Genomic DNA, 61,496 nt, shown 5'->3' with positions numbered 1-61,496 from the left:
GATCATGTCTGTTTTATTGGGGGATAAATGTTGCCATTGACATTGTGGGGGGTGGGGGGGGGGGGGGGGGGTAGCGTGGTCGGCCCAGCTCTAATTGGCTGCATTAGCATCATCATTGCTTTACGCACGCCCGTCTCCTGCCGTTCGATTGGCTGCGTCGGCATTCCTGCACAATTTACAAGCTACCTCAGGGATGTTTTTCTTTCTTTCTTTCCCCCCCTTTGCTACCTCAGTTCTTTCTTTTTTCTGCCAGTGCCTAACAAGCGTCAGAGTGTGTGTTTCATGTCTTGAGACTGCTTGAGACAGTGTGCCAATACAAATGGGCTGAGAGCAGTGGAAGAATTGATTGATTGATTGAGAGAGAGAGAAAAGACATATTTATACAACATTTATAATATTTGAAGGAGAGAGAAAAGCCATCGATTTCATATCCATTTCATAGTAAATTATGATCAGATTAATCTGAAAAAAACATAATTCTATATGTATCAAGAGCAAAACAAAAGTGCACGTATTGTCGGTAAAGACAGCATTGGTTGGTTGTCGGCATTTACCAACTAAACGTGAAACGGGTTAGGCTTATTTTGAATTCACAGATTTATAAATCTGATACAAAGTTGTTCCACTCTTACACGCTTAGCGGCCTTTCTTCCTAAACTTAAATCACGTTTCTGTCTCCACTTGCAAACTTGAGTTATACTTGAGTTTCAAAATATGTTAAGTTAATAAGATAATATCCAACAGCGTTGAAGCGATTTCATTTGTGAAAGCATGACTACTGTACTGTGGAAATTCTTTATACGTTTCCGTATGAAGAACTAGACTGTCTGGGTAAAAGTCAGCAAGCTTATCTGAACATTAACACAATATAATAGTAAACAAATCCCTGTGTACTTTTTATATAATTATAGTTCTTTAAATAAAATACTTTTTTCAGATCTCACGACCAATTCAGCAAACGGTGGGAGATGGAGGCTCCTCAATCCTCGATGTGCGATGATGGCAGCTTTATGAATGGACTGTCTGTTTTTTCACGACGAGATGTGTCTAAACATCAGCGTCACTCAGGCCATTTTAGAGACACACTGTGCCTTTGCTGCCGTGTGGTACGAGCCAGGAAGGACAAATTACTTCAGAGCAGTAGGCTGACATTTTAGCGCCTCCAACCCATTGTGCACTAATACCTCCTCCTGGCAATAACATGCACATGCGCACACACACACACACACACACACTGCTACACAGACAGGAAGGGAAGTTTTTTAAAGCAGTACAACATGTGAGCAGTCATGGAAATATACAGATATACTCGCATTCATGCACGTGCACACACACTCAAAGTACACTACCTCCACTAACCCCACACCTACTCTCTCACACAAGATCAAAAAAGGACAAGAGGCTTTGTGCATGATCTTTTTTTGCAGCCCGGCCATCTTTAATCCCTGCACAGGGATTTAGGCAGTGAGGGGGGGGGGGGGGGGGGCATCTCCTTAGGCACTCTAAACCCCAGGAGCAGCGGCCTAATTGGGGCTGCATAGGGGGTCTGACACGACATCCGCAGACTAAAGCCCTAAAAGGAGGGACTGCTCTTTTCAGTTCTATTCTAACGTGTTAGCTTTTGTTTGGATTCATTTCCAACATTTGCTTCAATCAGACGGCAACCTCCGGTTCTGACGAGTGAAGCCAATGCTGAAGTGTCTTAAAACTTGCATTCTCTCTACTGACCATCAGGGGGCGACTCCTCTGATTGCATCAAAAAATGACTACTTCTCTCTTGATTTATTACCTCAGTAAACATTGTAAACATGAGTTTATGTCTCAATCTCTAGTTTCAAGTCTTCTTCAATACAGCATGATGTTCATTTAGTACATTATTGTCCATTTAGAGTCAAACAGACCATAAAGCAGAGTATGCTTTAGGGCGGGCTTACTGTGATTGACAGGTCTCTACCTCTACCAGAGGCGCGTATGGCATCTCTGCGTCACTCCTCTGTATTCCGAATATGGTAACTTCTGTTAACTGGTTTCAAAAAGCCAAGATGGCGATGGCCAAATAGCCGAACTCGAGCAAAACGGCAGTCCACAAACCGATGTGTGACGTCACGATGACTACGTCCTCTTCTTATATACAGTCTACGGTTTCGATATAAAAAGATTCAACAACTAGACTTCTGCTTTCATTTCATTTGAATCAAATCACAAACATGCAAGTGACAAGATGAAGATCACTGCAGGTTTCAAAGTCAAACCAACGATCACTGTCGTGTTCCAATGGGACCAGATTTGTGTGATGCCTTTAAGATGTCGTTTGTTGCTCGTCACTGTCTGGCAGAGAGGCTGAGATTTGCCACAATAAAATGCGGCTGCACAAAGCGAAAGCTTATTGTGTTTGGAGTCTGCGTCTCATTTGGCTGCACTTCACGGGGACTTGCAGAATCAAAAGAGGTTTGTTTTTTAAGTATCTAAACAGTGCAGAAACACATTAATGCATGACCCAACAATGTCTGGTTTTGGCATTTTCGCTGGATATAATTAACTTAAAACCTTTTATTTTAATGACATCCACATGAAGGGATGAACAACAGACAGCAACTCAAAATGGAAAGTTGTTAAACTGAAAAAAAGATGTATAAACTAAAAGGACCACATGAGGAAATATGATACTGTTGAAGTCAGTTGTTAATTTATAAGAAAATATAAACAATTCAGAAGAGTTTGTGAGCAAGTTTGTCTTTCTCCTCAATAACTTTTTGTTCTCTCAAGCCTGATTTCACAACCTGCTGCACGTGCATGTGCGTGTGCGTGTGTGTGTGTGTGTGCGTGTGTGTGAGACAGATGGTACTCAGTGTGGTGAGCGTCAGCATCCACCCATTAAAGGATTAGATAGTAGGCCTATTATACTTCTCAAAGCCTCACTAAACTATCTTGGCCGCTCCAGTACGTCCCCTCTCGTGCCCCTCATTGTTTCATGATGCATCTCAAATTAAGTCAGTGCAAGATTATAAGAAGAACACAATGTCTTCATCTGCCCATTTACAATCCCTGTACAAAGTATTGACGCTTTCAGCTCCACTCTCTTATGAAATACATGTCTGTACGACTAATACATGCAATGCCACTTTATGAAGAACATTTGATCAAATTAATGAAAATTGACAAACCTGCCATGTCATCAATGTTCATAAAGAACTTACTGTATCAGCAAAAGCTTTTTTCCCCATAATGTTGTCGGACACAATGTGACTGTGGGTGGAGAAAATAAACAATGTTAGTGGACGCAAATTGCCGATGCGCAGTTGCCCTGAACGATTACGCTGCCGCCTGTTAAGCCATCTTCCCCATTAGTCACTTTTTGTTGCCCAACATTTGCAGGACAGTCGCTACAGGTGATGACATTCAGCTACTCACCCATCCGCTCCACACCCTGTCTGTCTCGCTTCATCAATAGGACACTACGTCCTGCATTGTCCCTGGATGTAGATCACGAGGTTCAGAATCATACGATATAATTCCTCTCAATAAATGGTAGAAAGAGAGGATGTGCGTGGACGTGGCAGCTGGGAAAAAAAGTCAGGTAGAGGGGAGGGAGTGTGAGGGTGCAGTCAGAGAGATTATACGGGGGAGGAAGGATGGGAGAGTCTGTAATTGGTGGCCTGGTGAGGATTAACCTGTCTGCCTCCAGCCTCTCTCTTGTACCTTAAACAATATACTATATTCAATTCAATTCAATTTATTTTTGTATAGCCCAAAATCACAAATTACAAATTTGCCTCAGAGGGCTTTACAATGTGTACACATTTGACATCCTCTTGTCCCGGGACCCTCACATCGGAACAGGAAAAACTCCCCAAAATACCCTTTAACGGGGAGGAAAGAGGAAGAAACCTGAGGGAGAGCAATAGAGTAACAAATACCTGTGTTACTGTGGCAACCACCCTCTCCCCCTTTAACCCCCGCCCCCCCCATCCATCCACCCCGTGGCCCCATCAAAGCAAAACTAAAAAACTAAAACAATGAACCAGTGTTTCTTTGCTTCTCTATCTCTCTGTGTCTTGCCAGTCTCCCTCTCACTCTCTCACCTGTGATGTAAATGACGAATGAACATGAGACTCAGCTCCCCAGCGAGGGAAGGTAAGCGGAACAGCGGCTATACGCTACATTAGCATCTGAGCTTCCTGACTCCTTCGCCACAAACACTATAATTAATAGACGGGTAAGGGTATCCCCTTCCTTTTATCTCTGGATTTAAATTTGATTGACGCTTCGAGACGTCATACCACACACATACACACACACACACACACACACACACACACCTAACCTCAGATGTAGCCGCAAGGCAAGCAGAAACTAGTTTGTGTGCGAAACCACAGCCAGTCAGACACACAGAAACGCAGACAAACACTCCCGTGAAAAGACGAGTGAGCATTTGCGAAGGTTCCCACCATTTCGCTGTGTGACAACAGACAACAGGACAGGAAATAACACCCAGACTACACAAACCTTCATCCTGTACTCTGTCTGAACAAACACTTGATTGAGAATAGAAAGATTAATGGATGAATGGTTTGATCAATGGCAACAATGTTTGACAACAGTGCTGCCAGGTTTGAGAAGACAGGCTCATTAAACACCAAATGCATAAATATTGTAATTAAATAGCTCCGTATTTATGGGGATTGCGGCTTCCTACGTACATTTCTTAAATAGCATATATATGCAGAGAGACTGTGGGAAAAAATGACTGTGGGAAAAGCAAACATGGAGATTTGTGCTCATTTTAAAGCTGGTCATCACTGAAATAAACACACATTTAGACAAAACATTTACCAAAAAGAACAAGATAATAAAATGATACAAATGTGGCAAAAACAACACCAACAAAAACTGAACAATGCATCGATCAGTTTAAAGAAGTGTATGTGAAGTAATAAAACTATAAATCATAATTACAGATGTGTACAACTTTCTCTAGAAATGACGATCGAATATAGGCAGGTAGATTATTCAAATTAGCAGCAGCTTTAAACATAAAGGCTTTATATATATATATATTGACTTGGAGACTGCAGAAAACAAAAGGGCTGTGTAGAGTGTCTCAACTGATAATTACAGGACAAGGGTACCATGAGCTGTTTAAATTGAGAGGGTTATTAAAATGTACACATTTAAAAACACAGTGAATGCACGCATGATTAAATAGCCGTTGTGATCTTTACTAAAATGAAGGTTTTCAGCAAAAACATTAAGATGTCTGAAAGTTGATGGATGATGAACCTGCACACTATTTTGCCTCCAAAATTGGGAGTCGTTTTTGTTTTTCACACTTTGTTGGTGAGAACTGAGCCAAAGCAATTGTAAGATACCATTGGTAAAATGTCTTGCCTTGAAGTGATTTGAAAAGGTCATCTGTAATCTTCCAGTGCAAGAACTGCGTTCAACCAGTTTTTTTAACGCTCCGCCTTCATGGCATACCAACCTTTACATGACTGCAGTGAATGCATTAGCTTTTCTGTAGTGCTAATGGGAGCCGCTAAAGCTACACGGTGGCGATTGACAGCAACCCACCCATGAACTTCATGACTGATGTTAGATCAACTAAAGAGGCTGCTGATGATCCATGAACGCCGGGCTTACCGGGATGAGCCACAGTCATAACTGATAGTGAGTCTCTTTCCTGTTTGTCAAGTTTAACTCACCTGTGCTATGAAGAAGTGTTGAGGAGGCAGCAAATATCAAATGAGACTCCTTCAATAATGAGTAAGAAATCAATGTATGCATGAACAGGACGGGATTCTCTTTTTGCTGATTTATCAAAATGTGTTGTCAAATTAATTGAACTAAACTGGGTTGTTGTTTTTTTAAAGATAGGGTACTGTTCTCTCTCTAACACCCAAATTATTGCATTCTAGTCGTAAGTAGTTTTAATCTGTTTTATATAAACTTGAATTTATGAGTTTACAATGAGTGATTCTGAGTACAGAATAAATAGAAACAATGAAAATCAATAATAATGACAGAAAATTGCAGTCTGTTCTATACACAATTTGTACCTATACTTACGAAAAGCACTCCAATCCATATATATATATCCCACAAAATCAAGTCATATTTAATCCACGTAATCGCGAACAAGGAATTATAAAGAGCTGCAAAATTCCCATTTGGGCTGGTTGACTGAGGCGATGGAGATGGGTAAAAGAAAACACTGGCCTTTCACCCAGGAGGCCGCTGTCCCGTGTGGAACCAGAAGGCAAGGCTGATTCATTTGTCACGTAAATAGCGACTTAAGTAACAGTAACACCCTGTCTGTAGTTATTGTAACCGAAACCACGATCTTTTCCTAAACCAAGTTCTTTGCTGTGAAGACTAATCTTCTAGAGGGTGTAGTTTCTTACTTTCATTCTTTGTTTCAGTCTCATTCAATCACTTTTATTGTACTGCTAGGAATGCTACATGAACAAACATGTAAATAAAGTTCTACAGCAAAGAATAAAACCAAATAAAAAAAACATGTCTGCAGCTGAGCGTCAATGAAGCTGTCATACATTGTTCCAGCCTGAGCTGTGACAAACAGCAGAGCCACATACCCCATCACAGACCCGAGGATTATACTTTTTAAACAACATCTGTCTTTCCTTCTCCTCCTTTTCTCTCTCCTCCCTCTTCAGGAGGACGGGATAAACAAGTCGATAAGCATTCAGATCATAAAACATTATCTTAATCCCTTTCCTGTCTCCTGCGTATGTCGACAGAGATTACTAATTAGCAAGTTTGTGTTTTATTTTGCTTGGCTGCTTATGGCTTGGTTTTCCTGTGTACAACCACCAACTGTAGCTTGTGTTTTAAAGTCCTCATGCATAAGTGGTTGCCTGGAGGGAGTTGTATTGTTGTCTGTGGTGATGCAGTCACTCAACTAACCTAAGAGCCAAAAAGACCAACCAACCAGCCAACCAACCACTCTGCCAAATAGTTAACCAGACAACATGCAAAGTGGCCTACTGGTCAGCAGAACAGACGTAAACATGGCTGAAGTTGATGCCTGAATTTTGGGCTTTTCCTCATGGTCATCATCGGCAGTTACTGGAGCCAGAAAATTCTCATTTGGGGCCACAGATTTAACAACTTAACTGCATTACAAACAACGTCTTATAGGGCGTCAGTCAGTACAAGCTCTTGCTATGCAGTCAAAAATGATTAAGCATAAATACCTAAATTTCAAATTCCGAGTGGAGAACCTAACATTCTTGAGTAACACACTCTGCAACTGGTTATCAGACTTCCTCACAAACAGACCCCAGGCAGCTCGGATTGGCACCCACACCTCTTCCACTTGGGAAGCACCCCAGGGCTGTATACTCTGCCCCCTCCGGTTCACGCTGTACACACACGACTGCTACCCCCGACAAGAAGGGAACTCTGCTGTTACATTTGTAGATGACTCTACCGACATCAGACGGAGTACAAAAAACGATGAGACTTCATACACAGAGGAAATAAACAGTCTTTCAGAGTGGTGATGATGACACACACCCCTGTCCTGGGCCGTGCACATCCCATGTCAGTTTGTAATGTGACCAGTCAGGTGTGTGTGTGTGTGTGTGTGTTTGCCATATGGTTCCATTTTGATATATTGTGGATCCTTCTTTGAGAACAGTTGTACATTCAAGTTGTTAATCTGCATCACGTTTCAGTTTGGGTCAATTCCCTCTTGTATGTGATCGTTAAATTCACAAAAAAAATGTATGCAGGACAGTTTTACACCAAATGTTACCAAATCAGACCTTTCAAGGTCAGTGATTAGTGATCTACTAGTCCGAGCTGTGCAGCACCGCATGGATTATCTGCACTGCCACACCTGCATAAAACAATGTCCAAACCGCAGTACAATAAAAGGACACACAATCTCATGAAAAACCTGCAGCATCTCCCTTTAGATGACGTCTCACCGATCTTCTCTGTGGATCCATGCACTGTTAGATCACAATCAATCCATCACAGTTGTCTAATGAGAGCGTGTTCTGCTCAAGGAGTTTCAGTAAAGCCAGGCGTGACTTACCAGGCTCAGACAGAGAAAACAAACACCTCCTGTGTGATCCCTCACGCCTGGTTAACATCTCCGACAACACGCCGTGTTTCACACAATCACCAAGATAGTTATGTCTCACTGCAGATGTGGAATCCGGTGAAGCACCAGATATCGAGTTTTGATTATAGCGCTGATGATGCGTCACCTGCTCTGTCAACGAGTCAGGTGAGGTTTCGTGAGCTCGGTTGCTGTTTTGATGAAACGGTTAATTGCGTCTCGTGTCTCTTTGGTGTCATGTTTTAGGGGAGCAGTGAGCCGTGTGAGGTCTAACCGTGAAAAGGGAGAATAAATGAGTCTTTTTGCGTATGCCGCCAAACCTCTGTCAGTGATTGTGTCCCTGTGACGCCACATCTAATGTAAACATACAGCACAGCCCAAACTCACAACATATCTATGTTAGCACAGCAAGGCCTGTGGCATACACAGAAATGGATGCATCATGTGACATTTCAAACTGCAAAAGAAATATGAGTTATAATGGTGTGATGTAAAAACTCTTGGGTTATGTACTAGTTTCAGTCTTGTTTTAAACTTAACTCAGTTGTATTTGTATACATTGTGTCCCACCGTATATTTGTGTGTGGCTACCAACAATTAGAAAGAGTCAAATTTCAACAATAAACACATAAAGACCGTACGACAATTGAGATGCTTCCCACCACGAAAACAAATCTCTATTTTTTTCTTGTGTGTGTACTTTTAAAACATCTGGTCATGTGCGTACTGCAGATGAGAACTGGTGTGGTCTCTATAGATTGCTCGCTGAACTCTAGCTGGATCACAGACATTTTGGAAAGAGAATGAAAAACTTTATAATTAAAATGCTCTCTTTAAAATAGATATATGCAGATATACATAGAACTATGTAACTAAAAAAACGTATCCTTTTACAACGGTTTGTATGATATCTTACGAGAAAATCACTCATCTTTTATGTGATTCCCTACGAAAGTTCAGGAACATGTGTCAATTTCAGAACAGCCGGACATAAAGAACCAATAAAATCTCTTCCGCAATCCTGATGACAGATGACAACATCCATTACAATGACAAAACGTTTTCACCTCCAATTTTTCCAGGTTTTGCCTCCAATATTTGCGAATGGCATGGGAAAGATCCTTCTTACAATTAATGAACTTGCAACAGTTAATTTGCTTGGGATGCAAACTTTTTACCCATGCACCATTCTGACCTGAACACTGTTACTCCCCACCTTTCTGCATAAGCATGCACACCACTGGCAATGAATGTTTGCACACCACATAAATTGTGAGGTGCAGAATTTTCCAATATGGATGGAAATCCTCAGGATGCTGCGCTGAAACCAGTCTTGTATCAGTAGAAAGTAAAACTACTATAGCTACTACAATTAATAATACATTTAATTAAGCTTAAAGTAGTTCCACCCCTGCAGAAAGAGCAGTATTATTACACTACCTGCAGGATTTATGAGACAAGAAAGAACTGAAAACTGCATGAAAAAGAACATTGAAACAAACTAAATCGATGTATTGTTCCAGAGGTGGCAGAATGCCACAACGGTGGATCCGTCTCTCATATCCGTGTAGATGACGTGTTGATTCATTCATCAACACGTGCTTGGCCAGTTGGCCAGTGCTTCTGTGGTGACAGATATGTCCTGTTGATTTGAAAAAACAAACCAATCTCAAACCGCTGATTGGCTGGTTTATAGCTGCTCAGTTGGAGTTTGAGAGGAATAAAATCCTTTGTGTTTGTTTTATGTTGTCTAACCCCTGTATTAGTACTGTTATTACAACTACTAATGGAATCAAGGCTGTATAAATTATCCTCAATGAGCAAAACAGTGTTGTGAAAATAGAAACGTCATGCTGAGAGTCATTGTGGGTACAAGTGCTGATTAGACATCAATGTAAATAATAAAACACGACATCCTTAATACTCTGCCCTGGTTCCTCCTGGAGGCCCTGCCCTGTTTGATGTTCTGGATGAGAGGTAGTGTTTGTTCATTCTGCCACCGCAAGCAGAGACCCACCAAGTCAGCAATGCTGCAGGTTGGGTCGTGTCTGTCCGACTGTGGGCGGGAAGCATCACTGATGAAATATACCTGCAGAGAAGAAGAATAACCGGAGAGGACAGACACTTATTCTCGGTTTAATGTTTTCTGAATGTCTTTATGGGACCAATTAAGGCGCTAACAACCCTATTTCTAACATACTATTGCTGGCCATGATTCTGTTTTTACTGCTTATACATTACATTCATTTTTGCACTTTGTCCAAATATATTTCAGAGGACACTTTGACATGTGAACAAGCGAGGGCATGGATTTAACCACAAACCATCATCAGCCTCTGCCATTATGTCTCATTACTGCTAATTCTGGTGCTACACTAACAATAATAATTATACATTGTTGTTAGTGTAGCACCAGGGTAGGTCTTTATTCCCTGTTACAATCATTACAAAGCAAAAGCAGCATGTGTAGACATCCAGTGTACCTTCAGCAGCTAGCGTAGCATAGAAGAGCAAACGCGAGTTAATGGTGTGCTAACAAACTCTGCTCATGTTAGCTCCACGGTTTTTTTACGTAGAAACGTAAATGTTTTAGAAAAGTATATCTCCTTCCAACCTCTCAGAGTAAAGTATCACTATTACGCAACGTTTAACCATGACGAGCTCCAAATCTCTCAAACCAGCCTACAAATAAAGAAAATCGGCAACGATTGCACGAACGTCTACGGAGCAGAGTTGAATAGTTGTTGGACCCTGGTCAAAGCTGGCTGATGCTACACTTTGATTGGCTTGTCCGATTTCGAGGGTGGGAAGTTATTAATCCCTTAACCTGAATTAACTCTTATCACAATTGGCATTAAATAATATTCAGAATCCCAAACAAGGTGTGTGCTGTAACACTGACCAATCAGCTCAAAGTCAAGTTCAGAAGGTAATCGTTTAATGTTCTGTAATTGATCAGAAAAAACATTTCATTCGAATTCTGATACGAGAGAGTAAATATCTTGCACTCATCACATTGAAGGCATTCATTTTAAAATCTTCATGTTATATTTTCCAGCCATAGTTAAAGCTACGTATTTCTACCTGCACTAATCAGTACAGTTTGTAGAATCATACTTTCAAACACGCACTTAAAGCATGACAAATAACTTCACCTGCAGTATCCTTATTTGCCCCCTTGCCCTTTACAACGCAGCTAATCCGCAGACACACCAGAGACCCCTCTATGCATTCTCCATGAGTGAATGTCTGCAAATCGGAGCGCAGGCAGCCTAACTGCCCCCAATGAGACTGGCCTAAACAAGGGGGCCCGAGCCGGTCAATTACCCCCAGGAGTCGTTACACAAAAGCATATCGGACGCTGCTAACATACACATGCACGCATCCATTCCTGTGTGTTGGCAGAGGAACAGTGGCATCATGGATATGTATGACACATGCGTACACACAATCACACACACCCAGACAGCTGTGATTTCCCCCAGGTAGCCGCTCTAAGCTTGCAGAGGGGGGGATTTGTCGGAGGCCTTGTTTAACACAGATGTCAAAATGAGAGCGCGGCGGCACGGAGTTGATCTTTGACAGAGATGTTCGTCTCACGACGCTTTGATTGACAAGAAGCCCCCCGAGTTTAACCCTCCATGTCTGACAGGACATCTCCTGAATGATCAAGTGGTAGCACAACTCAATTTAAGCAGCTGTTCGTGTTCAAGAGGTTTTATGGGGTCAAAGGGGGTTTTGCATTTGAATTTGCCCCCAATTTTTGGTATCCCTCCAGCTTGGCAGGCTGGGAATACTTAGCCACGCAAGCAGCGTTTGCTGTTGGTTGAACTGCAATGAAAATTTACGATTTTCATTTAGTTTTTGATCTCACAATTTACTAGTACTTTGGGTTATGTCCAAATACCTTCCAAACTAAAGATTTCCATCATACTTTGTGTTTAGTGCTAATTACCAAATATAAGCATGCTAAGCTAAGATGGTAAACCTGGTAAACATTGCCCTCTAAATATTAGCATATTAGTCAAAATGAGCATGTTAGCATCCACCTCCCTTCACACAAAATGATGATGATGATACTGGCAGTAGACTATGTGGACAATCTCAGTCTTTATACTACGTCTGACCGTTTACTAATGATGGTAGTATGCGACGCCGAGGGTCACTGACCAACCGTCGCTATTTGACTAGTTGGGAGTGAGTCTGGGATGTGCTGTTTTGAATATCTCTGCCACTTTCCACTTGTCTAATTTAAAATCACACAATTAGGAGGCCAAACTGATCAGTAATTATTCATATCTGACAACAAAAAATCCAACCCAAAGGCTGACTGACACATATGAGATTTAAGCACATGTTGTAATCGCTATTATATGTCTGAATGTACGCCAACAAAATGTTTGGTGCTTTCTTTTCCTATTCAGTTACTCTCAAAACAGTAAACCAAACCACAGGTTCCCACATACAGAACAAGAAATGTGACTCTGCTTCCTGAAGTCAAATTAGGCAAAAAGCAGCTGTAAAATATTTGTGTTTGTGACTTTGTTAAACATAGACAGTGCCCGAGGGAAACTTTTTGACCTGTTACCTACCAGGCCCCGAAGCGCTGCTACGAGGAACTCCACCATAATGAACTCCTCCGACTGTCTGCAGCGTGGGGGCGCATGAGGAATGTCGAAAAGGGAAAGAAAACTCAAAGACGTAATCTCCCCTCCTGAACCTGTCTGCAGCTTTTTGGTTGCACTTGCAAGCAGACGGTGCGTGGAAGGAAAAAAAAAAACTCAGGCCCTCGGGAGAGGGAAGACAACCCAGACAATGATTGGCAGCATCTTAACAAAGCACCTGTCTGACAAAGAGAGATAGACAACCCACACAAACATGCAAACAAACACCAGAAGCTGTTCTATGCCTCCGCAAATGAGGCAGAAAGAGAAAAACTCACTGCTGCCCATCCAAATTGGCACGAGAGGAGAAAAGGCGAGAAAGCGGCATGACAGCGTAACGAAATGAGTGTGGGAAATTATGCAGAGGCAAACAGTGAGCATTGCTGGAGGAGGAGAAGATGCGGTGACATCATACTTAAAGCCCAGAGATGGGGCTTGTTAGCAGGAAGCTCCATTAGATTCCCTCTTCTCCGTCCTCCTTTGTCCTCCTCACCTCTCCCACCAGGACTAAATTGGCCTCCAGGACTCCACCTGACTCCCCTCCCAGCCTGCAGCGCTCATGTATATGCATCTCAAATCCCCTCTGGACACGGGCAGATAGGCAGGCCAGGCGTAGCGCTGGGTTTCACCTAACAAAAGCAATTTGGTACGATGCAACGTTTGGGTCAAGTACCCTGCGTGTTCCCCCTCAATTGTTTTAATCAGGCCAAGGTAGCAGGAAGGAGAGGGCTCGGAGGCACCTAAAGGCACCTTTCCTCCTGGCCATTATCCTTCGGTGGGTGAATTGGGGATGTGGTTGTTAAGAGACAGACGTGACAGCCCGTCTTGTAGAGGAGTCAATTAAAGGAGACTGGAACTTTTTTAAGGGTGAGGGATGCATATAGACATATATGGTTTTCAGGGAAATTAAAAGGACAAGTTTGACACCAGAGACATGGAAGTGAATGTCGAGACGGAAAGACACTTGTTAAATGGAGACCTTGGCATTTGTTACTGTTGTTCTCTGGACCAGACAAATGATCACACTGTGGAGTAAAGTTTTCACATTTGTCTTTTGGTTCCTTTAAAGGACTATTACCTAAGTTTTCACTCGTTTGACACTTTTTTTGGCAGATTGGCATGACTACGACTTTAACTGTGTGGTATTGTGCGTTTCTGCAAGCAGAAACATCGACATTCAAAGTATCCTGTGGTTTGCAGAAACGCATGCCAATATGTTTTCTGCCATTTGGGTTGAATTGAAGGCATTACCAAAGATTGTTGAATGTCTTAATTCTTTACTAAATTATTAAGTGAAAATCTAAATACAAGCAGGTAATCACTCTTAAATCTGTTCTTTGGAATAATACAATAATGCCAACAAGTTAACAGACACAAACAATTCTTCCAAGCCATGAAATATCAAAAGACTTATTGTGCACCACCTCTAGACAACATTTGGTAAAGCAAAACCCCCACCAACACCTAAAGGTCAATTTAGGAAGCGTCAGCATGACTGCTTCAAGTTGGTCTGCCAGGTTTGATTTATCTGTTGAACGTGGTTAGCAGTCAAACTGGAAGGTCCAGATGTCAGATGCATTTCAAAATGTTAGAGTGAGGTTGACGTGTATTCTCATCCAGTGACATTTGTTTGGCTCGCGTCCCGATGTTTCAGGTCGAGACAGAATAACAGCTGGGGAGACAAAAGAGAGGAACGAAATGCATATATACAGTATATTCTACTGATGAAAAAAATAAATAAAACAACCTTCCATGTCCTGAAGCAGCCAAGTCCCAGTTTCGTGTGAATGAAAATCCACTGGTGTAGATTGTACTTGGTGTAAGCTGTCAAAGGTTAATGTGTTTACTGTCTCTTTAGCCTCAGGCTGCTTTAATTGAAATACCATTGACTGACGACAACCTATGTGTGTAGACTGCAGAACCTTATTTTATAACGTGGCATTCACCTGACCTCTTTTTTTCTGTCACGCTTCTGCAACTAAATTATTAAATGGGGGCTGCAACAGCTCAGTCCGCGGGGACTTTGCTCGGGAACCGGAGGGTCGCTGGTTTAAGTCAAACGAAGCACCGAGTGTGAAATGGTGGTAGGAGAGGGGCCAGCAAAGCCGTGGTAGCGACCTATCAATCACTGTGTAGCCCCGCCCTAAAGCATCCCCTGCTTTATGGTCTGTTTGACTCTAAATGGACCATAATTTACGAAATGAACATCATGCTCTATTGAAGAAGACTTGAAACTAGCGATTGAGACCATAAACTCATGTTTACTGAGGTAATAAATCAAGAGACAAGTAGAGTCATTTTCTCATAGACTTCTATGGGGCGGCCGTGGTTAATTGGGTAGAGAGGGTCGTCCCGCAACCGCAAGGATCCTTGGCTGCTACGAGTCCTGTGCCGAAGTGTCCCTGAGCAAGACACTGAACCCAGTACAAACTGCCAGTCACTGGACACACTGCAAACACACAGTATGAAGAACATGAGAAGTCCTGAGCTGACTTTTTCAACATACTTGGCGCTAGTTCTTAACACGCTCTGGTTGTTTAGGTCCGACAGTTCGTAACGACAGACGCATGACTCATAAAGAAGTGTGGGAGGCAGACGTGGACAATGCACGTCCAGCAGAGCTGAACGCATCTCAAAGAACTGCCCTGAAACACTATGTAACTACGTGGGAGGTTTTGTTTGACAGCTAATGGCCTGTGCCAACGCTGCACCCACACCTTATTGTAGGCCTACTGATTCATCATTTATCCATCAGCAGTTTAGGACATCCAATTCATTTTACATATTTGAATGGCACCGTTTGCCTTTGATGATCCTCTGACTTTCCCCACTAGTGCCACTATGAAGCTAACATTTGCGGTTTTCAGTAAGATGTCTCAACAACTATCGCATGGATTGCTATGAAATTTGTGTAACTGCTAATTTGCAAACATGTCAACATCCATTTCGGTTTATTTTGTTTGGCTAAAGGTACGTAGGCGTAGGAAAAGATTGCGGTTTGGGTTAACATAAGTATGTCTTTCATGTAAAATAAGTGGGTTGCTTGCTTCAACATACTCAGACATTGTATGATGTCTTTTGGAAAGTTACTCCTCATTTGACGAGAGTTTTTCTATGGAAGCCAACAACATGTGCCACTGTATACAGTCTTTACAGAAAACAACTTAGTTTTAGGCATATATTTGTCATATCTATAACAAATATATTGTATTAAATACAATCTATCTACAAAACCACAACAGAATACAGATGTAGCAAATGGGTGATTCTTAAAATACCCTTCTGTGTCCGTAGGTCGGTGAAACACAAACGCTGACAACTGCACATTCGACTCAACGACTTGCTGCACAGCTGTGTAAGAGGAGCATGGTGTTGTGTAAAAAGAAAGGGGATGATATTTGAGAGGGGCTATTACAAGAATCTGTCCGTCTGATGAAGTGCAGATGGCGTCTCAGTGAATAGCTGACAGGCTACTGTCCGTGTCACGGTCAGAACACAGGAGCAGGTTAAACCTGCAGACAACCTGCAGGGCAGACCATAGCATGTGTGTCTGTATCGATTAAAAGTCACCAATGAGCTCTCTCAACGTATCGGTGGAAAGGAGAAAAGCAAAATATTGGAGCATCTACAATTCAATGACAACCAGGCAAACTCCATCTGTTGATGAAGACTGTGCGACGTGTTCGAAAGCAGAAGAGCTGCTGTCCAAACTCAAACAAAACACTCCAGCATCCAAAACATGACGGCTGACAGTGACAAAAACTTTTTAACAACACATTTAGAAAGTCTTACTTTGAGAACAAAGAATAGTTTGATGGTCCGTTCTGCTGCTAACGGCATGACAACGTGAAGACAAGTCGATACTGGAACAATGATCAAATATATAACTAATATCTCAAATAAGCATCTACAGATCGATACTGAAATTAATAACGATGCCTGCATGTTTTTGAAAATGGTCTGGAGTATACGTGATGTGTAGTTAATAGATTGTAAATTAAATACATTTTGTTTGAATGAAATGGAAACTTAAATACTCCTGAAAGTCTCTTCTGCTCCCAGCATTGAATAAAACCGCCTTCCTCTGTCCAACTGGAATCGAATGTCCCTCCCCCACATTACGCTACTACTACTACCGGTACTCCCTTATTACTTGACCTATTTCACTTCTGTAATTTGCAGGTGGAGCATGGCACACCTCCAGACACCATCGAACTAAAGCTCAGCCTTCTTCACACTCCTAGGATACTTTTATTTCCCGGTATACGATTGCAATCCCCTCAGGTGACAGCAAACTGACAAAATATAATTTACAGTTCTCCTTACTGGTTGTGTATTGATGAGTCATCCGGGCCATTGTGTTGTTTCCGTTGCTTTATGTGTGCACATGCACGTTTGTGCAAACACTAACTCCTATATGCAGAGTTGTGTTTATCTGCACCGGTATTGACGATCCTGTGTGATCTCAACTTGTCGTCCAACCCCTTTAACGTCACGGCAACATTTCTACTCACGTGTGCACGTTTGTGCACAATGCCTCCTTTCCATGTGTGTAGTGTGCGTGTTACTGTGAAGACGGTGACTGACAGGTCACCCTGCAGGGCTCTCACGCCGACAGAGGAAACGCAGACGGCGAGGGAGACAGCTGGAGGGAAAACCTGCACGGTAATAATTACACCGTCCTACAGCTCCACCACTTAACGTTGACAAGACGTAGATTGAAATCATTCCTGTCGCTCTACAGGAAGCATTTTCTCAGAGGGAATGATGGTGAAAACCAAATTATTACAGGAGACTGACCTATCGTTTGAAAAGAACGCTGATACTGGCCATGATAGTGTGTTAACGTTGAGTTAACCATTCGCTTTCTTGCCTACACTGTAAAACATACTTTCATCATGGACTTATATAATTATTCGTCATTTTATTAATTAAAAGTAAACTAATGCTGCGTTCACAGCAAATGGGGCGCGAATTATTCGCGTGAGTAGATTACATACAAAGTCTATGCACAGACGCGATGAGACTGGCGCGGCGCGATGGACGCGAATTTGCGGCATGATGGACGCAGATTCGAGTCCATCGCCCCAAACGCGCGAGTTGAAATTTTTCAACTTCGGCGAAATATTCACGTGACGCTGTGGCACGATAGCCTATCAGCGTTGAGTTGCTCCCCCTGTCATCACTGACTTCCTGCCGTTGTTGAATCAGGAAATAAATCCTGTAGCCGTCTGTGTTCACCCAGAGCTCTGATACCTCATATCAACAGAGACCGGACCAAACTATGTGTATACATGTGTGTGTGTAAACCATATGGTACAAACAATGATTAGACGCTGCCGTATTTACATCTGGATGACGTTATTCTGACTGTTGGTGGAGCTGCTACAATGTTAGCATAGCCTAACACCAGTGGCGGGCCGTCAGGGCCTGCAAGGCCTTCTCTGCTGGCCTAAACAGAATCACAAAGCTATATATATATAAAAATTCAAAAAATAGAAAATAAAAAATAAAATCTATCTTATAATTTAAACATTTTTCTTAAATAGACTACATGTATTATAATTTATAAAAATATTTTTCCCATCATCTTATTTTCTCATTGCACAGCTACTGTGTTCCTCAGTTGCTCTGCTTCCAGTGCAGCTTGTTTTAAGTAGAGCTTTTATCCAATCAGATCTCACCTCTGTGTCTCCAGGTAAGAACAGAGGCAGAGGCCTGCAGAGTCTCACCTGCAGCCAGTGCAGATTAAAGTACATGGGGACGATATTGTTGATTGTCATTGTGTTCAACCAATCAGATCTTTAGTTTGACATGTTGGGCGTATTCTTTGACGTGTCAGCGCCTGCTAGCCGGCCTATAATGACGTCAGCATTACATGCCGCTCAGTGTTCATCTGTAGCTTTCCCGCAAGGTGCAGAGTGTTCTGTGATTGGTCAGTGGGCGAGCACGTGACTATCGTGAAACTAAACTTAACAGCCAGCAGAGGCTGATGGGTAGTGAATCACATCCCATGATGCAGCTCAGCCAATCAAATATGAGCATTCTGACCGAGTGAGTTGCACCATGATAGAGAGTGCTGAGAGGAGGAAAGACACTGCAGAGCAGTACGTTCAACATTGAAGTTGTGAAAGTAAAATCCTATGATAATCTCTTTGGTTTGTGGCTTGTCATTAAGGAATGACAGTGGATCCCACAGCCAGACCAGCTGAGAACATTATATTTTCCTGAATTTAGGCTTTTGCATTCTCTAAATGCTCGAGCGTTAATCAAACGACTCGTACCGAACGGTTTAATACGAAGACTACATAGTTACAGCCTTAAAAATGAGCGGTGGTGCCACAATGTGGTTATAAGGTGGTATTTCAGCTGCAGGACCAGCAGTGAAGGCCCAGGTATAAAATGCACGGCCTGCCACTGCCTAGCACCGATCCGTCCAAGCAAGTACAAATCGGCATCATCACGTAGTTATTTCGGAGTCCCTTTTTGTCGGTTTATTGCCGTTAAATCACAGTCAAATCAGTTTATTTTGTGTTCATACAGTGACCTGTGGCTTGCTAGACACAGCTCTATAAAATCCACGTGCACCTCACCAAAGGGATATAGATTCATCAAACATTCACCAGCGTGCTTCATTTACACCCTCTTTCCGACTGTAAACACAATGAGGGTGTAAAATATCCCTATACATTTTTCAGAGTGGGTATCATGCTGCCTGTGGGGCAGATTTATTCTTTTTCAAACGGGGTGGGGCAAGTTTTGTTCTGACTCGTCAAGAGCGAGATGACAAGATAGTCGCTGATTGAGGCAAAACCACAAGCTACAACAGTTAGAGATCGTAAATCTTCACAGTTTATGAGGAGCCAGTGAAGTGATTCAAACCTCTGTGACTTCAAAACAGAAGAGAATAAAACATACAATCGGAACACATCAGATTGGTTCTCTGAGAATCTTTGTTTTCCTACTTGGAGCCAGAAATAGTGGCGGCTTATTGAAGATAATTCACCCTGATTTTACGCCATGGTATTTGATCCAGGCTTCTGTACACATGAGGAGAATTAAAAAAGCTTTGGTGGCATCAAACAGACAATTGTCTGGTATTGTGTGGTATCAATATCCCAAGATTGATTCGGAAAGCCCATTTTAATCTCCCCGACTCACCTCTGGGCCTCAGCCCAGATTTAGAAAATATATTCAGACCAATATTTCCGATTACTGAGTACATGCTCCGTCCAAATCTTCTCTGGGCTTGAAAAACCTTTTTTTGTTGTTGTCTCCTTCCCTTCACGCTGGAAGTGGATTTACCAGGTGAAATCAATAGGAAATAAGGGCTTTCACCTGGATTCGGGGGTCTTTTGATTTCATGAGAACAGCGTGTTGTTTTAGTGCTCTCCGTGCGGATACAAACACACGAGCATTGTGTGTAGAGGAGGAGAGCTTTTTGGCCGGCGCAGAGTGTGTGAACAGTGCACTTTGTTTTGACTGTCTCCGTGAGAGAATTGCTGCTCTGCCAGTGAGGCAGTTCGTGTGTGTTGATGGAGGCAGGTTAAGAGCGTCAGTGTTGCGTCGCGCCGATGCCCTGCCTTAACTGTTATTACTGCAGCTTTTCAAATGCTCCTCTGACACTTTGACACTCCAATTGTGCCGGGACGAGAGAAAAAGAGACGTGTGACCTCTCCTCGTCACTGTGACAAACAGGCGAAACATTTGACCCGGGGCTGTGATGTCACCACGTGGGAAGCCTCCATTGTTTTTCGTGGAACTCGGATTTACCTGCCATTCGAAGGCACTGAGCTAGTACTTAATAGTATGGGAAGTTATTGCTGACGTGAGTTTTGTTTGTATCAGCAGTGCTAGTCGTCTGCAGTCCAACATCACAAGTCAACAGGATTACTTTAACTTAGACGGCTCGCGGAAAATATAACTGAATTTCATTAATGTCTGTAAAAACAAAGCCACCTTAAGTCCAACTTGTGAGGCCCAGCTGGGACAATCCTAACGAGTAACACCACATCAATGCTGATCTTTAATGAATCCACCTGAACGTGTGTGACCACGCCAGCTGTAATGCTCATGATACACCTGAGCAGAGAAAACACTATTTTAATGTAACTATGTTATGCTCCAGTTATTAGTTTTATTTGTGGGTGGGTAGAATAAAAGTCTGTTGTCAAAAAACAAAAGTAAATATTCTCTCGATGCTATTTTAAGGCCTTCACACAGTGGAGGCGTTTTTTTTGTGCAGTTAATTTGCACGTCAATATATTTGTTCGTACTGTTTTCATCATGAGTAGCTACCAGTGGCGGCTGGTGGAACATGTTCGAGGTCGGGCCATCCTATCAATTTCAGCAAACATCCCAGTATGATTTAATGCAAAAAAAAATGTAAGTATCAAACACGCATTACTACTTTGCAGTTAAATATTTAACATTTATTCCAACACGAAAACAATCAGTAAATAACACTTATATAATATAATATAACATGTTCATTTATTGAGATGCCCCTATGGACCTTGTTATAGGAGGTAAAGATCAGGAGAAGTAAACATGAAGTGTAATTATGAATACTGATGTTAAATTAAGCTATGATGAGTTTTCACTGTTCATTTAACATCTCTATTACATGTTGATGCCTCCATGACCAAGTTAAGCACATGAGACTGAGGCTGATCTGATATCAGCTCTTTGGCTTCAGAATCTCCTCAAAGTTCTCCTCTCAAACGGGTCTTGGAGGAGGAGTGCTCGCCTGTAGAGAGTTCTCCTGACGAGAACGCGCAGCGATGGGGGCCTGATCGTTCTGGCCCACAGCTGAATCTATTTGAGGGCGCTGATTGGCTAAATTGTATGTCACTCATTTATATCTTGAATCAGCAATTGGCTAAACTGCTTCATAGACCCGTCTCTTTTGGGCCAAAACGATCAGGCCCCCCAAGCTGCGCGTTCTCAGAGTGTCGTGCACACAGGCGGAGAGGACGAGCAGGAAAAGCATATATTTTGCGCAGATATCATATTTTACACACATTACTGGGTACATTCCATTGTTCAAAAACACAAATATTGACAATTTGTATAATTTATGATTATTATAATTTTTTTTCTTTTTTTTGTGTGGCTCATGGTGGGGCCATGCCCCATGGCCCTCTATTGACCAGCCGCCACTGGTAGCTACACAGATCCCGCATATTATGCAGCAAAAAAAGCAGCGTGATTTTTTTCCCCCGGATCAAAATAGATTTTTCTGTGCTTTCGTACCCCGGAAGGAAGGCATCAACCATTCACGTTGTGCAGAACGGACATATTCAAAACATACACTATAGCGTACATGTCCGAAACGAGACTGCACACTTTATTACTCCTTTCAAACTTGACAAAGGCAGCGGCATACGAGATCCACTCCTTCCGTTCTTACCTTTCACAACAAAAGCCCTACACTGATAACAGAGGGATCTCAAAATCACGCAGAACATTTTGCTAAAAGGAAACTAAATAAAATATCTTGCAGTAGCTCACGCTTTACAACAGTTTACCTCAGACAGACTGCTAGACGCCGCTCTTGATCAATAGGATCCTGGTAATTGGTCCTCTGCCTGCAAGAATCTATTCAAACCTTTTCTTCAAAGTGTTGCAGCTTTCGCAATCCCACATTGCTGCCAGTATACAACATCTTTGATGACAAATATTAAGCATTACACATTTTGGTGTTTTTGATTGGTCACACCCCCGATATGTTTAAAGTGCAACAATGTGTCATTTGACTTCCGTACAGCACACACTGGACACGTCAAACAGACCGAAGTATTCCAAATAGTCGCGATGTATAAATATATATATACACTGTATATAAATATACATGAAGAAGGCCGGTTGATTTGTCTGCGGTCACTTCAGCCATGACTAAATGATGATGATGGGCAGGTATTACAGAGTAACGCTGGCATCATTACTGCACATTTTAATGCAGATTTATGACATTGCGTGCTGAAAAACAATCCGAATGATTTGGGCTAAAAACACTAATTATTCTGTAAACTGTTCACATGTAGACAAAGAACACTAATCACACCGTTGTTTCATCCAGCGATTGATCTGATAATCCTTCATAATTACAAACTGAAAAGCAGCTCAGTGTTGCTGCAGATGCATTTGGGGAGCCGGTGTTAATATATCATCTCAGGCACTTCTAAGGGTGGGCCATATTTACTATACTGCCATAATACCCTATCATCAATTCCCTTTGTACTGGCGGATTGTGGAGGCTCACGGGATTACAGTTCCAGCTAGGCACATTTACAGGTGTAAACTCGTGCTTTGGTCTGCACTTTAGCCTGCGTAAAGGCTGCTAAAACAGTGAAGCTTCTGTTTCTAACAACACACAGCCAGGACCTCAAGCTGAGCAGGGAAGAAGAGCCAAAAATCTCCCCAGGGACGGATTCGACACAGATGTGAACTCTCTCTTCCGTAACACGCCGCGCCTCCGTCCTGTGTAGCAAATTGGCGGCACGGTTTCTTGAAACAAATTTTTAAAAAAAAGAAAAAAAAGGTGCAGCATCTCCAGGTTTTGGAAAAAAATCTCTGCATGTCTGTTCGGAAACAGAGGTGGAATCTGAAGCGGCGGAGACACCGGATTACGTCTGCGCCGCCCCCCGATCCAGCCAATCCCCACTTTAAACCCCCCACACCGCCTCCTCTCCTGTATCTGCTTCCACCCCACTCACACAGGCTGACCAAGGTGGCTCCTAACGGACTAATGAGGGCCACTTAGGTGTCAGCATTAGGCTTAGATGGCAGAGGGACAGAGTGAGGACTTACAGTAAGTCCACTGTAAGTCCTTGCTCTTTTGCTGTCTCACTCCGTCTTTTTCTATTCCGCTTATTTCTTCCAATTGTTCTTCACCATCTTTACTCTGGCTTGATTTATTTATTTGTTTTTTTGTGAAAATTCTTCCTTGAATTCTTTGTTTCTCTTTTTCTCTTCTCCTCTCTCCAGTCAGGGCTCACCAAGGGCTCATGTGGGGGGTCTGTGTGCAATCAGTGGCCCCGTCTGAATAATTCAGATGGGACTTTACCTTAAAATGCTGTCAAAACAACGGTATCGCTGCCACACAACTGTATCCCCTCCTGGATTTACTCCACAATCATTCTGTCACAACATGTCTGAATTTGCTAAATAGGACGCAGAAGAAGAAAGTGTATCTTGTGGAATGAACGAACAAAAACAATAGTTTTTGTCCGTTCGTCTATTGACATGTATCCAAAAAAATCAGACGTAACTTTTGATGTGTATTCGGAATTATGGTAAAAAAAAACGACAAGTAAAAGTCTTACATTCAATTCAATTAAGCTAACTCTGTAAACCACAGATCTTACTTCAGGTGTCAAACTAAAGAAACCATGGACTTCGAAATGATGGAACTGGAAGTGCAAAAAGGCTGACTCATGTCCTGGTTTATAATTACACATTCCTGCAGCACGCTGTTGAATCATTGTGGCGTCGTTAACTCATTGCATTCAATAATATATTGATGCATTGACATGTAAGCACTACTTCATTCATTAAAAAGGTGCTTTATACATGAAGGGGTGCATTCATGGGGACGGCTGAGCCAACTGCTCGCAGCTAACAGTGCTAAGAGCGCAAACTACGGAAAGAATGCTGACAGAGCTGCAATGGACGACGTTATCAGCGATAAGTAAAAGTATAGAAAGTAACAAGCCCCACATTTACCAGCTGCAACATTAAATTGATGTCAATGATGTTTTTTGCATAATGAGTACTTTTACTCTTAGCATATTGTGATGCCAATCATTTTGTGCTTTTACCGAAGTAAATTTGAATCCAGGACTTTTACTTGTAATAGTATTTCTATACTGTGGTATTGTTAACTTTCCTTAAGATGTGAGCACTTCTTTCACCACTAATGAAAAGTAGGTAGTACTCCTAAAAAATTGTAGAAGAGTAAAAAGTTTACTAATTGCCTCAATGTAGCGAGGAATAAGTATAAAGTAACAAAACAAAAATACTAAAGTAGTTCTAGTTTGCTCGTGGTGTAAAGTTAATTTCACTCAAGTGCTAAGTTACATAAAAACATATTCTCTTTACTGAGCAAAACATCAAAAATGCAGCTTCAATGCCAGATTTAACTGGAATCTCATATGCTAATATTGTGATTACTCATGATTTCTGTTCTAATGTCTTTTGTAGAACAATCTTTTTAGATCATGATTTCTCTCTCATCACATGCAATTTTCTCTTTTAAGAAAAAAGCAAGAACAAGTCGCACGCTCTCAAACGAACTGCAGAATGCAACATCAAAGGAAAGTGAGAAGTCACAGGGAAAGGCAGAGTGAATGATAGACGTATGTAATTGCGTTTAATTATACACTGTTTTCTGACAGACAAATCAAGAAGTCAAAGTTGTTCTACGACGTCAACTGTCAAACTGTTAAAAAACTTAAACTTTCCCCCTCGTCTTTTTCTTTCTTGTTTAAACTAAATCGCTCGACAGAAATCCTGCAGAATGGATACAAATGTTCTCTTCAGTCCAAACAGCTGGCCTCTAGACTGACAGATTTCCCTCTCTGGTGACTGGATTTCATGACAAAGTCATTTTCAAATTCACTTCAGGTCTGCAGACATTCCATGTGACACTTGTCATCTCGGGTTGCTGATCATTGAACTTGAAACTATATGTAGGACAGATGGAACACAAGGTGCAGAGAAGAAGTATTCAGATACATTCCTTTACCCCAGTTAATCAGTACTATTACTGCAAAGCAAAATACTCCATTGGTCTTGAAAGTCTTTCTCTCAATAATGTATCTTGACTAAAACTACTACGAGCAAAATGCACTCAACCACCTGGAAACCTGTTTTTAAATGCTAACAATTTATCTATAAACCGTAAACCTGAGATAGCGACCCATTCTTACTCCCAACTCGTACCCTTGGTACCTCTCAGCGTCGAACTATGAAGCTCCACAGCGGGAACCCCTCTAGCATCAGTTTTGTAAGTGTAGGACTAGCCCTTAGTGGCTGTAGTAAATATGACGGGAGTAAAGGAGGAAGTCAGGCAACTATGAAGAGAGCAAAAGTCGGCTTAGGGAGGAAGTCGGGGTGGATGCATGGGTCAAAAAGCACAGGGCTTTCACCCAGGAGGCTGCTGTTCCAACACATTCTCACATATTGTGTAAAATAGCTTAGTCAGTGGGCTTAAACTGCAAACTATGACACTCTACGTATCCGTCTAGCACAGGAACAGCGTCTCATTATACGCTGGTTTCATGCATGGTGTCTTTTCAGAATAAACTTCGGTCTTCACGGTAAATTAGGTTTAGGCAGCAAAACCACTTTGTTAGGTTTAGGAAGAGATCGTGGTTAACTTCGTTCAGTGTCGTTTGTCACATGACTCACGTGAATTGTTAGTCACGTGGCAAACGACACTAACGACTTTATAGTTACTAACGGATGAAGTGACAAAATGTAAATTTTTGTTCATTTATAATCACACTAACATACACTCATTTTTTCCCCTTCTCTAATCATTTGACAGAATCCGCAGACAACAATGCTCAAACAGCCACAGATTTCACGTGCACCCTTTTCCACCTCTAGGATTTTTCCGATTCTGTCGAGCCTTTGTGGGGCGCAAAGAAAAGCTTTGATGTCACCATATATCTTCCTGATCTCTCTGGCTCCACTCTGGCCTCCGCTACCTTCAGGTTTTACTTAGAGCACCACCAAACGTCTAATTTAGGGCCAGGCTTTTGGAAATTGGACTTAATATACTGCTTGTCCCTTTCTCCCCGAGTACCTTAACAGCCCCTCTGAGCTGGAGAACGTAATTCATCAGTTAAAGGTGTTTGGCCGAAACCGGCACTGAAAAATGTGTGTTGAAACAACATTTGATGTGACGACCCTCCAGAAAATAATCAGGATGCATTTGACAAATGTAAAGATGTAAATATGTTTCCAGCACTAATGAGATCTTTTTTAATACGATAGTTGGTTAAAGCACAGTTCTACTGAATATCTGGGGTTCGATTAAGACGATTGCTCTAATGTATGAAGAGTTGACTCACATTTCAAAACATATATATCACATTATTTGCATGGGGGGGAAAAATGTAGTGACATGTATGTTGGTCGTTATTAGTTATTAGACGCCCAAAGTAACTGACGCAAGTTTAGGAAAACTCATGATCGGGCTTAAAATAAGTGTGTAAACTCAGTAATTATAAACAATGTAGCATAAGTGCAGAAAACACGTCACAAACAAAAGAAATAACTCAACATTTTGGGACATGCACACTGGTCTCCTGGTTGAAAGTCCTGTTTGTTTTGTTTTTTTGGTAGTTGGTGTTTTTAGTTTCCGGTCTTTATGCCACGTCATCACACTCCCAGAGCATTTTCTCTGAACGTCTAATAATGATGTTGAAGAGCGAGACAGTCCACACAAGAGGTGGATGAGTCAAACGAGCACAGGACTTTCATCCACGAGACCGCTATTCGTGTCCCGTGCAAAACTAAAAGTAAACATTGACATTTTGTCACGAGTCGTTATTCAGGTAACTCATTGGTGTCGTTAAGCACGTGACTCGGAGTGAGTGGTGAACGTCAACCTAGCCCTAGACCAGGGATTCCCAAAGTGGGGTGCGCGCACCCCTGGGGGTGCGCGAGCTGCCTCTAGGGGGTGCGCGAGAGGAAAAGTGTAATGGCGGTGCAGTCCTGTCTCCTAAAAATTACGTTCCCCCAAAACTAAAATGCATTCTCAATTACGTTTTACCACGAACGTATTTTCTCCCTGATTACGTTTGTGTTTGACGTACAAATACGTTTCTCATCAGCATATCTTTGCTGTACTCTAGTCTTTATTATTTTTCTGTGATCTGCCTCGCCTCTACCCCGCCACCCACGAGTTGTTGACCCGCGGCCTGTTCCGAGGGCTGAAGACCTGACGATCGGGTGCCTCACGGCGGGGGCGGCTGGAGACCTCGCGTCCCAGCGCCAACGAGTGAGCGCCCGCCACTCGGAACCATAAAACCAAGTCCCGGATTTCACCCGGGGGACATTCTGGAGGTATTGTGACCGGGTGATGTGCCTCGTTGCTGGGGAGGTATGAGCCGAGAGTGGCGGGGTGTTATGGAGGTATATATTACAACTCGGTGTTGTTCCCGTGCGTGGATGAGCGCATTTCTGCCGGAGACAGGCGGCGTGTTGTGGTCGTATTCTGACCGCGTAATAGGGAGAAGGAGAGGGAAAAATGTTAAAGAGATGGTGGAATGTATGATTGGAGAGAGAGAAGCGAAAAGGTTGGACGTGATCCCGCGTCCAACAACACTGTCGCGCGCATCGATGCTTTGTCCGAAGACATCCTGGCTACATTAGTCGGTCGCGTGAAGAAGAGTGAGTTTTACTCTCTGCAAGTAGACGAGCCTACAGATGTGGCCAATCTGGCCAATCGTCCGTTACCTTCGTAACGTTACGTCCGTTACCTTTTCGAAGGCACGGTGCAGGAAGAGTTTTTGTGTTTTTTATCTTGTAAACAAACGCCACGCGCGAGCAAACTGTTCTCTCATTAGTCCAATTTTTATGCGGCTCTGTTGCTTTTTTTTTTTTAAGGTGTGTGTGTGTGGGGGGGGGGGGGGGTTGGGGGTGCGTGAACCCGGTCGGGATGTAGAAGGGGGTGCGTGGCCTAAAAAGTTTGGGAACCGCTGCCCTAGACCTAACAAAGCGCTTTCATTGCATAAACCTAACTTCCTGTGACGACTGAAGTTTATTTTGAAAAGACACTATGCATGTAACAAGTGGAAACAGACACGCCATCCCCGACGCATTCAAAACTGATGCTAGAGGGGATACCTAGGGCGTAGACCACCGACGATATTTAATGAGTTAGGAGTGAGAATGCTTTGGTGAGCTGTACGTGTTGCATATTTATTTTATATATAGATATCAGGTAATCTCATTGAGAGACTCTGCACAGGTCAATATTGCATTAAACCATGATTTGTGGCTTATACCGTTTGCTTCGTGCCCATCTATTCTGCTCCACACCACAGCCTGTTATACAAAAGGCGATCTCTTAGGCTAATGATACACGCAAATGCTTTGCATCAAATCACCTTAACAAAACGTGTGCACTCAGCCAACGGTCATTCATCCTCTCCCTGCATTTGAATAAAAAAGCACACCTTGACGCTGAAAGAACAGTGAAAAAAAGAAAGAAAAGAGAAGCCCTGAAACGTAAGCTCGTCTCTCCTTGATATCCCCGCCAATTTATTCTGCCCGTCTGTCAGCACCGCCATCCATCTGTAACATGAAGACAATGATGAAGCTGTCTCTCGTTTGGCAGCTGTGGCCTCTTGTCAGGCGCAAACCAACTCCTTTGCATGCGATGCGAAAGTCCCGGCCTAGTCTTCATATTAAGCAGGTAGAGCTGGTTGGAGACAATCAGTGATGGAGGTGTAAAGCTATTGCGGCGGCTGAATCGCGGTGAGCATGAATTATTCCAACTGCTTCCGAGCAGCTTTGATATCCTGCATACAACTATGCAATCAGACCAGTCCCGAGCAGAGGACCTGAAAAATGCCCCGAAACCACTGGCGATGCCAAAGACGAGGCGCTAACACGACAACAAACAAAAAGAACACGCCATGGAGATGACGCATCGTAAAAGCTAACAAAAGAGGAGCAATTAATTACACCTGCAGATGAATACGCCCAGAGGAAGACAGAAAGTGCACACCTACTGCAGCAATGTTTCTGAGAACAATCACCACATTCGCATGCGCTTAAGTCAATTAGGCCACGAATAGAAAATTCCGGTTACGTCTGCCAGCAGAGAGCGTGAACTTCTGCTAACCTGTAATAATTCAGAGAGGGTTTGCCATCTCCGCACCACCCTGCTTCAACATTTATACAGCGTTCTATTGTTCTGTGCTGATATTTGATTCATACACACGTTACTCACATCAGAAAAAAAGCCACAATTGTGCGCTGCTGACCGTCAAAGCAGCTGAGCGCACAGGCTTTGCTCAAGGGCGCCTTCATGATGTTTACAGAAAGGAAGAGAGAGAGATTTACACTTTCTCTTCTCCTGCCACGATTTTCCCAGGTTGAGGTCCAATCACAAGCCCGCTTCTCAAACCTTACAGTCATCCCATTGGCCCGTTTAAACAGCGCAAACATGCCGACATGACACCTCGTCTCATCTAGCCCTGCTGAGGCGTCCCTCAGATATTTGTGGATGTACAACTTGCCCATTGACACGGCAAAAAGACGAAGCGGTGATGGACGCTTCCTCGTGTTATTGGTGAGACGCTTTTCACCAACCGGAGGGCGTCAGAGGGGATGGCTGGTCCATGGACTGAGGGTGCCTCATTTTGGTCCAAGTAGTAGTTGGTTTTTAGGCTTCAGACACCAGAACTGTTTATTTGGGTATGTTGTACAAGGAATTTGACACTGAGGGTGGTGCATAACATCAATCAACACAGTGCAAAAAATAGGAACATATTAAAATGTGCAATAAAATATAAAATAAAGCGCACAAGCAAACAGATAACAGTACTATAAACAAGTAAGATGTGAGTGTGATGTAGTAGTAGTACAACAATACAGTTCACATGGACGCTTCCATGAGGAATTACCTTGCAGTTCAAACCTTTGGTTTGTTACAGTTTTTTGGAGCTTGCAAATTTCAATGGGCACACAACTTTTCCCTTTTCAAAAGGATGCACGATCTGCAATGCTGATTGTGTAAACTGTACTAAAGTCACATCACAGCCCACAGCTGTTCCTGGGGGGTGGTCGCGTGCACAAAGCCATATCCATAAAAAAAGGGTTTCCCAGCTTGTTGTGGAAGAGCTTGACTGGCCTGCACAGAGCGCCGACCTCAAGAAACGCAGAGGCTGTTATAGTTATAATCACGCACAGATTGTGAATGAGATGTGGGAGTCAAACTCATAGCGGTGTAACATTCAGGTGTCCGCAGACTTTTGACCGTGTAGTGCAGATAGACAAGACCTCTGACAGGGTCACAGATGAAAAGGCAGACAACAGAGACGGAAAGAGACAGAAGAGGCTGATTTATTGATAACAGTGTGGAGACGTGATGGATCTGGGCATCGAGGGAGCATTCCTCCCTGAACAGACGTGATGGAGCGACGGAGAGAGAGAAACAGAGATGTGGCGAAGAGAAGAACAAGAAAGGAAACAGGAGCGACGGTCGGACAAAAAAAAAAATACAGCAAATGTTTCAAAGTGAGGGAAATAGATCAGCAAAACAAGTTGATGATAGATGAGATAACGGCCAAACAAAAGAGAGAAATAGTTACAAAAAAGGAGAAGACAAAAGACGACCAAGGAGAGAGTGAGAGGGTGGAAAAAGAGTTCGCAAAAAGAAAGAAGAGCCAGAGGGAGAATCACACGGCAGACAGAAGTGAGACGAAATAGGACTGACACAGATAGACGAGGGAGGAGGAGATAAAGAAAGAGGGAGCGGGGAGGAGAAAACAGCTCTTCTAAGCCAGCCGGGAGGAGAGTGCCAGCTGTGTTTATCTGACCTTTCACCTCAAGGCCACTCCAATCTCTACAAGACCTCAGTGCGACTAGCAGGCACGCACACACACACACACACACACGTACTTCCCCACAGTACAGCTGCAAACAGTGGATTACTGAAGCACTACTTTACCTGATTAAAACTGAGAAAAGGTGGCCAGGCAGGAAACACACCTGGAGGAAAACTAAACTATCCTCCAATCCCCCTTTTTCATTAACTTCTCTTTAACTTTGGGACATGAGTACAGTTAACCCCGCTTTCCGAGCACACGGTTGCTTCTGTCATTGTTTTACTCTCAAGTATTTCTGCTTGTTGGGCCAGAAGAGAAGAGCTGCTCCTCAGTCCTGCAGCCCTGGCCTCTGGCAAATCAGCTCCTCTCACAGGCCAGACACACACAAGCACACACTTACCCGCACACACAATGTGTAGGCCGGATCAAAGCCTGGCAGCCTCCACACACCCCCGCTGCACACCGAAATGTGTCTCTCGGCCTCGTTTTTAGCCATTTCTCCTCATCTCTCGCGCTGTCCCTCATTTCTTGCCCCGTCATCCTTTATCTCATCTGTCCCCAGAATCTGTTATTGCAGTTCTCTCTCTCCCCCGCCCCCCCCCCCTTTTCTCCCTCTTTCAGCCCTCTCTTCTCTGTCCCCTGGTGAAATATGTCCAGCTGGACTGAGCGTCTTCCTCCTCAACACTCAGCTCACCAAAGAGAGAAAGAAGAAGCAGCTGGTTTTACACAACAAGAGGAAGAGATAGATGGATGGGTGGATGAGGAGGTAGACGGGGAAAAGAGATATGGGATAAGGTGACGGAAGAAGAGTGGGAGATGGAGAGAGACAATGGACAGAGAGGAGAGCGAGACATAACGGATGAGATTTGCCGATGTGGGATAGTTCAAGAAGTTCTCACGCCAACTCGTCCTCACTTTGAACGCAATATGAACTAAAACACTTGCTTAGGCTGAGACACAAAAGTTTACTGAGTTAAGTTGATTGGGCTTAAATTAAGTACGTAAACTAAGTAAAATGTAAACAACGAAACATAAGTGTGCATGTCACAAACATCACTGACATGATGACACTTTGGGACACGAACACTGGTCTCCTGGCCGAAAGTCCTGTGTTTTTTGGTGTTGTTTTTTCGTTCTTTATAATACGTCATCACGCTCCCGGAGCATTTTATCTGTGCGTCTGGTAATGACGTGGACGGGTTTCCAATGTAGTTACTTAAAAGCCCGGTGCGTCTCACACAGACGCCGAAGATTTGTTTATAGTCGTGTGTGGCCTCCACGGATCACAGCTTTGAGCACGCACAGATACTCAAGAGGGCGTATAAAGAAAATGCACTCAACAAACAGGAAGACAAAGAGTGTAACAGGCAAAAACAGCATAAACCAACCCCCACTATGCTCAGGAGTACTTGTAATTCATTGTAAACTCTGATATTCATGCTGTATACTTCATACCGTTTCACAAGCCCTAAGCATTTTAAAACAAACTGCTGTTTTTGTAAAATCCTCACATGTTAATAGTACATTCATCAGTTAACTATTTGTGACAGTCATGTTTGAAAAGCTCAGAGTTCGCACAGTGAGTGCATCGTTTCAAAAACTCAGACCAATAGCTGGTGGACCACCGCGACGCGCAAGCCCCGCGCTGGTTCACGACAGCACGGATGAACCAAGCTTAAAGGATGCCTGTTGCACCTGAGCAGTATATAGCAGGAATTTCTAGGCTTTTCTGGCTAAAATACTTTTTTTCTTCAGTGTACTGTGGGTTTTACATGAGTGATATAATGTATTAATCAGATACTTTTCATGCATATTAAACATCTAGTTGTCCTGGGGACGGGAAATGGTCCAAAAGCTGGTCGGATTAAAAACAGAGCTTCCAAAAGACCCAGACAGAAACAGAAATAGAGTTCCTGATGTGCAGGAATCAAACACACACACACACACACACACACACACGAGAAGCAAAAGATGAGGATAGGCGGTTCAAATACCCAGACATGAATTAGGCAACAATGCCAACGCTAAGTCCTCTTGTTGAAGCAGCCAAACAAGCCGTTTGTTGAGTTCAAACAAAACAAAAAAACACATTGTTCGCATTGCCAACAACGATGACAGCGGTCACAGCTAAAGAGCAAGTAGCGCCACCTCTCACCGACATCAATTTCAAGAAGAGACTCGGCAGCATCACCCACGCAGTCGTGAATGAAAGAAAAGGCCGAGATCTCCGGGATTACCACAATCAACTCACCCTCACTCACCACAGACGAGAGCACTGACTAAACATTTGGCGTCTACAGCCATCTTTCACATCGGTTCATCACATCGATACTTAGCATATTAATTTGGCATTTGAGGATTAGTTTGGTAAGTTACAGTGGTGACTGTTGATGCTATGATAGATAAAGCGCTTTGGGTTTTTAGCACACCCGTTCTGGGAATGAGTCAGAGCATTATACTTCTCAGAACGAGACAAACAGAGATTACTGGGCTTACCTTACTGCCACACAGGTAGACACTCTGTCAAACACACACACAAGGACACACACACACACAAGGACACACACACACTCCGGCAGACAGAAGCTCAAGCTTTAGGATAACACACAATTAAACACAAGCGGCAAAGCCAAGAAAACCAGCACTGGTGCAATCAATTTGAGAGAAAAAGATCTGATGCCCCTTTGATCACAATGTAAGGTGTTTGAGTTGAATTCATTGCATTTGGCAACGATGTGGCTTTCATGAGCGTCTGCAGCTTGAGACAGAGGTGTATGTTTCAAAATGAGCATTTCTAAGCGGTAAGATTCAATTGTTTCAAGGAAGTTGTTACATATAGACGGAACAACGCGCCATGAGCCATAGATGGGATACATGTTGTGACTTTTTTTCCTCCCTTTTGAACCAAATGCACTTCAAAGTGATGTAAAAAGTAGTAAAATGTTCCCCCGTCGCAAAGTCAATTGTTTTTTTGAACTGGTCTTTGGTTAGATGCCCGTATTAAGCTGTGTTTAAAACAAGCTTAAGAGATTTTAAAGTTTTGTTCTACGACATTAAATGCGTCAGTAAAAACCCCTCTTGTGAATTTTGAAGCTTTAAAAAAGGCTTCAAAAATCACAAAAGTGGCGACTGATTATCTTGAACATAACGCTACGTATCATAAGCTCGTTTTTGCCACGAAGTTTGTTTTCTGAAATCATCCAAATTAAAATGAAAAGATCCCATTGTATTTTTGACGAGGGAACCAGTGCCATGCTAACCTCCAGTCTACAAAAAAAATAGTTCATCCCTGCATCACTCTAGATTTAGTCTTTGCCTTTGAATGTGGATCTGTTATCCAGCCGGGGACGACCACCTGTTATCACATGACTCCATATAGAAATGTGGGTAAAAGCTTCTAAACAGCAAATATGCTGGAATTTATGTTTGTCAAAGTTGAATTTACCTTTGGACCATTATGCCCATTATGTTTGCATGACACTGTACATGTCGGCCACAGTAAGTCAGTGGGAGGACTCCATAATAAACGCTCTTGTTTGAGTGTCAGCTCTCAACTTACAACACACACACCCTCACATATGTAGACCCAGAAACACACACACACACCCTTATACATATACACACAACCACGCACACACCACTCACCCTAAACCTAATTCCACAGCAGTCTACTGCATACATTGTCTGCTGCTCCCGAAAACGAATTAGTCACACATGTTTGCATTTGTACACAAACCCGCCCAGCAACAAACACAACAGGCGCTCAGGGTCACACACACACACACACACGAAAGCACGCACACATGTGCATGAAAACACTCGCGTGACACGAATGTGCAAAACTACACACACAGAAACGTGAGGATGTTTTTTTTTTTTTTTTTTAAACACGTAAAGGCACACCTCTGTGACAGTAACACGCACACACACTACACTGGTGGTCCTAAAGCTCCGTGTCTTTTGTCTCTCGTGGGAAGGCCGAGACAAAAGCAACAACCTGACAGGTAAACAAGCCGTCATGTTTGGGCAGACCTACCTGAGAAAGACTCTCACCCTTTCCTCAGCCTCACCCGACACACCCTCCTCCCACCTCTCTCCCACCGTCAGCGGCTCCAGTCTGCGGCTTTTCTTCGCTGACGTTCCTACCTGCATCTCTCTCTTCCCCCCCAATCTTTGCCCTCGTTTAACTTCTCTCCCTGAAGAGAAACGCTTAGATGTCGAACCAGAGCCGGGGGGCAAGTTAGAGGCCTGTCATGTGATATAAGATGACATACCTGTGTGGCAGCCATATTGGATGTCCGGAGCTCCAGAGCAACAACTAATTAACATACAAGCCGTGAATATAATTCCACATTGTGCCATTTCTGGCTTAAAACTGGTTACTTGCATTACGTTAGCTAAATTCTGCAGCTAAATTTGCAACAAAATTTGTATTCAAATGCTGTTTCAGAGGTTTTCTACCCAAAAACAACATATTTCAATTTTTTCTTTTTCTTTTGCCAGCAGCTTCAGTCCAAAAAAATATTATTCTTATTACAATGTGTTTAAAAATTCTTTGAGAAATGCTGAACGTTTGTCAGTTTTGGCATGAAAAACTGAAACGTATCATTACCAAATATTGGTCCAACCCAAATTATCAGAGCATTAGGCCAATGACATTTGGTTTGATGCGCGTATAATTCGGCCTCACACGTAGCTTTCTTAAGTGAACAGAGATGAACACACACACACACAGATGCACACACACACACTGAAGCAGCAAATCCCTGCCAACATCAGCATTTCCAAACAATTCCAAACAGTTGGGAAATAAGTCTCGTAAGACAAGAGTCTAACAAAAGCCACCCACACCTGCTTTATCACTGGAGTGTATTTCTAGTGTTCCCCTCCAACTAAACACTGGGAACCAGTTTGTTCATTCTGCACAGCAGATGTCAGATGGTGGAAGATCACGACCACATGGGACAGAGAAGGAAGGGAGAGAGACGAGCAAAAAACAGACAACGAAAAATGACCGAGGAGGGCAAAAAACAAAGAAGTTTGGATAGAGAGACTGGTGGTAAGATTAGTGATGATGTGGAGAGTTGACGGGTTACTTTAACTCAGTATAATATCGTTTACCCAGTTATGTGAATGAATACAGCTTAAATGCCTTTTTATTTTTGGAAAGGTACAGGCAATTCTATTTAAAGCTAGGCCGTACAAAGAAATAGAACATTCTCCCTCTCACAGATTAAAAGGTTAATTCACAAGAAATAAAACGCACAGGAGTTTTGATGTGGACGTTATGTTCTGAGGACAAATAACGAATCTCCCCAATGAAAAATTGTATTTATGTGTAATTCTTTAATATTTCCAAATAAGTGCATAGTTAACTGCGAATCAATGCATAATAAAGTTAAAATGACATAATAGGTAAGGTAGTTAAACTCAATGGATGAATGTGAATGTTAATAAACAGAAACTCAAGCATGTTATTAGTCTTGTCTGTAAACAAGTTTCCTATTAGTGCTAATACATGTCATATAATCTAACAATAAACGTGTTTATGATGCTGTTATTAACACTTACAGTCTTATTGACATAATGTTATGAGCATCTTACAAGACTTACAAGGGCCTTATTACCTATTAACTAACGCTTATTACAAGGAGCTAAATATAAAGCGCCTCCCTTTTCTGTGAGCATAATGGATTTTGGACAGTGACCGTGCTTTATGGTGATCACCAGCGAGAGGTCATAGGTCACTCTTTTTATTGAGAACTACATCATCAGATAAGACTGACGGAGGAGGAGCAGAAAAGACAGAAGAGTTGAACGCCGTGTTACACGAGAAGCCATGTGAAGCTGTTTGCGTGCGCCGCTGTGGGAAAACACTCTTTCCTGACTGAAGATAACCAGAGTCCCCGTTCTTCCTCCTCCTCCTCCTCCTCCATCATAACTCCTCTTTAACCTGGACTACTCGGTCAGGCTACTGTGTGTATGTGTTGGTATTAGTGTGTGTGTGTGTGTGTGTGTGTGTGTGTGTGTATACCTGTGTTAATATATACCTGTGTCTGCATGTTTGGCTCTCTACACAGCATGGGAAAGAATGAAGAGAAAAAAGAGAAAATAGAGAGGAGGAGGAGGAGGAAAGAAGTTGCTCCCTCTAGAGCTAAAATTTATAGATGCTTCTCGTGAACAATATTTGGGCTTAAGAGCAAATGTGTGTTTCTTGAAAAATATCATCTCGATGACAAAAATGCCATATTTCTGATATGTTGTGCGGATTCAAACCTGATTTTCAAATTCAAAACAGCATTTAGTGTTCGAAGAAATGTTGATCATCGATTTTCTGTGTTGGTTTCAGTCATTTTATGACTTTTTTATTTTTTTTAAACACTGGAAAAGATAAGCATCTGGCATAAATTTATAAAACCATACAGATCAAACCTTTTTTTGTAAATCACAGTTAACAGGATCGTCCTAAATCTTCATGGACAGTTTAATCCTCTTACTCTCTGCATAAGGACGCAGAGAGAAAACACTTAAGAGAGAAGAAGTTCAGTATTTCAGAGATTTTGATTGATGAACTTGAAAGAAAAGGTTTTTTTATTTCTCCACAAGTGTGTTGCTGCTTCAGAGAGAAGTCTTCAGGAGAAGCTCCAGGCCTCTTTATTGGCCTCGCTATTGACACCGTGTTGGTGCGTTTTTTAAACTTTTTTATCAGAAACCATTACGTGAGAAGGAGCTAAAGTGCTTCTTGCTAAAGACTCTCACGTACAGCTTCAGAGCAGCACATACCGTTTTATCTGACAATCAAGATAAAGCTGCCAGGGTGAGTTCACCACTCCAGCTTTTCCTACTCTCCATTCCCATACCTGGATCATGAGGAATTCCCAGTGAAGGGCAGTAAATTGTCCGGCGGGGCGACGTTGTCCTCTCCCTCCTGAATACCTTCGACTCTGAGAAGAAGAGACAAGAGAGGAGGCATGTTGAGTTTCACCTACGTGTCCTTTCTGAAAAACACATACATCACTTCATCTTTTCTTCTTTGTAAAGGAGGATGTGAGCCTGAGGCGGAGCAGCGCATGTGTGTGCGTGCGTGTAAATATGTGCTTGAATGCATTCAGTCCATGACTTTCTCAGGTCCAACATCTTCCCAGATCAAGTCAACAGGGAGCACGTTGCTTTGTGGGAAATAAAACATGTGGTTGACCTTTTGTTGATGGACAAACACGGCTGTACAAATATGCAGAGGTGGCTCATTCAACCTCGGTGGTTTCTCTTGTTCATTATGTGACGCTTACTGGCCGCGGAGAAGTTCAAACCTCGCCAGGAACAGGTCACCTCGACTGGCTAACGTCCAGAATGGTGTTTTGATGCATCACCTTCTAGGAAAGAAATATAATCCGCAGGTGTGTTTATAAAGCGATGCTGTGGTCAATTCTCTGAAAGCTGAGGCGTAAGTCAATGAGCCGTATGCATTCATCATTGGATCTGAGGCATTTTAGAGAATACGTTCATTTACCACGAAGGCACTGCGCCAAGAAATAGTCCAGCACATAAACCCCGCCACGTTTTCACACTTCTATTTTTATACTCGTCAAATAAAAAAGATATAGTGAGTTAATTAGTGACCTTTACATATGCTGGTAGGCTAGATTTTAGTTGTACCTTTAGGCAGAGCTCCAGTCCAGCTATAAGCTCCTGATTAAAAAGAGTCGCTGGACAAAACACATCAGGTAATATGACATGACATTTGTGCGTGCAACACAGCTTAGCTAGCTAGCTAGCAATCCAAGATAACGACCATTACGGTGCCGGGGGACGTAATGCGCGAGACGAGAGATGTAGTGCACCGAGCGATCCCACACAAGCTTTAAGGTTACTACGACAAACTGTAACTTTCTTGCAAAACTATCTTTTAAATTGACAAACATTCTATGTGGAACTCATACCACAATTAAAACGGTAAAAAAATGATTTGTTCTTCGCTCTATTTTTTTCTGAAATAAGTTCTCATGGGCGACACCGGGAGGGGAGGGACTTCGCCTCTCTATTCATGCAATGCAAACACCTTAAACAAATGTGATTGGGCTACTACATGTGAAGACTTTTTTGAAAAGGTGGATCACAGTGACTCATCGTACCTGCAGAGCCACCATCGGCACGTGTGGATCAGAAGTAGAGATCAGCATACTGCCTGCAGTCAGTGTAAAGTCAAAGCTGCAGTGATACATACATGTGTGATAGCATATGTGCTTTGAGGACATGCAGCTGTACGAGTGTGTGAGTATGTGTGTGAGTTCGCGCACACGTACACATGGGGGGGTGTTTACAACTGTTTACACTCTGCGGGTTCAAGCCTTTGCTCGGCCTGGTTCCACATAGCAGGCAGGTACACACACTGACAGGCAGGGAGGCCGTGGCAGCTTCTTAATCATTTCTCCCTCCTTTTTGTTTCTCTTTTGACAGTCCTTCGCTCTTGTGTGACGGCCCACACCGCCGCCCTGGCCTGCTTACCTTTTCAGGGCTCCTGAAGCGAGACTACTAATGCACTTGCCGCTCTCCTTGCAGCCCCGCCGCCTCGCCCTGAGCTCCAAACTCCCGTGACGGCGCAGGACGCTCACTTTGTCTCCCGTGTTTGTCTAAAAATTGTTTCAATATGTATTTTTGGGAACGGTAATGTTTGCATAATAAATCTTTGTGTCAGGAGAATACAAAGAGAGCTATAGGTCGAAACCTGGGTGGGTCGGATTGGTCTCTCTCCTTCACTCCCTTCACTCGTTTACTCTCTACTCTACTTTCCATTCTCTCTCTGCCAGGTTGTTTTTCCAGCCTGCTGTCAGTAGGTTTATACAGACATGTATCAGGCCCCAGTGCAGAGGCTGGAGCCGCCTTCCCCCCCGAGTAACCTTTGGCAGTTCTCATGCCATACGTACCTTCACATGCCCAGCGAGAGCACGGTGCTGAGATTCTGCAGAGTTACACAACATGCAACAAACATTTTTGTTGCCATTAATAGTTTTAACATGCCCCAACGTCTGTGAATCTAACAGTGGTGGCGACGCGCCCAAAAATCCAATTATCAAGCTATGTGCTGAGTCAGCGTCAAGCTCTTGGTCCTTAAGCAAAAAAACAACTCAAGTACAATTTTATTACATTTAAAACTGAGTGGCCAAAAGGATTTTTACAGGCACTCTGGGCAGCCCTGGTGAAGTCAGCAGACAAAGAGTGGAGGGGAAGTAATGTACCTCAAATGATGGAAAATTGGCTCCTTTGTCTTAGCCCAACAATAAGTTAGCGGAGCAGCAACCGTTGACACAGGCTGTAGATTTTATCTAGAGAACAAGTACACCATCTATCACTGGCTGCAACAGTCAAAAAGTCACTGTGACCTCCAGCACCAATATCAACATAACTCAATTTTGCTGAAATAACCTTAAACAGCTTCCTTCTCATCTCCAAATGTCCATTTGATGCTACATACTTGAAAATCCATTTTAATGAATAAAACACGTCCTTTCGTGACAACAGCTTGTTTTTAATTGCCTTCCAAAAATGATCATGTGCTTATTTTGGCAAGATGACAATTGTCTACAAAAACTGTCACAAATTACACCATTATATAATATTATTTATCTGATCTTCCACCTCTGTGGTTAAGGTTTAGTTGGGTTTTTAACAATTTAAGCTACTAAGCAAAAGTTTAACATTTTTGGAATCGTGCTGGTCTGCTCATCTGTCCTGTTAAATAACTCTACAGTCAGCAATTGATTAGCGTAGCACCAAACTGGAAATTGCTGCAAACAGCTAGCCTGGCTCTGTCCAAAAGTAGCAAATTCCACCTAATGTCCCTTCGCTAAGACCCGCCCCTCAAACGCAGACTAGCTAATCATAGTGTAGCATCGGCCAACCATGACCAGGGTCCGGCAACTGTCCAGTTCTGCTCCATGGACTCTCATTCAGTCATTCCAGATGTTCTGGTGATGTTCTGGAGATGAAACTCATTACCCGGAGAAGTTGGAAGGAGATAAACGTTTCTATGTAAAAATCTGTGGAGCTAACCTTAGCAGAGTACGTTAGCACATCATTAACACTTAGCACTTAAATGTAAAAACATGCTGCTTTTGCTTTTTTGATTGTAACAGAGAATAAAGACAGTGTTTCTTAACTGTTCTTAATTTCATTGTCTTCTGATGTTCAGGTGATTTGGTGGTTCACTTTTGCACTGATCTGTAGCTTTAGCTTCTGTCTTTATCTTTTTAACATGTTTTCACTCCTGAATCAGTGTGACATCCTGGATATATTCTTCAAACACATATTGTAGACCTTTCTGTCTTCTCTTCTCTGACAATAATGGCGTAACTTGCTGCCAAAAGCGAAGAAGCGTGTTACCCAAAATGTCAAACTATTGCATTAAGGTTTGGGAAAGTAGGTTAGGGTTAGACGAAACCAACATAAACCAAGTGATATCAATGTCACACTACTCCCGCCTTTGCTCTTCACAGACAACATTATCTCTGCTGCAACAAGTCGTCCTTGAAAGGAAAACATAAAATAATTAATCATTTAAATGTTTCACCAAGCGACCGATGCCGTCCGTCTCAGAATTGGTTCCGTTTTTTTAACCCATAAAATTGTTTCTCTGTTTATTTTCTTGGATGTAGAGCTTTGTTGGATGGGTGTACATCTGTCAAAAGACAATCAATATTTGGGTAAGGCAAAGAAGTCAATTTTACTGTTTGTACTGCTTAAAGATCACTTAAATCAACCAAATGTGAAGAACCACGGAGCCGAGTTGAGCTCCTTTGTTACAAACAGACTCTTATAATCACAGCAGCCACATGACCTTGTGTTTTTCATTGTCCCTCGCAGGTGACAGAAGCAGACAGAGGGGAAGGGGGGGCGGACAGTTTTCCTTGATAAGCCAGAGGCTGGATTGAAAACGGGGGGGAGAGTATCATGATCTTAGTGGGACGGCACAGGGCAACGCTATCCCAAACACAGCAGAGTGCTATAAGCCTCCGCTATAAATCTCCGAGCTCGCCGAGCCACAGCCGAGCTTGTTCAGTGCCGTGTGCCGCTCCAGAGGCCAGAATCCAGATGTTGGAGGGAGACAGTAAATAAAACAATCTATCAAAACTGAAGAACCAAAAAGACAAGCAGTTTGTGTGTGTGTGTGTGTGTGTGCGTGTGTGTGCGTGTGTGTGTGTGTGTGTGTGTGTGTGTGTGTGTGTGTGTGTGTGTGTGTGTGTGTGTGTGTGTGTGTGTGTGTGTGTGTGTGTGTCTGTTTTAAGCAATTATCAATGAGGTTTTTCGACAATACAAACTCCCTCAGTGAGTGGCATCAGTACTTTAATCCCATTTGGGACAACAGATATTATAGCAGCATGCAGCTCAAGCTGTCTCTGAATACAAAACAGGCCTGTTCCTCTGGATTAGTCTTTATCATGTATAGATGCAGGTGGATTGAAGGGATAAACAGATATGTAAACCTCATTGTGGAATAAATATCCGCAGCTTAAAATCTTATTGTGCGGAGCATAAGTGATGGTTTATTGTTTAAGACCTCTGCCTCTGGACATGAACGCCTCTGAACTCCTGCTGGGACTGAATCCTGAAGGACCTAGTATCATGTGTCCCTGTTGCTGTTGCGCCTTTCTCATCTTTCAGTTGGCCTGATAAACGGAAGATGACAAAAAAGGGAGCGGACTCCTCAGATTTCATTTTAATGTGAAAGATCTTGAATTTCCAGGCTGTGCCACAGAGGAGGCAGAGTATTACTGTGGTAATAATTTGTATACAAAAAAACATGCACGTACATTCCATCTCAGTTGAAAATTGAACAGCAGCTTGATTTAATCTGCCCAAATTAACTTCTGGCGTCACATTTGATCAGTTGATCAATTCGCAAGAAGTTTAAAATTGAGTACTCGTCTCAACAATGTTGGATCCTTCGCTGTTCGCTTTGGTCTAAACCGAGTCTCGACGGTGTGCCGTTAAAGATGTCACATTACGGGACACATTTCCTTTCTGCAGAAAACAAAACCCACCCTCTGAGTATCACATCCAATAGTAATATTCTTGATGTCTGGGGCTTCATTTTATTTTATTTATTTGCCCCAAATTCACCATGATATTTTTGGTATCTTTGGGAATCTTGGCGACCCCACAAGAACTTCAAATAAAGTCTAAAACTCCCTTTTGATATTTGCCACCAGTTGGTCTGCCTTGTTAAAGAATTTGACAAAATAAATAAATAAAACTAATGTGAATCCATCATAAAACAGTTTTTTAATGGATGTCTTCAGGCGACTCAACTGTGCTGTGTTTTCTCACCAGCAGACTATGAGTGAGGTGATGCTCCAAAATCAGCAGCCTTGTAGATCTGATCATCATTCAGGATGAATCAAAATCAGACAAGAGGAAACATTTGATGAAAATATGTTATAAATGAGGTGATCTTGTATTTGGGCCAAAAGAAGTGACGTAAAGATGTTTTGTGTGGTGCGGGAAATGCCCCATTTTGGTGGTCGGCCTTTTAGGAAACATCAGCCGAAGGTTCATGCTCAGATGAAAAACTGGAAGCTGGACGTCCGCTTCTCATCAGCACTAAGCCAAAGAGGCCCGACGAGTTTTGGATTAAGTGGAAAAAAGGGATGATGCCTCCTCTTGAAATGATGATCCATGCACCAGACCTGTTTACGTTGGTAATCTCCGAGCCCTGTGCAATCAAAACATCACTAATTTCACTGCCGATTGGAAACTGTGACATCTGCGTTTTCAACACACTTCAAGGGGGACTGCTTCAAAGAAGAAGAAAAAAAGAGGCAACTGGGATGCATCCATTCCAAATAATAGCCCCAGTGATGAGAGGGTGACTTCATCCTCGTCCGCTCACATGTTTTGAAATGGACAGATATATAAAGTAGTGGGAATTGCATGCAGTAAATATATCAGGGCTGGCTGGTCGAGTGTTGGTCTTGAACCTCCCCTCAATGAGACCAAGACTTGCTGCAAGTCTGTTTCGTTCATATGGAAGTTAGCCATTTACAACAGTCGCAATGGTAACGGTACACGTAAAAATGGCCGCCGCTCTGACAATCGTGCTGCGATGATTTCAAGGGGATTCAATTCAATTCGTTCTACTATACCACTTCTGTAGTTCTTCTATGGCTCCCCATCCAGGACCATCGCAACAAAGCAGAGCTGACTTTAGTTTGTAAGGCCCGTTTCCGCTGAGCGAGGTGCAGAGAAGTGCTTTGAACCGTGTGTCGTCCACACTCTGCAGAATCAATCAGGGGGGTTTGTGAGCTCAACGCTGGGTTGCTCGACAGGATGGAAATCCTTTTTTGTAACGTTGCAGCCGTTTTTCTACAAGCAACGACTAAAACTAGCAGTGGAGTAGCAACTCTACGAAATATTAACAACTCAATGCTTCATCCACACACTCTTCTCACAGCACATAAGCAAGCTAGCCAACTAGCATATGGAAAGGCAGCTTGTTAATTCCGCCATGATTTAATGCTGCACTGGTTGCAGAAAATGAGCCGAACAGCGGGCTGGTGACCGGCGGCAGTGCTGGGTCAAACAGTTCCTCCTTCTAACTCCCCGCCGCTCCGGACAAGGACAAGCTAACGAACTAGCTAACTAGCTAGCCATACGTCTCCACTTCACGGCCCCTCTGACGTGTGTCGTCACAACTCTGTTCAACTCCTATTCCATTTCTACGAGAAGAACATATGAAGAGACCAGATTAAAACGGCCGATTCGGAGCCTGATTCAGAAAAACACACGACTCTGTAATGCTCACATGTATCCTAAGCACACACACACACTTCACAACCCGCTTCAAACTTTTCTCCTGATAGGGCGTGAGCTTGTTTTCCACCCTTTCCCGTGTGCATCAGCCCCTCTGTTATTTAGGAATAACTATTTACGCTGCGGGGGTGACCATCAGACAGGCCCCGGCCACAGACACACACCTCCTCCCCCTTCACACACACTCCAAACTGGCTAAATAATCCCTCCACCTATTTGCACAGGAGAGATGAGGCCACGGCCTCACCTCCAGGGCACTACTTAACTCCTCGAGTCACTCGTTGAGTAATCACAGCATTCTCATACCTGCCTGCCTACTGCCTAATTATAGAGAGAGAGTGTGTGTCGGACTCATTATTTAGCAATGCAGGCCTCACAGGTCGACAATTACGCAGGCTGATTTAGCATATTATACTATCTTGTGGATAGAGTTGCATGCTAAGGAGCTGGGGTCAATATTGCAGCCTTTAATTAATGGGAGTCACAAGAACACACTTGTTGCTCCACCTGAATGTTTGAGCTGCAGACTGAGTTGCAGCAATGAACACATTTTGGTCAAATTAATCTGTTAACCTGGTGCTATGAGCCGTTTTGTGATAGAATAAGAAAATGAATATCCATTTTATTTATTTTTTTGGCAGAAAAATCAAGCAAAAGCTGCTCCTGGCTAAAAGTGCATCTCACCTGTGTGCAGCCACATGTCCGTTTCAATAAAGGAGTAAAAACAACACCCAAAAAACAGCTGACGTGAGGATAGATGAGAGATGTTTGGGTGTCTCCGAGAGGCACCATGGGAAGGAGGTCCGTCCGCGTCCTGGAGGGAGGCCCGCAGCTCGCCTTTAATCCCTCCGGGATCCTTCTCTCAGAGCCGGGCTTTGCCTCGTGTGCAGCTCTTGGCCGAGTTAAAAAGGAAAGTGTAAGGGTGGGACGAATTTCACACTTTCTCCCATGTATCAGGCCAAAAGAAGGAGGTTGTAAACCAAGTATGTGGAGCTGGAAATATTTGCTGTGGTGGTTAACTGGTGGGACTGGCCGCGCGTGGGCTGCACATCTCAGGCTGCGGACGTTTACAATTCTGAGAGCTAAAAACACATTTGATGCTTTTCAGAAAAGCCTTTATGTTCAATTTAAATATATATTAATTATATTCATACAGCATTGTTTGTTTCATCTTTCACGGCTGTATTAATTATATGTTTACAGTCTAAACCTATACTTTGCTCTCGGCTACTTGTAGCCTATGTTAGGCCCTATAATTACCTTTTGGGGCATTTTATTCATTATTACAATCGTACTGTACAGCTAAATAAGTGTCCAGAATAATCTGTGTAATTGCTTCAGTTTAAGGATTTATATAAGTGTTTGTTTTCGTCGCGTTTTGCGTCTCTGCGCCGCTGCAGCTCAATCACGCACAAAGGCCTGAAGGTTCCTCCAAGCATCTTCTGTTGTTTGTTTTCTGAAAATATCAATTCCTCTTTTTATTATTCATTCCAGGCAAAAGCTGTAATTCAGCCATATTCCCATGCAGCATTTAAGCCACAGAAGAAAAAATAAAGTATTGGCACTTAAATTGTTTTGATTCATGTCAAACCAACAGCAGAACAAAATATTGCTTTAAACCTGCAATATTGGGACATGAACACTTGTTGGAATAATCATCCGTTAACAAAGGCGAATGGCTTTAGGCTGTGATGTTCAGGCGGAATATTGTTTGCCGAATCAATTCATTGTCGAGAAGACAAACATAGTTAGTGCCCGAACACAAACAATCTGCAAAGGCTGTCGGCTGCAGGTCAAAATAATTAGTCTATTTATATAAAAATGAACTGCTGCCAACTGTATGAGGAATATATCGTGTGTGACAAGCAAAGTAACAAAATGCAACATTCTGGTTAAATGAATAAAGATATTGAATCTAGAGCAGTACAAAACAATGAATCAAACGTGTGTGCTTCATTATTCTACAGGAGTGAGACATTAGACCAGAATACGTGAGAACAGACTATTATTAAAGTGTGTCCAAGTACAACACGACATGTGCAGGTTTACAGTAAAGCTGTTTTAAAAGTGGACTGGACTATATCATCATTATTATTAGACAAAATAAATTGAATTGATTGCAGACAAATAAGCTCATAACACCGAAACTGTTTTTCCTCATAGTCGCTGTCACGGCTCACACATTTAATAATAGAGAGAGGGAAATAGGAGCAGCATATTTTTTTAAACAATACAATAAAAACGGCATCATTGCTGTTGTTGTACCATCATTTTATTTTTATTTTGTATTAGTAGAATTATTAGTATAATCATTAGTATTAGTATTATCGTAATTACCATTATCACTAACATCACCATCATCATATTTAATGTTAAATTATCATGCCTTAACTTTTCTCTGCTCGTTGCTAACATATTGAGGGTTGAGAAATAAGGATGAGGGTGAAAATACATTTTAAGATGAAGAAACTGAGAATAACGATACACTTTGGTAAACCAATGAGGACGAAGATGAAGCGGGCGTCAGCTGAGGATGATTAAGTTGTGGAATTTGTTGCAAAAAATAAAAACTGATGAAGATTTAAAAAAAAAAGAAAAAGCAATGGTATGAGGAGATGATTGAGGGTGCATGGGATAAAGAGGATGACAACGGGGGAGGTAGTGGCGGGTGGAGGGGTGGGGGAGGGGGCTGTCGGTTGCGGTATCGTGACGTCACCGCGAGGCGTGCTGCAGACCGCTGGTGAAGAAAACCAAACCAGCACCGCAGAGACTCAACTAAAGCGCTGAATATCGCGGACGCAGCGTTTACGCGCAGCCGACGCATAAAGTGGATTTATCGAACACCTGCATGGGGGAAACTCTGAGGCTTTATTCATTTTTTGCTGTCGTCTGCCTCCGTTGGGCACCAACTGGTGAGTACAACAAACACCTCGTCTGTCCGGTTGTTGAATTTCAGCTCAGGGAATCGGTCAGACGGTTGGCTGGCTTCTCCATTTTGACCGTTTTACGCTTTGGATGTTACAAATATGAGTCATACACGAGTCCGCGTTCAGCGTGATGGAAAAAATGAAAAGTTTACAAGTGCTGACCTCATTAAGCAGTGCTTAGTTGTCGGCTTGTTGGGGTCAAAGAGGCTGTAGTGACCGTAGAGAGGCCGGAGGCTTAGCTACTGGGTGCATCTTTACGCACAGGAACGATTGACAGAGATAAAAAGCAGCAGCAAATATCATTGGAAGCTAAAATTGAGTCTGTGCTATTCAGAGTGCCTGAGCATCATTGTTAGCCAGCTATAGCATGTAGACGTATTCATCATTGCCCTATAATATCTGACTGACGCCTTAAATGAACCAAATAAATATAAAGTGCAGGCGGGGGCGCGCCAGTGAAGCGTGTGAACACGGAGGGACAGAAGGGAGCTGAGCGAAGATTTACCGAGGACATAGAGCATGTGGATTCCTGTAGATAAGAGGGGCTGTGTGTGTGTGTGTGGGGGGGGGGGTGTTATAATGGCAAGGTAAACTTTGGGATGCTGGGTAAGGGACGAAACGAAGCATAAGAAACATAAAGATGTGTGTGGAAACGTTTCATAATGAAACAGAGTGAGTTTAAATGTGAAGGCCTTGGTGTAAGCGTTGGAGTGAAGTAAAGTACTTTTCTTTAGTTATTTGTGTTTTTGCTGTATTGCCTTGGAATTGTCCATATATTATAATTATAATTATATTTTCTGAAAAAAACAAGTGAGGATTCAGCAAAAATATGAGGCAGGATTCTTTTAATTATTTAAGTGCAGTGGCTAAAATGTGATGATATTGTTTTATAATGTGTTATATATAACGTTATTGGGTTGAAGAGGGGACAATAAATGTATTTGTATATATTTATAACTGTATTTATTATCTTCGTAAGTCTGATATGCAGGATATTCTTTTTTTCAGGTAACTGGAATGGAACTGAATCTGTCGAAGGATGTGATTTCTTGCGGGGACGCAGGTATGACTTCTTCTCTTCACGACTATAAAATAAATCATATGCCTCATTGGAGTTACAAAACAAAGCTATCCTGTACAGCAGAAGGATGATGTAGTCCAGTGAGGATATACTGTACCTCTCGGTTTTTGCGCAAGGTCAGAACTTGTTGGCCAATCTCGCAGCACACAAGCTGTTCGTGTTCACAGGCAGCTGCTTTCAGGCGCAATATGTTTGATATGCGAGGGATTAATGCACACAGCGCATTTGACGACATGACGACAGATCACATAATGAGATGCAAATGTGAGCGTGCGAAAATCAAATGAGAGCAACCGCATTTACAACAACGGTTGAGTTTTATTTTCACCATCTTCTTCTTCTTCATTATTTTGTGCGTCTGGTTTATGATAATGATTTCCTGGTGAGTCGTTTTACCTAAAAACAAAAAACAATAAGAATAGACCGCAAGCAAAAAAGAAGCAGCAGAAGATTACAAGTTCTATTTTTTTACCATTACGACTAATTATAAAAATGTGTATTGTATTTAAAAGGAGGTTTCCAGTCAAGCTGGATTTAATCACAGCCCAGAGAAAGACCGCCAAATGGAGACGTGAGAACTTTAGAAAATATCTGCGGTTTTTCCAAGATATTTAAATGACAGACACGCACGTGAGACTGGTCGTATATACAATCCTTTTCATTTTTACATGTTCTTTCAGGAAATCGTCATTTTAATAATCGAAGCAGCTTCAACATAAGGTCACGACTCAAACATAATTATTGTAAAGACAAAGAAAGACGTTTGGAACGTTTGTACTGAGGCAGGAACATCAGACTAAATGGACCTTAGAGGTACAGTGGAATGTTGTTGCTAATGCACATATGTGCGTTTTAATTGAGTTTTGGAGTCTAATGACCATCAAAAGAACAGACATTTATACTGTTTGTGAGCGACAAATGTGTATTTTTTTGAGGAATAATTCCATCTCAACTCAACTCAACCTTTTTCCCCCATACACCAATATGCACAAACGAATCCGACATTTTACAGCATTTTTGTATCTTTTCCTTATGAAAATGGTCATTTGAGGTTATTGTTTTATTTACACCCGCGTCCCTTCTTGTCAGGTTGTTTGTTGGTTGTCAAACAGGCCTTGGACCAAGCAGGGAAACCATCACCAAGGAAATAATCAGCTCTGTTCTTCTCCAGTTACCCAGCGTGTCGAGTTACATATATCCACTGCTGTCCTGCCTTTGAATCTGCTCGCCAGCTTTAGTTTTCTATCGGCCATGCTTTGTTTTTTGGCCCCCGTGGCTCTATAGGTTTACTTTGTTTGGTTGCCTTAAGAGAGGAAAAAATAGACCATTATTATGTGTTTGGTGTGTGATTAACCGCAGTCGCGGAGTTTATTTTCACTTCTTGGAGGCAAAATATGAGTGTTTGCATTTCCACTGGCCTTTAACCTGTCCTGCCGGATGGAAGGCTTTTTAACTCATCCATCACACGCAAGTGCCCTCCAGAGCAGAGGAGGAGCGGGACGCGGGCAGGGCTGCAGGCCGAGGAGGCTGGATATTTAGATTACCTCCATCTATAAGCCTGTAATATCTGCTGAGGACAGAGGGGAATCTCCATGTGCTGTAAATCCTTTAATATCTCTATGGGGACTTTAAGGGTCAGCGGGTTCATTCGGACTTTTGTTCTAGAATATTAGAAAAAAGACTTTTTGAACAGTATATATTCTGATTCCCCTGCAACAAGCCAATGCGATGTTACAATGTGTTATTCAGTTGCTTTCCTAAACTTATTACAGAAAGACCTCAGTTTGTTGTAATGATAATAATCACAGTATTGACCCAAGTGCACGCAATGCACCCACTAATCCGTACTAACACGTACCAATTTAGATTTTCAGTATATTCCTTCTCCACAACCTGCATCGTAAATACCACCTGCTGCGATGGGATGACCAGATCCTCGAGGTCACATTTCACGAAAATGCATCTTGCGCACAGAGTCCCGATATGCGCTCGTGCTTGGCTCACCCACTGCAGCTGAATTCAGTTTGTTTTGCCATTTTGCGCACCTTTCTGCAGTTCAGAACAGAAGCGTACGGGTAGGGGATGTTGGTTTTCTGACCAATGGCACTTGGGGCGAACTTCTTACAAGCATTTTACTGCACACAACAGGCCATAGTGACGCACGCTGGAGATAATGAGGATCTGCTATTTAAATCAAAACCACTAACTCGATTGGCTGATTCAGTTTCTGGATATTCAGACTTCCTAACTATGAATTACCATGGAAGGCCTGTAATGTGTAGAAATATAATACAGGCCCTTGTGTGAGCCCCAAATCTCTCAAGAACACGCTGAGGTCGAACACATGTAAAAAGCCAAGTGATTGTTGAGAGCTTGCACAATTGTCTTCTAAGAAAAGGCCATCGGGGGAGTTTTCCGGTCGGACGGGGATCTCGCGTCAGACGTCGCTGTCATACAATGGCCGAACATGCTCGAGACTGGCGCCGGTGAGAGTCCGAGTCCCAGACGGCAAGGCGTGAGCCGGTGCGCATTTACTCGATGCAAGTCAGCAGGTCAGCCGGTCTCACGTTGCAGGAGAAACTTACAGCTTTCAGTCTGTGGTTTACAAAGTGTGTAAATTGACGTAATTTGTGTTTTGCACTTTGCACGTTAAATGATGCAGAGACAACCAAATGTGTTGCTGGTTGGTCATTTAGTCTCCTCAATAGATTATTTTTTGCCGTTGCGTGTGGAAGGTTTGGATTGTTTCATTATTCAGAAGGCAACTTCATTCCAGAAAAAACACATTGGTTGTGCAAACAAGTTTCTGACTTCATTGGCAAATGTTTCCCTTTATTTTAGTGAAATAAATCGATTCCATCCTGAAATGTTGCCGTTGGTCTACGCATGCGCAATCACACTAAAATAGCTTAATTATAAACACAATACGTAGATATTTGGGAATGTTATGTAAGAAACAAAGTAAATGACTGAAAATATAAACTACCCATGATGCACCAGTTCTATGAAACTTGAGTGATTACAACAAGGCCTCACCTGGAGCCAACCTGACTTTAAACTAATTGATATTGAAATGTTTGGCCTCCGTGTTTTGTGAGCATAACAAAGAGAGAAGTTTGTTGCAACTGCAACTGCTGACGTTTTACACACACACACACACACACACACACACACACACGCACACACTCCAGAAAGTCGGCACACGGACGGAGCTCTATTCTCCACTGAGTGAAGGTTACATCTCACTTTGACCGCGTTGTGAGTCAGTGCCCGCTCTGTGCATGCGCGTGAGGGATCATAGAGTATAATTTGACCAGAAAACACATACATTCCAACATCTGAGTTTTCAAATTCAACTCTTTCACAATTTTAACCAAAATAGTCCTCTATACGTGATTTGGCTTGGATTCCGAGTTTGCGTGAATACTTTGAGTCTCCGCGGTGGTAAACCAGCTATAACGCGTAAAGCAGCCTGTTCAATGATGACGCTGTGGGTCACCATCAGCCACATGCAGGTCTGTAATCAGATCGTAGCGGACCATCAACCATAAAGGGCTTTCGTTCGGAGATGTTCTGGATCCAGAAGTAGTCAAAGTTTAAACACTTTTAATAAATGTTATGAATTATGTTGTTATAAGTGCCGCGCGCACAGATCCGCTGCTGTTAAAAGATTATTATTCAGCAACTTATTTGTGGATAAATCACTGATGTTTCTCTCTGCTCTGCCGGGCTTCCATTAGTCCCGATTGTTTATTTGTCAAAGTGAACCGCTGATAGAGCGACACTTGTCAGTTTACAGTGCGAGTCATTACTCTCACACACACACACACACACACACACACACACACACACAATAATCTTCATATTGTGCGCTTTTCATAGTGCGAAAACAGTAACTGGGCAGGCCCGCGTTGGAAGGCAAATGTTTACTCAGCTCGGTACATATCCGAGATATACAGTACATTGTGTGACTGCGTGTGTGTGTAGAAGCGCAACCAGCTATGTTGCGCTGGACACAATTCTAACATGCCTGCAAGAATAAAAGGCCCATTCTACTCCTAAAGAGCAAAGCGTTGCATTGCGCGCTCCCGACGAATATAGAATAAATGAACGCTGTAAAAAATGTCTTTTAGCAAGTGAACAAACTTGTTTTGCTCCAATATGACGCTTTTTACGTTCCACTCCACCTTAGACTGAGAGATTTGCATGTGATAAAAAAAAAAACGTCTTGTAAATTAATGGCATAATTTTTCCACTTGTTTCCTCTTGACGTCAGACTTGTTTGGATGGATGTGGCTTTTCTTTTTTTCTTGCAGCGGGCTGGCGTAGTGGGTGGGACTCGCTCATTTTAGGGAGGTTATACGCAGCAGATGGGCTGGGTCTTGCGTGTGGGTTGGAGAGCCGAGCTTCCTCTCAATCGCAGCGGGCAGAAGCTATTTTTCCCTTGCAGCGGAGAGGAGAGCGCACTGGGCCGTCACTGCTGTAGAGGAGGCTTTTTTTTCTTTTCTTCGAAGTCCTTTTCTTCGTGGAAGAACTACATTTTGGTGGAAATCCTTCCCCGTGTGATTCCTCCTCTCATGTCGCAGTGCGGTGTCTAGCAGCGGGTGGATTTTTTAAGCTGTTGAGGAAAGCTTTGTGCACCCCCAGGATTCACCCTCCTCCCCCGTCTCCCCTCTTGTACGCATCCTTCTCTTCAAGGTGGGATGAATTTGGACAGAAACGCAGAGGCAGCGAGAGCACCGCCGGCCCGCGATGCGGCCCCCGCGTTTCATTTACCGAGAACTTCAAACAGCAGTCGGGAAACTTTAGAGAACTCAAGCAGCGAGTCCTCGGACACAGAGTTGGCAGGTACACAGTCAAGAGTGCTTTTAGCAACTCTATTCCTTCTTCTGAGTGCAATAACAGTTTATTTTACGTCTCCATACGCACGTTTACGGTGGGCTGTCAGAGACATCTCGACACTTTGATGCTGCGGAAAAGCAGACACTCTTTTAGTTAACTTGTGTCTTGGTGTTTGTTTATTCGCACTACGATGACGATTTATTTCCGCGTGTTACGGCGCAACAAGCACTTTGATAAAGTGCTTCAAAATCCATTTGCATTAAATCTTAATTTGGTATATTTCTGCTCCAAAGTTGAATGCGCATAAATACAACAGAACGGGGAGAATAGTCCAGGTTTTTTGCGTGTTTTTTGTTTATTGCGCTGGCTGAAGCAAACGTCTTGGCAGGATATCGGAGTCTGTCAGGGAAAAATGTGCAGAACAGCCTGGCCTGCTGTCAGTAAATGCATTAAAACCAACTATAAATAGTGGGCCCATCCACCAATCTAAACTAAAAGCCAGAAAGTCTGCAGGCTATCAACAATTCTTGGAGAAGCTTTTTGTTCTTCGACTTGGCCATATTTAGCAAAACCTACTTGTTCTTCTGTCTCACTCCATATGAGGAAGATAGTAAATATGGAGGAATGTTTATTTATAATTTACTTTGTTTGAATTATTGATGTGGCTTAAATAAAAAAAGAATAATGTTGTGGCTTTAACTTTTAAGTTGATTTTTATTTTTGGCAAACATTCAAGAGTATTTCCTTTTTGTAATTAACCTTTGCACGTGTTGACCCTTCAGTTTAATGAGGCAATCTTGTGAGAACACGAATACAAGATAGCAGTCGGAGAGATAAGAGGAGTGGGCAGACCTCTTCGTAAAGAAAGTAATATTGATCCAAGGGTGTTTGAGAGAATCGATACAAAACTGTAAATATTTGGCTTTAATATGGCACTTCTCACCTGGGCCTTAATTTTGTAAATCATTTATTTATAGCTTTGAAGTTGCTTATTTCATGCTGGCAGAACCTTTTTGTTATAGTTGCACGTTGGTGCCCTTACTTTCAGTCTGAAACTTTTAAATGAAAAGAAAATGGTAATAGTACAATACAAAAGCGGCAGCATGCAATCGTTTCATCCCGATTTATGATCCGCAGAAAAGGAGAGGAGCGCTGAACACAGGAGCGATGACGGGAACGCGGACGATCCCAAGAAGAAGAAGCAGCGGCGGCAGCGGACTCACTTCACCAGCCAGCAGCTGCAGGAGCTGGAGTCGACTTTCCAGAGGAACCGATACCCGGACATGAGCACCAGGGAGGAGATCGCCGTGTGGACCAACCTGACCGAGGCCAGAGTCCGGGTAAGAGGCCAGCAGGGCCGTGCGTAATGCGTGCGTAAAAGACAATTTGGGAGATAAATCTCAACGTTATTGTGTGGGAACAATCTTACCTAAATATATGAAATAACTCCAACACACATGAACCAAATAATCATCAAAATGTTTTGGGAAATCAATAAATAAATAATTATAAGAATATTAAAGCAAAAAAGTAATTCTGACAACAAAAAAACTTGGAATTACCATTTTAATACGAGAGTCACCCTGTGTATGACTGGTGCTCCGAATTTATACAACTTCTTGTTCCAACTAACATTTTGATGCAAAATTGACCATCGACTTCCCCAAATCAAAGCTTTTTTGAAAGATATTGCAGATGAATCATGATTTTGTTGCTCATTTCCTCTTCCATCATTTGAATTTCATATCAGGACAAGAGACAACATATTGCTTTTTTCTTTGTGGTATTGAGGTATTTATAGTGTCGCTTTTCCAGCCTTTTCACAGAATCCATGTAAATTACTGCAGTGACTTTGTTAGAAACTAAACGTGCCATGATTCTAAACGTGTTATGATTCAGAGACACACTTAAGTAAATCCTTTGACAAAAAAAATAACTGGGAGATTTGTAAACTGCAGCGTTAACAGATATCAAGTTGCAGTCATCCATGACTATCAGCTACGGTGCATCCAAAAAAATAGGTCTTCCATTATTATAAAACACGTGCGTAATTCTCAGCACCACGCGCATTTCTGACACGAGCAGCACTAAAACGACACGTTGGCGCCAACACATTTCATGTTGAAACGTAAGCAGAAATGGAAGCCGTCTGTAATTATTTGGATCTACTGGATATAACATCTCTTTCTGAGTGTATCCGCGCTGCTACTGCAGCCAATGGAGGATTTGTCTTTTGATGACATCACCACCCGTGTGGATCTCTCCTCGTGGAGGAGACGGTCCGTGCAGCCAGATCTATGGAGCTGTGCAATGAGAAGGAATGGCGTGCAATTAAATCTATTCACGTTTACGCATCATGACAACGTATTTATGCCCATTTAATTCAGAAAATAAATGACACAGCAAATACGCAGGTATTCATGCCGGCTGCTCTTTTCTCGAACAGGAAATGTGGAGGTAAGAAACGTGCGTTAAATAAAAAACAATTGCAGTTGGTTTTCATTTACAGAAACTGGCGCCTGGCTGCTCGTCCTTGCAAGAGTCCACAGTTTCAAATTGCATAAAAAAATGCATGCAGCTATTAAAATGCACGGGGGGGGGGGGGGGGGGAGTTTAAAAACAAAAACGTATCAGAACAAGTTCAGAGAGCTGAGCTTTCATTTCTGGAGTCAATGAGGCTGAAGTTCAAACAGTGCAGCCTTTTATTTTGGCGGAAGAAAAATCTAACATTTTTAAAAAGGTATACGTGGCGTGACATCAAGCAGCCTGAATATTTCTGATTCATATCTGAACATTTATGAAAAATGTTTTGACATTTGAAAGTGGTTGGACGTGACCTTTTAAGGTGATCGGTTTAGTCGAGTTTGACAGATTATATATTGAGATTGAATGAGATTTCTGGCTCATTTATTTTGAATGTTACCATCGTAAAATAGCTTAAATAATGATTGTTATTTGCTTGTTAACATGCCATTAAATCCCAAAGTATTATTATTAAATTAAATATATTATTGAATTTGTATTTGTTTATTTATTTGGCTCGGTACAGGAAACTGAAAGACGTGGTGCAGAGAAACGCAGCGTTTCCTCCGCAGCTCTCCGTCACATCGCTCACGTCTTTGTGGACAATTTGTCCGCAGCACCCTGTCCGCTGCGCGGCTATAAATAGCCCGTCCGATGGTTCCACTTGTAAACTGCTTCTACTATGTATTAAAAAAATGACTCGCTGAGTGCAAAGTGACGGATATTTTGTTTCGATAAGGCTTCATAGGTAAGATAAGGCGTGAGGAGATCCAGAGGCGCGCGCGTCTGATCCATGCAGTTACTGTTTGATTCATGCTATAAATTTGTTTTATTTTTGGGATTTTTACATGCTGCACACACACGCCCGTAGGCCTCACGTGTTACCTTCAACACATCTTTGGCTCCATAGTTAAAACACATTTATGTTGAAATGTAACTTTTATTTGAATTAAGTCATCAAATTTCATCACAGAAAATATTAATATTTGAAGATACATTGCTCACAAAGAATAATTATTTCAAGAAAAAAACGTTGTGCGATGATTGAAGAGAAAAGTTGGTCATTTAATTATGTTTCTATCTTTGCACGCGAGCTCAACACTTCCTGCGCAAATGACTTAAATGTGTTGCTTTAAACAAAAGCTTGAATAAATAGACAATTAAAAACACGCGCTAACAAAAAGCGTTTGTTTGGAAGAACAAGACTTTCACAGTTTGGCCCTCCGCCCTATATTCACTTTTTAGCAAATTAAAGGGGACATTTACTGGATTCATTTAAAGTTGAAGTTTCTACTGGACTCCAGAGCAGCTTCTCCTGTCATTTAAACCCCGAGCTGGTAAATGTGCACAACTGAGTGAGTGAGGATTGTTATGTGAGAAGACAAATAGGACCAAGTTTGACGTGTTCACTGGAGGGACCAGAACACAAATCCACAGTCGGGACTTGAGCACTCAAAAAACTGAAGATTGACTTTCACTTGACGAAAGTGCATTTTTCTAAAATTATAACAGATTTTTGTGGCCATATATGATTCAAATATAAATGTATAGAGCCTAACTGAAAACGTTGACCACGGAGTAAATAAGCCTGTGTGTGTGTGTGTGTGTGTGTGTGTGTGTGTGTGTGTGTGTGTGTGTGTGTGTGTGTGTGTGTGTGTGTGTGTGTGTGTGTGTGTGTGTGTGTGTGTGTGTGTGTGTGTGTGTGTGTGTGTGTGTGTGTGTGTGTGTGTGTTCACGATTGAAACTACAGTCTGGTCCTTTTATGCTGTGTTTACAAACTGTTGTAAACAAATCTTTAGGCAACTGAGGACATTAAACAGCTGTATCATCAACGTGGGACTGCAGCTTCACATTTGGAATTTAGCTGTAGGGCTATTTAGTGTAAAAAATAATATTCCTTGGGGTTATATAGGCTATATATATATATATATATATATATATATATATATATATATATATATATATATATATATATATATATATATATATATATATATATATATATATATATATATAGCCTATATAACCCCAAGGAATATTTTTTTTCAGATTATTTCTTTTTGTATGGTAAACCATGAAGCCAGCAGCACTTTTGGGGACTCAAACGTGCACAGAACTATTAGTCCATCAATACAATTCATGCTAATTAACAAAAAACAAACTGAAGGCTCATACTTGATTTTGTCCTATAAGACGATAAGTTAAATAAAGTGGACTACATTATATGCCAAAATCAAATGTTGTAGGTTCCATAACCGTGTGTGTGTGTGTGTGTTTCTGTCCTCCAGGTGTGGTTCAAAAACCGCCGGGCCAAGTGGAGGAAGCGGGAGCGCAATCAGCAGATGGACCTGTGCAAGAACAGCTACCTGCCGCAGTTCAGCGGCCTCATGCAGCCTTACGAGGACATGTACCCGGCGTACACCTACAACAACTGGACGAACAAGGGCCTCACCCCGGCGCCGCTGTCCACCAAGAACTTCACCTTCTTCAACTCCATGAGCCCGCTCACCTCGCAGTCCATGTTCTCGGCGCCCAACTCCATCTCCTCCATGACCATGGCCTCCGGGATGGGCCACTCCGCCGTGCCGGGCATGCCCACCCCGGGCCTCAACAACATCAGCAACCTGAACGGGATCGGCACGTCCGGCATTAACTCGGCCATGTCTCCGTCCGCGTGTCCGTACGGGCCACCCGGCTCTCCGTACAGCGTTTACCGGGACACTTGCAACTCCAGCCTGGCCACGCTCAGACTCAAATCCAAACAGCATCCAACTTTCGGATACAGCAGCCTGCAGAGCCCTGGGTCGAGCCTGAACGCGTGTCAGTACAACAGCTGACGGGACCAAAGCGCGCGTAAATGTTACAAAAAATTACGAAATATATGTGACAAACGGACACGGTGTCAGAGTTTACAGGATACCTGCGGATTCGGGGGGAGGAGGGGGGAGGGGGGAGATTGGGGGGGGGGGGTTAAAGACAACTAAACTGGATTAGTTGCAATAATTTTTCAAAAAATAAAAAAATAAAAGAAAACTTGGATTATGCGGGTTTTATGTCTTTACCAATGAACTTGCACAGCAGTTGAAATGTCCAGGATGTTTTTTTTAAAATGATGAAGACGTGTTACATTGCTGCATTGTACATATATAAATGTAAATATATACAGGCTTAACATATGAAACACACGGGATTTTTCTTTTGTGCTTGCTTGCTTTTGGAGATTGGCAGAAGGGGGAAGTGGGGGGGTCCTGACCAAAACAAGGATTTACAAGTAAAAATTAAGTTAAATAAAGTGTGGAGCTTATCAAGAATCCAGACTCGATAAGAGAAAAGAAATCCACTTCATAACATACATATTTTATATTGCTTCTGTGTGCTTTCTATTTGCCGTCTTGCAGGTGTGCCACCGGCCCGTTTGACCCGCGACGGCTCCCGTTCAGTGACTGTACTTTGAAATGTTTTTCTTCTCATTTTGTTTGCTGAAATAGAAAAAAAGCCCCGCATGTTTAACAAACTTGAGTGCAACGTGTTTTGTACTACAATGTAATACTTTGCAGAAGTAAGTTCATTAGCCTAAACTGTATACAAAAAAGGTGATTCAAAGTCCTCGTGTGTTTATGGTAACATGTTTGTTTGAATAAACTCCAGGAAAAGAGAGATTTATTTCAAGTATGTTTTAGAGGAGACAAACCGCAGCGGGACAGTTCTTTTACTCCAAAGAGGAGCACAGTGAATGATTGGCTAAATATCCGCAGACACATTGATCCACTGGGATTATCTCAGAATATGAAGCTTTTTTTTAAGGATTAATGGGACTAAACAGTAGTTATCTGGGCTTTGACCACGATATTTTATTTTTATTCCTTTGCTAATTTAAAGCTTATTCAAGCATTTCTTTTACTTTATTGAACATCACTTTTTTTTCTGTGGAGGGAAATAAATCCAATGGAGTTCAAACGCATCTTGGAAACTCTCAAACTTTAATATCTACATTTCTAGGAACTATAAGGATCATTCTCTAAAGTCTTATTTAATATTATGGGTCATTTGTATTTGGTGAGAATATGAAAATCACGGCTCGGTGCAGAAAACAGCCCTTTTGTTTTATAACATGCATGTCCAAATCTAGATTTATGAGTCGTACTTGAGACTTGCTCTCTTTATTTACACTATAAGAGCACACTTGGTTGAAGTTGGAGTCACTCAGGACACTTTCTATATGGACCTAACAGACTCCCATTTGAAGGAGTTATAATCAGAGGATTTAAAAAAAATTAAAAAGCTGCTTTTAAGCCATTTATTTATTTAATTAGCTGCAAAAATGCGAAACTCTCAAACAGACTTGTGTGTTTAAATTGCCTAAAACACCTTCTAGAAAAATTTGGTCAACAATGCCACGTTTGTCAATCAAAACGGATTCAATCAATACCATATCTCGTTTTCTGACACCTGCAGAAATCCCCATATCTATATTACTCACCGTTAGACTGATATTAGCGCGCATGCACGAATGCAGCAGTAATGATGTGTGTTTAAACTGATAGTGCTGTGTGAGGGGAGGATGTTAGGATTAGAGGCAACACTTGAATAAACCATCAAATGTAACGCAGGCTTCTAATGACTAAAAACAGCCTGCGACTCCTGAGGAATTAAATGATGCTGAAAGTCCGCAAACTCATTTCAACCGGTTTCTATATGGTAGTGAGTTTCTAACTTTAATTTTCTATAATATTAACCAATTAAAGGTGAGTTTATGTTCGTAGTGTGATTTGTTTAAGATCTCCTGGCTTTTTAGCAATTATTCTTGATCTATCTTAACGAACAAAAGGGAGTTTGTTGAGTTTAAAGTGTCTTTTGGGGAAATGCCCGAAAATATTTTACAATAACTGAATAAAAAAAGGGACCACAACACCAACATAAATTCAGATATCACTGTGTCTCTAAAGTAAAGTAGAATAGTCTCATAATAACGTGAAACATGTCTGACACTCA

At 42.3% G+C, this 61,496-nt stretch overlaps 1 protein-coding gene across 1 annotated transcript; it reads left to right on the top strand.

Moving 5' to 3' along the window:
- Positions 1 to 53,678: 53,678 nt before the first annotated feature.
- Positions 53,679 to 59,421, top strand: pitx1 (paired-like homeodomain 1). The gene is made up of 3 exons (XM_079283082.1): positions 53,679 to 53,987; positions 55,119 to 55,321; positions 58,793 to 59,421. Exons 1-3 carry the CDS (start codon positions 53,843 to 53,845, stop codon positions 59,339 to 59,341), a joined length of 897 nt encoding a protein of 298 aa, XP_079139208.1. The 5' UTR covers positions 53,679 to 53,842; the 3' UTR covers positions 59,342 to 59,421.
- The last annotated feature ends 2,075 nt before the right edge of the window (positions 59,422 to 61,496 follow it).

Source organism: Melanostigma gelatinosum (assembly GCF_949748355.1).
Source record: "Melanostigma gelatinosum genome assembly, chromosome: 14".
NCBI lineage: Eukaryota > Metazoa > Chordata > Actinopteri > Perciformes > Zoarcidae > Melanostigma > Melanostigma gelatinosum.
This window is presented reverse-complemented; position numbering and strand designations above follow the sequence as displayed.

Coding starts and splice junctions, on each gene's coding strand:
- pitx1 (XM_079283082.1), top strand. CDS start 53,843: ATGAATTTGGACAGAAACGCAGAGGCAGCGAGAGCACCGCCGGCCCGC. Junction 53,988..55,118: donor CTCGGACACAGAGTTGGCAG/GTACACAGTCAA, acceptor TATGATCCGCAG/AAAAGGAGAGGAGCGCTGAA. Junction 55,322..58,792: donor TGACCGAGGCCAGAGTCCGG/GTAAGAGGCCAG, acceptor TCTGTCCTCCAG/GTGTGGTTCAAAAACCGCCG.